This window comes from Gopherus flavomarginatus, chromosome 24 (genome assembly GCF_025201925.1).
Source record: "Gopherus flavomarginatus isolate rGopFla2 chromosome 24, rGopFla2.mat.asm, whole genome shotgun sequence".
Taxonomy (NCBI): domain Eukaryota; kingdom Metazoa; phylum Chordata; order Testudines; family Testudinidae; genus Gopherus; species Gopherus flavomarginatus.
In genome coordinates, this window is record NC_066640.1 from 15,232,640 (window position 1) to 15,303,480 (window position 70,841).

Here is a 70,841-nt window from a genome sequence, read left to right on the forward strand (position 1 = left end):
GCTCCAATGAAATCCCAGCCGGGCCCCATGGTCTGGCATACCCTCTCCATCCCCACCTGACGCCCACAGGACAAGCCGGGATGTTTGAATATTGACTCCTGGAAAACACAGATAATCGGCTCATTCTAAATCCAGTCTAGCTGATTAACACAGCAGCCGTTCAGGGCTACCTCAAGTAAGACTGGGGGATCCAACCCAACTGCCAGGGAACCGTATAACCCATCACCCACCGCAGTCCTTGCAGCTATACCAAGAGGTGATGCAGAGGGACTTAGCTGGCACTGCCAGAGGGCGTGTGGTCTCTGTTCTAGATGTAACAAGAGCGCCCCTGTCCCCAGCGACGTAAGGCTGGTGCCCTTCCACCAGCATGAGATTCACTGGGCAGAATCAGACTCCATTCAGAAGTGGGAGCTGATAAAGAGCGTCAAGAGTATGAGCAGACAGGCTGGAAATCAGCCGCCACCCCCAGCCCTGCCTCTTTCTGCACTAAGCCTTTTCCACTCCCGTTCATCGGGGGCTCTTCCTGGGAGCCAAGTGACCTGGCGCCAGCTCCTTATGGGGCTGCAGGTGCAGAGTCAGCTGCCAGCATCCATTACGGTTGTTGCAATGCCTGAAGCGGGGCCTGCGGCTTTCCCTCCAGTTTCCCACCTGAAACCCAGACATTCCCAGATAGTTTTCAACACCGTGAACCTGCAACAACTCCACCCTCACCTCAGCACCAGGGCAAGCTGGCCTCCCTCTTCCTTCTAGTTGTGTGTCCTCCACAGAGCCACACTGCACTGCAGCCAGGACTGCCCTTCAGGGACAGCACGCTGGGCGTGGACGAGGTGCGAGCAGAGGAAGTGCAGTACAGTGACAGACACAGACGCTTGCTTGGGGGTTAAGATGGTCGGCCAGAGAGGTCACCTTTGGCCATAGGCTCAGGGTCATGTCTACACTGATCTTACTTCGGTATCACTTATGTTGCATAGGGGTGTGAATAAGCCACACCCCTGAGTGATGTAAGGGCCAGTGTGGAAGCGCCAAGTCATCGGAGAGTTGCTGCTGCTCGTTAGGAGTGGATTAATTAAATCAATGGGAGAGCTCTCTCCCATGGGCTTTGAATGTCTGCAGCTAGAAACTCTCTAGTGCAGTGGTTCTCAACCAGGGGGTACCCAGAGCTCTTGCAGGGGGGGACACCAGCTCGTCTCGAGATTTGCCTAGTTTTACAACAGGCAACAGCAAGAGCACTAGCGGAGTCTGTACAAACTAAAATTTCACACAATGACCAGTTTATACTGTTCTATAGACCAGGGGTGGCCAACCCAAGCCTGAGCAGGAGCCAAAATCTACCAATGTGCATTGCCAAAGAGCCCCAGTAACACATCAGCAGCCCCCACCCACTCCCCAGCCCCCACCAATCAGCGCCTACTCCCCCCTTCCCCCCCGCAATCAGCTGTTTCACACGTGCAGGAGATGCTCAAGGGAAGGGGCCTTGGGGGAATAGGTTTAGGGGCAGGGCTTGGGGAATAGGTTTTGGGGGCAGGGCTTGGGGCAAAGCAGGGGGTTGAGCAGCGAGCACCCCCCAGCACATTGGAAGTTAGCATCTGTAGCTCCAGCCCTGGAATCAGTGCCTAGGTAAGTGTCATATTGACCTCTGAGGAGCTGCATGGGGCTCCAGAGCCACGGGCTGGCCATGTCTGCTCTAGACCACACGATGAAATGTAAGTCCAATATTTATATTCCACTCGATCTATTTTATAATTATATGGTAAAGGGGGGAAGTCAGCCATTTGTCAGTCACAGCATAGCTGTGACACTGGTATAAGTCTGGGTGTGATGGAAGCAAGTCACTGCTAAGTGAGGTAACTTGGGGGTACACAAGACAAATGAGACTCTTGAAAGGGGGCCAGGAGTCTGGAAAGGTTGAGAGCCACTGCTCAAGTGTAGTCACAGCCTCAGTCTCTGGCCTTAGCCTACAGAGAAGTGCCTGCTGCTTTCCCTTAAGTAACATGCACACAGCTCCTTCTTCACTGCCCCCCCGGCCAGGAACAAAACCACATCCACGGGCTCCAGCACCGAAGAGCAGGCCCTGCTGTTCCACTTCCCCACTGCTGCTCCAGAAGCAAAGCAGACATGCAGGTGAGAGACCAGTGCAGGGGGAGTCTCTGCCCTGCTGGGGCCTGTGCTCCATTTACTGCCCTGTTCATCCTAAGGTGGGCAGAGCGACAGTGCTGGCCTAGAGCAAGTGCCTGAGTAACTGAACCGCAATCACCCTCGCTCTGGGGTCAGGGGAGGCCTCCAGGCACAGGCCTGAGAAGAGGAGACTCCTTGGTGGAGAGGAAGGATGGTACCAAGTGCATGTGCACCAGCATTTGGGGTCCAGCTGAACAGGCTGGCCCATTGCACATGCATCATACACAGGGACACACTCGTTCCCATGCTCTGCCCCTTTCCGGCATGCTCCACTTCTCAGCCACCCCAATATCTTTCCCATTTAAGAGATGGGGGAAACGCAGGCTCCCAGGGGTTGGATTAGGTTTCCTGATGCCCAGTCCTCTACTGTCCTTACTGGGCTCTATTTGCTTTGCTCCTAGAGAGGCAATTCCTACCTTTCTCGCAGATGAACAGACTGAGGCCAGAGTTGTTAAGCAATGCGAGGCACATGGCTGCTAGAGGGGATTCTACAGAACCCCTTATGCAAGTCACACACAGGAAGGCCTCTGTTCTAGCCCATGGACTGCATAAGCACTTTCAGGGCATCAGCTTCTTGCTGAAGCACGGACTCCACTTTTAGTTTCAGCTGGATTGACGCAGGAGGTGGAAATACTTCCTCCAGCCTGCATCTGGAGAGCGGTGCCCAACTCAGAACACTGATTGGGCCGACAGGTAGCAAGAGCCGCACTCCTAAGGGACCATCACCGAGCACTTTGGAAAACACGAACCACACCAGGAGCCCTTATCAGGGCCCTAGGAAGGCCAGTGCCCGGAAATCAGGAGAGTTCTGCACCATACCATTAGGTACTAGGGCGGAGACAGAGATACATGCCCGCAGAGAGGTGAGGAACTTATATTTCAGAGAGGACAGGAGCCAGACAATGAAGGCACCTCAGTGGCGTCAGTAAAGTAATGAACAGGCTCTTGAAATGTCACTGCATGGAGCCAAGGAAGAGGCAGAAGTGGGAAATGTACAGTCAAAACCTGTCTAAGGATGAGCTCAGGAACACTCAGCCCACTGGAACAGGAAGCAAATACCAGGAATTCCTTTCCAGTGCTTCAAAATCTGTCAGTCATCTGGCTGAGCAAAGGGTGGGTCCAGAGCCAGTGACCTGTGAAACAGGACCCGCGTGCTAGGACTGAACAGCCCTTCAAGCACTTGCAGGCTAAACTCTGTTCCCTGAGGCACATGCGTGCGCATACCTCCAGGAAAGGGTTTAGCAAAAGCTGGGGATTCCAGGAGGCAGGAAATTCCAGTCATTCCCAACCCCAGATCTTATAGCTGCACTGGCCTTATTGAAGTCTGGGGAGCTCTTCTCTTACAATGCAAAGACGGTTGGTTCTCGCGCCTTTGTCTAAAGCCAGTGGAGTTTAAAAGCCTCCTTGATAAAAACCCTCAGCTAACAGAATAAAATCCAGCAGGAACCACTGTGCAAGGAGTTCTTCCACTAGCTCCTCACACCTGCTATCTAGAAAGCTACTCAGGATGCACTCCAGAAAACCAAGTAGTTTCCCAGCTAGGTGGCCATCTTTAGTGGCTTGCTCTTGGGTCACTCTTTCCTCAAAGAAGTGTTCGACTGCAATTTGACCTTCTCAGATCGAGCCCTGGGACATCATTCCAGAAGCAACACCTAGCGGGAATGGCTTATCACTTTATCAAGCAATTTAATTAGACTGATCTCTGCGCATGCACAAGTTAATAAATTTACAGACTAGAGTTGCAAGATGGTTGAAGGATCATTGCAAGAAGGACAAGAAAAAGTGTTTTAAACTTTGGCAAGCAACATGCCAACAGAAGGATTTTCAGGCGTATTCAAAAGTCAAAAAGGTAGCCAAGAAAAAGGTGGCATCTGCTAAGGCTAACGCCATGGAAGGCTTATATCCCATCTTGAAATGAAGGAGGGTGAGGAAAATATAGACTGGCAAAGACCTATGATGAAAACTAAAGACATTGGTAAGATCAAAGTAGAAATACATTACCCAATAGGAACCAGTGGAGAAGTTACTCTGAAAGGTTTCTGAATGAGGAGAATCCAAGAGAACCACACCGTAGGAGAAAACCACACAAGCGTCTGATGATACCAGTCCAGGAAGCAGCAGGGAGGCATTAAACAATGAGAAGTAAGACAGCTCTCAGCCCCAATGGAGCAAATAGGTGTGAAGATATTGAGACAACTGCCTGGTTGCTTCATGAGGCATGAGAAGATGCCTGATGCCTACAGGAAGAACACATTAATACCAATATCTAAGAAGAGAAAAGGAGATGTACAAGGTTGTGGTAACTACTGCAGCATTAAACTCATACACCACACAAAGATCTGGGAGAAAAAGTTATTGATGAGACTACAAAGAGAAATAAAAGGTCAGTGACAATCAGTTTGGATTTGTGCCACGCAAGGCAAAAAACAGCCACTATCTTCGCATTAAGATGGCTTGTGGGAAAAAGAGACAAAAGAAGAAAACCCTGCACGTGGTATTCATCGACTGTGACAAGACTTATGACCACATTCCAAAATAAATCTGGTGGTGCATGAGAATGAAAGATTTCTGAAGAGCATCTCAGACTCATCCAGGACATATTCAAGGGTGGTATATTCCCACAGGTAGAAGGCCATGTGGAGAAACTGAACAGTTTTTAGTACAAGCCAGTATACATCAAGGCTTGGCACATGTTGATGCTCAATGCACTTATAGAAAACATCCAGAGAGAGTTGCACCATGGCCGCAGGTTTTTTGCAGATGTGTTCATGGGGGAAGCAAGGAGGAAGTGGAAGATGATTTTGAGATGGAGGTGCACCCTTGAAAGAAATGGGCATGACAATCAGCAGAACTAAATTCTTATATGTTCTGTAGATTTGAGGATACCTTGCAGAAAGACTAGACTAAATTTTGGGGGCCAGCCACTTCAAAGGTAGAGAAATTCCAGTACCTGTGTTTGACAATACAGGATAATGGTGAACTCAGCTCACAAACTTATAAGCAGAACCAGAAAGGCATGGACTAAAAATGGAGAGAAGGAGAATGCCTATCAAATGGACAAGATCTACAAGACAGTAATTAGGCCTTCACTTTTGTATGGCTCCAAATGCTGGGCACTGAGAGACAGGAGCAGATCTTGAATACAGCGGAAATGAAAAAAAAAAGTGTTAAGATGGATGCTTAGAGTTACAAGGATGGACCATGCTCAGAATGAACGAATCGTGAAGTGGGACCAGCTGTGAAAAAGCTGAGGGAATCCAGGGTTAGATGGTTTGGATGTGTGAAAGGAAGATCAGAAAAGCATATAGAAAACAGGGTGCTATACTTAGAAGTGGAGGGTAAAAGAAGGGTTGGAAGACCCAAAACGAGATGGCTGGCTGGCTGGACTGACGGACGGCATACCAACGTCTGTGATTAGCTGTGGAGTTGCTGAGGCACTGCTTCGAGACAGAGCGGAATAGAGAAGACTTGACCCATATAGACAAGACTAAAGCTAGAAGAAGTAGTTGCAAACTAGTGATCTCCTCTCCAGGGCACTTTCAGTAACCCCAAGTATTTTGAGGAAACTGCTGACATTCTCCATTACCTACTCTTTCACTTGCAAGGGGAAGTCACTTGGACAGTATATGATGAACTCATTAAAGGCGGTTTCTCATCAACAACCCACAAGAAGAGACCAGTCTGGACGCACCTAAAAAGGTATGTCACTAGCAGAAGTAATATAGGCAAATGGGTAACCTCAAGACACATCTCAGAAAGAGATGTAGATAGAATTAAAACAAAGTGACCTGGCGCAAGTCATTTGGGAAGACTCTAAAAGGGAACTTCAAAAGATGGATATGTTTATGTGCCATTTTCCCAGCCCCACAAACACTAATTTTTAGCTGTTGATCTCAAACTGCTTTACAAAGGAAGGTGAGCATCATTACTCCATTGCACATATGGGAAAAGTGAGGCACAGGCAGGGGAAGGGACTTGTCCAGAGTCATGCAGCAAATAAATCGCAGAATACAGCCCTGACTTGACACCAACCAGGTGTGGAGATATCTGTGCACTTCCACTGTCTTTATAAAAGAAGCGCATACCAGCCCAGAGGCCGACGTGTCACTTTTTCATAGAACTTGCAAAAGAAAGAAAGACGAGGCAAAGTCAGCCAGACTGCTAAGAAAGGCACGTGTAGGTTCATTAGCACTTGGTCCTTCCACAGCACCTTTCATCCGAGGACCTCAGGGAGTCACAGACATAAATGCCAAGTATCAGGGGGTAGCCATGTTAGTCTGTATCCACAAAATACAACAAGGAGTCCGGTGACACCTTAAAGACTAACGTTTATTTGGGCATAAACTTTCGTGGGTAAAAACCCACTTCTTCAGCTGCATGGAGTGAAAGTTACAGATGCAGGCATTATACACTGACACATGAAGAGAAGGGAGATACCTCACAAGTGGAGAGCCAGTGTTGTCAGGGCCAGTTTGATCAGGATGGCTGTAGTCCACTCCCAATGATAGATGAGGCCGTGTCAATTCCAGGAGAGGCAAAGCTGTTTTTGTAATGAGCCAGCCACTCCCAGTCCCTATCCAAGCCCAAATTAATGGTGTTAAATTTGCAAATGAATTTTAGTTCTGCTGCTTCTCTTTGAAGTCTCTTTCTGAAGTTTGTTTGTTCAAGTATGGCTACTTTTAAATCTGCTATAGAATGTCCAGAGAGATTGAAGCATTCTCCTGCTGGCTTTTGTATGTTACTATAATGGACTGTTGCAATGCTTTTCAGAGCTAGTTAAATCTGCTTCCCCTACCTCTGGGCCCTTGGGAATGCACATGAAGTCCTAGCAGACTCACCATGGCTGATCTAGTAACCCTGACCAGCACTAGGGTTTGCCTGGGCAGTGACAGAAGTGATGTTGCCAATTGCTTCTAGTTTCTTCTGGTAACAGATCTGCACTGACTATGCCTATTCACCACCACCTGGCTCTTATCTTCAGATCTCAAAGTGCTGTACAAGAGGTGGTCAGCATCCATCACAGGGATCTTAGTAACAGCTAGAGATTTTTCCAGCTTATGACGTTCTTCAGGCTGAAAGCAGTTCACTTTCCAGACAATACGTGGTAGCCCCTGCATTCCTCTCGTGCCGGTGCCGTGTTACCAGATGAAAAAGGCACTGCTGCTATGGGTTCCTGCAAGAGAGAGATTTTTACAGTCGATGGATCGGTCTGATGAGTGACTCACCTGTTCTCCTGTCGGGCCAGCAGAACCTGCTTAGATTGACCACAGGTTGAACCCAGGCAGTACTGGCTTGTGTGAAAGCACGGAGAGCTGGGATCTCGTGCATAGACAGCTTTTCAGTTCATGGGACTTCAAAACTGGTACCGACAGTGGGGAGGTTCCAGCACCTGCACCTAACCCGCATCCCCGGATTAGCTGTTCGTTAGCACCATCTAGTGGCTTTACCACAACATACAAGCTATCAACACTGTTTTAGGCTGGGTCTACAGATTCACTGCCTCGTACATAAAGCCTCCACCATTCCGCTGTTGCTGGGACAGCTCCACACGTGGCTGCAATGGTGGTAGCACTCCCATGGATCAAGGGTGACCAGATGTCCCGATTTTATAGGGACAGTCCCGATTTTTGGTCTCTCTTATATAGGTTCCTATTACCCTCCACCCCCATCCCGATTTCACACTTGCTGTCTGGTCACTCTACATGGATCAGCTGTAGTGTGTTGACTGCCATGTTGTCTAACACTGCTGGGATCAGGCCACAGAGGTAAGAAGGTTGGTGACCTGTCTACAATAATGCTCCCACAGCTGCTGTGGCTTTAGTCAGAGTCAAGAAGAGAGCTCAGAGCGGGCAAGGCTTAAAGTAGGATCTGCCCATTTGGTCACCCAGAGTCCTCAAAGTTTCCAGTGTTAGCAGTTTGTTTTCAAAGGCACAAGAGGCAGTTGGAGTCCATGGTCAACTAGAGCCAGGCATCTAACCAATTGTTTTTTGAGTATCTGCAATACCGTAGCTCTTCTAACAAGCTATTCAGCCTCCACAGAGGTGTTACTCCAGGACTAGTTTGTCAGATCAAAAAACCTGACCAACAATTATAGCAAACCAACCAACTACCAACCATAGCAGCTTCTCAGATTTCGGTAAACTCATTGTGAAGAAGTTGCAGCCCAAAGAGCCATATTTAAATTCACTGTCTAGTTTTTAGTTGTGCCCATTTCTTTAATGCATGCTTTGCAGTATACGCTTATATTCAGCTTAAGCAAAGATCTGTGGTTGATGAGATGAGCTGGAGGTGTCTCCCCTTAGAAGTGTCACACACCACATATTTTGGGATGGTCCCACACTTTAATTTCAGACAGGAGTTAAAAAGGTGACATTGACACAAATCCTTTTTTCCCAGTTTCCTACCACATTAATGCTTCTGAATTCATTTTGTGAAGCTCTTTGAACCCTGGCAGACATGGGACATGGCTGGCCTTTATGTATCTTCTCTATAAATATCTGTCTAGATATGCTGGTGTCTAATATTACATTCAGTGGCATTCTATGAGGTGCAGAACGTTATCTAGGTATTTATACTGCACTCACCATGAGAGATTTACAAGAAGATGGGAACTAACAGGTACTCCGTGGAGATTAGGTGTATTGGTAGATATAGCTAATAGAGGGGTCAGGGCGTGGTGTTTGTTTAAAGCATTATCCTAGGAAAACTAAGGCAGAGAGATTAATCTTACATTTTGGTCCAAAGATGTGAGATTTGTGGACATTCGAAACTTGAGGAAGGGAGCTCCAAATACCTTGGTCAGCTGCCAAAAAAGGTCCATCAAGTCACTGCTTTGTAAATAACAGTTCTCCTAATTGAATACATCACATCAGTCGCATAACTGGATGCAGTAACCAGAACCTATGCCTACTGCTTCCCAGGATGATTAGTCAGAGTGACACGTTGCAAATCTCGGGCTCAGAGAACTGTGTGACTAGATTTTCTCTAAGATTTCACGCTTGCTACTCTTACCGAATAGATCCAGCTGCCAAACCTGTGCAAGAATCTCCATATCACACACATACCCCTGAGGGGAAGGACACGACACCGGCAAGTGGCCACAGAAGACATTTTAATCTTTAGGAAATTGTAAACGAAAGTACACAGTTTTTGCTATGTCACATGCCAGAACCATGTTCTACAGACCCCCAGCTGTATGTCCTATATCACTCCCTTGAAGGCCAATGTAAGTTTTCTGAAAAGTCCTACATGACATAGTGCCTAGAACAATGGGGCACACAGATACTGCTGTATACACATGACAGAATAATACTTCCAAGCACTCTTCCCTGTAACATTGCACAAAAATCTAAGCTATGCAATGGAAGTTAAAAACAAAAGTGATTCCAACCATACAAGAGGGCATCTGAGAAAGCTCCTGAAGTATTTGTTAAAGAACACGTCACGGCAAAGAATTAACTCATTTTATTGACTTTTGAAATATCAGTTTTAAATTTCCAGTTACAGGGTTCAGTCTAGCAATGGCAAGCTGAAAGTATGTTACTGTTTGGTCATTACAACACAGCCCTTTTGTGACACACTGGATTGTTTGGTTTTACAAGGCACTGCAAGAAACTACTGAGAAAAACAGAAGCCCCAACAAATGTATAACTGTAGCGACAATAGTCCTGATAAGCACCCCTGAGAGACTTGTGGGGAGGGGAAGAGGAGAACGTTTATCTGATCACAATTAACAGAGGAGGTTCAAAAGTGCCCATCCTGAAAGGCTGAGTGATGCTGCAAATGCATAAACAAGAGACGTCCGGACAAGAGAACACGATCTGAAGAAATCTGACCAATAATTCAGCCAGCCTGTTGAAGCCCAGTGAACAGTTAAGAATGTTGTGTGTGAGCACGCAAGTGCACTTAGTAGCACATACTCTGCTCTCCCTTACTAGGCCTGGATGTGTTCTGGGAAGATCTTAGGAGCTCAGGTCAATGCAGAGCTTCTATAGAACATCCCCTCAGATAAAGGGGACACTGACAAATGGTCACTGGTTTCTCCCAGTTACAGAAGTCCAATTTTGCCTCCTCCCTCAGCACCTCTTTGCAAATGGCTCATCTATCCCCACGCACCAACAGGCTGCATTCCCAGGGAGCAAAGCCCAAGGAAAGGCACTCTGTTTAATCAAAGTTAACCCAGGCATTTCAATAAGCTGGTGCAATACAAGACCTGAGCCTGTATTTAAACAGCCCAGGGTTTAACTTCAGGGCAGGGTATAGTTTCATTTCCCATATTTAATTCTTGTCTACAGCAAGACACCTTGCGTTTCATTTTGTTTTAAAATATTTCTTTAAACAGAAGTTGTTTCCACGTTTCAATAGGGTGAGGAATTAACAATACAGCCCAAGAGTATCCTGTGGGTTTAATTTTTTTGAATATACCTTTGTTTCTGCTGTGGAGATTCAGTGAAACTGCTGTTTATTTTTACACTAAGACATTTATTATGTCAAGCTGCAAATACTAGTTTTGAAAGGAAAAAGGACATTTCTTCACTGCAAAATATTAGGTAGGATTTCTGGTAAATGCAATGCAACATACTCTACAATATATAAAAATGAGCAATTAGGGGCATTTATTGAAAAGCTTGCATAAAAGTTTTGAAAATATAACAAAACCTAGAATAAGCTAAATTGAATGAAGCCCTATCAAACTGCCTCCCGCCCCCCCCCCCCCCGGATTTTACTGTAAACCAGCTTTCTACGAACCAGAAGTGAAACAGTCAAAGGCGCTTGGAGGGAAGCTGCTCTATGGAAGCCCATTCGAGAAACACAAATGGATTTAGAGCTATTGTGAATTCAGTTACAACATCCTTGTTGCAGAATTATTCCTAAAACTGAACTCCATATATGAATATACACAAACCTGCCTGTTACCCCCGGACAGCTGGTTTTTAACACTACAACTAACTCTTAAGGGAGCTCAATGCTGTACCACAAAAATGCATGGTTAGAAAGATTAAAAACACTTATGCTACAATTTAAAACCAATTCACAGGTCACCATTGGGCAGGTGGTGACAGAATACAATCAGGTGTGGGGTTTATTTCATGTTTAAAAGAGGAACCATTACAAGGCTTTCACTTGCCAAATTCATCGCTCTTTCCCACCTAACTTTTCCCCACCTGGGGTCCAGCCAGGCCTTTGCACTGCGATTCTTTTATCTAGTTCATATATATGCTTGTATGTAACGTTTCACTTAATTACACATTCAGACAGTATGAGGATTATTGGTGTTTTATCACATTTAGGAGATTTACATTTTTTTTTTTTTAACTTTTCATTTAAAAAAATACTGGGAGGCTGTGCTATCAGCTGGAAGCCAGGCCTGGAGCTCTGGGTTCTTATCCCAGCTGTACCATGGATTCACTGTGTGACAGTGTCCAGGGTACTGTTTGCCAGCTGGGTGAGGCACAAAGAGGTAACACTGTGTGGAAGATGGGGCAGACAAAAAAACAACAACACATCACTGAAGTTTAAATGCTACATTTGGGACAATTTATAATTCCCTACTTGACTTATTATAAGCCAAGCACTTACAGTACAAATCCTAAGTAGATACAGAGAAGTTGTCATATATCAGACCCTGGCAGCAGCCAATACCAGTGCTTCAGAGGAAGAGTGACAACCCTCCACACTCTGTCATGCAATGCTGCATGGGGACAAATCCCTTCTCGACGCTGGCAAGCAGTCAGTTTAAAGGTTAGGATTCTTAGTTTACACGGTACCAGTGATACTGGCCACAGAGCCAAGCCTACCAGCAGCAATGAATTGCAAACACTGAGCTGCATAGTGATATTAATTTTTTTCACTCTAAATGTACTCCCTTTAATTTCACTAAGTCTTGTAATTTTGAACACCCTCAACCAAGTCCTCTCCTTGTAAAATTGTTCTTTCCAGGCTAAATAATTCTAGTCTTCGCAGTCTCACATCACAACCCTGCTCAGTACCTCTTTCAGTCTTTCCAGAGGAGGCAGCCAATGCTGGACAATACTCCACATAAATGTGAACCATGGATATATTCCTCCCCACCCCCATATTTCACTCTCCTTTTTCCAAATGCACTCAAGCACAAATGGCTGCTGAGCCTTGGGCATCCGTCTTCACTAGTACACCTACCATGGCTCCCAAATCCTTATTTTCAGAGAAGCCTTCAAGTTCAGAGTCAGTCAGTACTTCTCTTCCCTGATTCATAACGGATATTACCACGTTTTTATTTAAGCTTAATTTCTCCTGCCACTAGGGTCACCAATCCCTGAATGAGTTTGAGCGCATCTGGAGTTTCTCAAAAATCCTCTATAGTTTTTATTAACTGAAACAACTGAGTCTCATCCATGAGTGTCACAAACTCCTTACCTCCCACAAGCTGTGAGTACATAAAGACACCTTGACCAACACAACAAAACCTCCCTAGTTCTCTCCTCCATTCTGCAAACCTGATCTCTCCTTAACACAAAATCCACCAAGCTCTCTTATCCAGTTTCTCAGCAAAGTGTTAATACAGACTAGGGTGACCAGATGTCCTGATTTTATAGGGACAGTCCCGAAGTTTGGGTTTTTTTCTTAAATAGGCTCCTATTAACCCCCACCCCCGACCTGATTTTTCACATTTGCTGTCTGGTCACCCTAATACAGACAGTGCTGCAATGACTGTTACTAGAATTTCACATACTTTACAAGGTGTACTAGTTATAGGTATTAGAATTTTAACTAACTCATTTTTTGGGTTTCCACATTTACTTCCTAATTTGAAAAATCCTGTAGCTGGCAATGGGTCTCCCAGGCAAAGTTCTATTTATTAATGAACTGAGGATGAAGCGGGCAGCAAATATTACACAAGACAGTAACTAAAGTTTTTGACCATTTTTATGGTGTAATTCCAAACAAAATAGGTCTATATTAGAGAACATGAGTTAATGAATTTAAATTAAAAAAAATCAGCAAAAAACCCAACAAAAGTATTTAATTTAGGTCAGATTTAAATAAAATTAGTTTAATGTCACAATTAAAAAAAATCACTATACAAAAGTTCACTAATAAAACAAGACACCAGCTCTTTAAAGAGGTGATCTCCAACTACTTATTCTCAAAACAAAAGAAAAAATAAATTATATTTTCTAGCAAATAAAACCAATCCCATGAAGCTTTACAAAAGCAGACTGAGGAAATGCAAACAATTAAAAACACTGCTCACAACAAAGTCAAGCGTATTAGTAGAAAAAAGAACTTTGACACTGACATTCAGAGCTCACATCCCACTCTCAGAAAATCAGTGACGTTCTTCCCCTCAAAGGAGGATTGTGGAAAGGACTCAAAATGCACTTCTGAAAGGGTGCCTGGCTGGGGAGACTCCACCTGACTGAGCAGACTAATCCTGAATGCAGTTTTATCCTCTAGAAGAGGCTTCCCTCCTACTTTCTCTGTTCACAGAACTATACACTCCTATTTCTACAGCTCTATACGGTATAATCCATTCTTAAACTCGAGTGGATTCCACTGAGCATGGTGCAGTACCAACACTAGTAGGGGGCTCTGAGGCTGACCATCTGCAAACTCCTGAAGGACTATCTGCACTCAAAGTTACAACTGAACATTCAACCAGGAAGATGTTGACAGTGTCCAATTTAGAACTGGAAACACTGACCAAAATGAGATGTAAAACTGGCCTACTATCCAGAGGATCAGAGCTGCTAGACTTCCCTTACTGAACTAGGAGGAATGTTCAGCAGACAGATGGCCCACACAAGATGAACCAATAAAAGTTCTGCAGACAAGTTGAGTTTTAGCTTCTCTGTTTAGGGGCAGCCTCATCTATGACTTTCTGAGGACATACACTACAAGGAACAGGTGGTTCTTGATCTGCAGCCCTTTATGAGACCATCCGATGGGAGTTTCGACTCTATGGTCATTCTATCTCACTCAGCTGTGGAGCTCTGCTCCCATTTTCTTCATAGCCAGGAATCTTTTTAAAGTGGAATTTAAATGGTTTCAGAAATTATGTAAAAGTCAGCTGCTGTATTTAATGGAATATATATTTCTCTTTTTTTGAAGAGGTTCAGCAGTTAAGATGCATTCTGATGATCAGAACTGCTTACCAATTAAAGGGAAAGCTACAAGATCATTACCTCCACTATTCGCAAAAATGAGTAAAATCACCAATATTTAAACAAAATATTAAATATAATAAATTACTAAACAGGAAATTGTGATCTGACCTGCCTGCTGAAAGCCTGACAAAAGTGCTACTCTGCACTGAATGCACAGGAGAGACTGTACACTGACTTTTAAAGCAAGTTCTATCAATCAGAAAAGCTGTGAAGAAAACATGGCGATATTTCCACAGAAAACCAATCTTAAGTAACCCAAAAGTATATCTGAACATCTCTGTGCACTAGCTTCCCAAGCAAAAGAGTTGCCTTAACAAAACTGCAGAAGTCTCCAACCTCTCTCACGCATTCAAATGTTAAGTGGTATTTTCTTTGTAACTGGACTTCCTGGTGGGAAGTAGCAGTAAAGTGGCAGCTGTCATTGAGGGATACTATATTAGAATCACTCATAATTAGAGAACTTAAAACAGTTATAGATATTTCTAACAGGTTTCAAAACGTAGTTTAATATCTATTTTAGTAAAAGTATTAGAACTAGTCATATAAGTTCTTATTTAAATGGCTCCCTAAAAAGACATGCTAGCTAGTACCAATTTAACTGTTACTTTTGTTGTGGCATTATGTACCTTTCACTTACAACACAATTTAGAGTCAAGGTCACATGCTACTAGTTCAAAGACCTTTTTGAATCTTGGCTAGAACACTAGACCCATCTTTCCAAGTGCTGCATTTGGAAAGTCTGCAGAGCAAGCAGACCTAGCCTCAATGTTACGAATGAGATCATCTCACCAAAAGAGAGGGCACGTGGAGGCCACCCAGAAATGCCCCCTTTGAGTGAAATTTTAAAATACAAGTCTCAGTTTATACATGGTGAGAAGCGCTTTCTTAAAAACTTCTAGAATGGGACCAGGCCCACAACACCGCTCGTGCGAAAAGTTTTGCTGCCTAAGAGGAGGCTGCAGCTAGAATGGGGGCATGTTCTTGCCCCTGATGCGTCATGCCCCCTAAAACTGGTTTTGAGACTACAATGGACCAGTCAGAAAAGTGCATGTTTGCTACCACTGGAGTGAGTGACCCCAGCAGAGAACGCTGGGTCCTGATTTTCAACCCAGTGGTGCCCCACAGATAATAATGGAAGCCGTGGTACCTTCTTGTCATTCCCTCTGGGTGCCCCAGGACTGCCCTAGGAGAAGCACAAATACAGAGCTCAGCACAGAGTAAACAAGATCATTGCAACTCTGGGTCTGCAGCGAGGGTGGCATTGGGTCAGGTTGAGTGCCTGCCAGCTGTGGGGCCAGGTTGCCTTTCATTCACATTTTGGCATATTTAGGTCTATAATAAACCGAGATAGTGTAACTGAATATTTAATTGAGGGCTTGTCTACATGGCACGCTAAAGCGCTCTAGAGGGTGTGACTTGTAAAGCACGGTAACATGCCATGCATGAGTTCAGTGCTGAAGCAGGATTCCGTCAACGCACACTAGGAACCCGTTAGTGTGCACCAGCTGGGTCTTCAAGGCACAGCTGGAGCACAAGCCGCTAGAGCGCTTGGCTGCACTGTGTGGACAAGTCCTTAGATGTTACTCTTCCTCCAATCCCTAAACAGAACAAAACATTTACAATAAAAAAGAGTGCCGAGTTGTTTTTAAGGTACGGGGGCAGGGTAAGCTCTAGCATTGAGGTTCTGGGAAAAAGAGACCCCTGTGGAAACAGTGGTCACTAGCAAAGCTTTTCGAACCGCTGTAAGTTTTATTTTATACACATATGAAACAATGTGTTTCGTAAAGGAGGTACATGGTTACTCTGAGCAAGGAAGGTGGTATTAAGAGCACAATAAAAATCATTTTTCAGAAATATTTGGTGCAGGTTGGGTGTCTCCCACATATAAAAAGCCATCTCCTCTTTGTACCTCAAGTACTCCCCAACATGAGAAATCCAAACCATGTACCCCTTCTGTTTGCAGCACTATTAAAGTCTTAACAGAAGTTCACACTAATGCACTGGTATTTTAGGACTGGCAAAAAAGATTCAGTGCCCCTCTAAAACAATTAGAAATGACTCCTCATCCCAAACAAGCTCAGTCTTCTATGCCAACTGCTTATAGCTATAATTTTACATTAAAACCTTTTTTTTTTAAATTCGCAAATCTTTTAAGCTAAGGACTTTAATCAGAAGATGGTATTATCGATTCCCTGCACACAAACTCTGATTCCAGGTGTAAACCTTTCCACCTGCACTGTATTAGACTGCTCAGTAGCTGTCACTTGATTTACAGATCTCCTCTGTAGAAAACACAGCACACATTTTTCAGCCACTTCAGGAAATAAGTAGTTGCAGGTGGTTTAAAAGAAAGACTTGAAATCCTCTCTTGTTTCAGATGAAATTCACACAGGAAGGGAAGAATGTCACAGAATTGCTGAAAGTGGAATTAACTTTCATTCTGAAGTCTGATTCTTTTTCTGTGCATTTCAGACAGGCTGCTTCCCCCGTTACTTAGTAGTGGGGAGTATTTTGGAAGTGCAACAGTGGTAGGAGTTTTGCTCAGCTTCAGTGTTCATGGCGACAATTAATTTTGCCTTCAGAATGCTCCAAAACATCAAGCATTTCTTCTATGATAGCCTGTAGTGCCCGGCCCAGCTGCTCTGCAGTATATGGTTTTCCCAGTGGAGGCACATGAACAAACGCAGACCTGCCATGGCTCTGGTATAAGGAAGTATAGTAAGTGAAATCACAGAGATATCTGTAATTAAAAAAAGTTTATTTAGTGATAAGCAACAAGTACTACGAGCAAACTGATACGAATAAAACAATGTGGGAAGCCCAGCACCAATGGCTTCTGCTAATTAGAACTGGAAAGCTGTTACAGAAGAGAAAAGAACAGTTAAATTAATCCTGTATTGGTCTCAGTTATTGTCTCTGCAGCAGCCAAACAGGTTTCAGAGCTTCTCAGATCATTCCCATGCCAGCTGTTCTAAAGCAACAACCAACTTCTCCCCAGACAGGAAAAACATCACTTTTGTAGCTGCTTTACCTAAAGAATATTAAGGAGATGGGCTTTATTAGGATAGCAGGAGGTCACAAGACCCAACTCTCCGCTGTCCTACACCATGCACAGTTACTTACAGTTGTGCAGAGTGGGTTACAATGGTATCAACTGAGACAGACACACATGGAAATCAGGCAGGCCCAAGAGGCATAGCTGATTGCTAACCTTCAGTATTACACTTTAGATCCAAGTAATAATTTCATAGAAAGGGTTAAAGCATTCTTCTGCTCCTAAGCATTTCTGTGGTCTAAAGTAGAACTCTGAGACAACTGATAGACATGAGAAAAATTAGCAGATTTCTAATTAAGGAAGACGAAAGTGCCCGCAAGCGCTTCAGTCTAGTGTATGGATCTTGTTGACACCCCTGGGCGGCAGGGCTGTTATCCCCATCGTTCAGATGGGGAACCGTGGTACAGACTTGTCTAAGGTCACGTGGGAAGCCTGTGGCAGAAGAGGGTACTGAACACAGATCTCACAAATTCCAGGCTAGGGCCCTACACTCCGGAGTCCAGACCATCCCTACCTTTGGAACACTTTTAAAGGTTGGAGGGGAGAGAAGAGAAGAGATGGGGAGAGAAAGCATGCAAACATTGAAGAATTTACAACTTTGCCTTCCGTAAGGAAAGCTGAAGTGGAAAATATCAAAATGCAGATAAAGATACAGCTGCAGATATTTCAGAAAGTCATTTCAAACAAGTATTTCAGAAGTTCTCTGAATATATTTTGTTAAAATGAAAGCGTTATTTTTGCTATTCTGGGGGGAAAAGAAAGTCATGACAATGTTTAACAGTAAAGCTAAACCACGATAGCTGTTTCTGCTGCAGCCAGATTGCATTTTTTTGTTTAACCCAGTTTCAGAAACTCTACAACCACAATAAGAACACTGTGATCATTATCTAAGTGGACTTCCAGGAAACACAAGGTAATTGCCCCAATACATCCCACAGACATAAAAACAGTGGTGATAAGAGCCTGTGGCTGCATGCAACTTGTCTGGCTACTACAACATTTTAATGTGTCTCAGTTCCAGCCCAGGGGCTTTGTGTGGTCTGTGAACGGTGGATAATTTTCTGGCATAAACCTAGTGGTAGCAACAACTGTTGCAAGATCTCCAGATAATGAAAAAGAAACTAACAAGAATGTTTAACATAAGAATGGAAAACGAGTCCAGTTCCGATGCTTCAGACAAAAACTGTTAAAATGGAGTTATGGTTGAGAGCACACATCAGTATTTTACCCCCAATTACATCCCAGTGATGTTTCAATTATATACCAGGAAATTCGCAGTTAAGGTTAAAACTTAAAATGCAGACACATTCAGAAATGGAAATACAGTTACAATCTTAGCTGTATCTTCTAGTGACACCATGCAATAACCACAGGCCTAGGAGTATGACATTTTCTCTTTATGGTCCCAGATAAAATTAAATTCATTTAAAAAGAAATTAGGAGTTCTTTCCCCGCCCCAACTCCCTGTGTGAAGGGATGGAAGCGCTGACCTCAATATAAGTGAGAGGCCCAGGAACTCTGTCATCCCCATTAGTTTAGCACAAATGGAACATACACCACTGATCACTATGATCCCATACCTGCCAGCATCCTTGGATATAGTAACTGTGACATCAAGTCCCAGCGTTGAGACTCTCCTGCAAACTGCATCCATGTCAATAATCGAATCGATGCATTCTGGGCCACCTTCTACACAACACTGAGAGCCTGGACAGAAACGGCAGTTGTCCAAGCCTTTGTATCCTACGTTATGCCCACATTTTTCCAAGGTTACGGTTGTAGCCATACCTGATACACCCACATGAACCACCAGCTGCAAAGAAAGACACAAAAATTAGAGCTAGTTAAAGTGAGGGTGGTGGGAGGGAAGAGGCGAGAGGGAAGACAGTAACCCCAGGGGCATTCTAATGCTATGCTGATGGGGCCACATTAAAACCTAGAGAGTTCCAGTAGAATCTCAGAGTTGCAAATACCAGAGTTGCGAACTGACCAGTCAACCATACACTTCGATTGAAACTGGAAGTATGTAATCAGGCCCCCCAAATACAGTATTGTGCTAAATGTAAACAAAAAAACCCAGAACATTTTAAAAAAGATTTGACAAAGATAGGAAACTGTTTCTGTACTTGCTTCATTTAAAATTAAAATGGTTCAAAGCAGCATTTGAAACTTTACTGTGCAGAAGAAAAAGTGGTCTTAAGTCAATGTTCAGATGTAAACTTTTGAAAGAACCATAATGTTGTGTTCGGAGTTATGACAACCTCTGTTCACGAGGTGTTTGCAACTCTGAGATTCTACTGTAGTTCATAAGCCAATGAAGGCTTGGGTCCAATGTGAAACAATTCCACTTGTGTCTGTCTAGCTCCTAGTGAGAGTTTTATTTCATGCCAGGCAAGAGGAAGGTTGGCATGAATGGCCGAATATGCTCAGGAGAAGCTTGCTCCTGGAAGAGCCAAGATGGCACAGATTAGTCCTGAGGTGCCTAGCCCTAGCCAGCCCTTTTCAATGCCTGCCCAGCAAGCACATCTGATGAGCAGGGCTCTCTATTTTGAGGCGTAGAATTCTTCAAACAAAAGCGATGCTTTGGAAACTATGGACTATCCAAAGGCCTCTGTACTGACTTTATAAATGTTCTAGGTATCTTTATGGGCTGCCCAGCGATGGCATTCCTGGCTAAACGGGTAAGTTATAGGAAGTTTCCTAAAGCAACCAAAGTACTGGGGTGTAATTAATGAAAATTCCCAATGCTGAAACACAGCAGATGGTAACACTTGTGGCATTTCATCTCCTGGGAAATAGCACTCCGACTGCTTTGAGTTGGTTCAAGGGCCTAACAGAGACAGGACTTGGAGCTGTGCAGGACATCAGCTCTGGCCTGGGCAGAGGGCCACAGACACTACTTGTGAACTGACGGGCATGAAGGTATGTCCAACAGAATCAGGTCCTGCGGGAGGACCGGCAGTATTTTAGAATCTACTAGGCCTTCCATGTGAAAGATGGGTGATCACCTGGTAGGGCAGGCATGCATATAACTAGTTTGTTTTTCAGATGCGTTTTCTCCAAAATGATTTCGTTCTGAACAAACAGCACTTGGCTTTATGAAAGCTGGCTAATCACTGATTAGCTTTGTCATTGCCCTTGAGAGAATGGAACTGCAAGTGATGAGCTGAAGTCAGATCTGTGGAGGTGATTAATGAATTGCAAGGATCTGCAGCCCAGAAGCAGACTGCAGGATTCCGCCCTGAGAACAGTGACAGCTTGAGGCTTGAGACCAAAGCGGGCCACCCTCGAGGCGGCCATGTAGACATCAGTGGTGCAGGGATTTGGGGACTGACACTACTAACCAGGACTCTAGTTATTTTAAGTTGTATAATTGTCCAAATTCACAAGTTTCTGTCAAAAGGAAAGATCTGTCAAATCATCAACATTTTAATCATATATCAGAAATTTGACTTTGCATTAGGAACATCAGCCCATGGTTGTAAGGATCCGTCAGTTTATCATCATCTGTTCCATCTTGCTTTGCATTTTACTCACTTCTGGACTGTGTTTTTTCCACAATGCGGGAATTAGTCTTTGTACTGTTTGGTATTCAACTGGGATTTCATATACATACAGATCCACACCATCTCCCAAGCCGAGCTTCACCAGCTCCTAAGAACAGGAAAAAAAGTAAATATCAAGATATCCGACACTTATGCTGGAAAGTCTATTGCTGGGCCAGCCTTCGAGCATGCTTTATGCTATCCTGTAGGAGAGAACTCAGACTGGCTTCCTTGCCTCTGGACAGATGGGGACTGGAAACCTCATGGTGGTTCTCCTCCCAAGTTATAGTGAGACAAAAGAAATGACATTTCTATTCCTCCTCTGCTGGCCATTTGTAGAAGTGACACAGCGTTCCCGAGCAAGCCTTGCACCTGCCCTGAGGAGAGGCTCTCTCCATAGCAGTTAGCTGGGCAGGGAGAAAGCAGGGCAGGGAGAAAGCAATCATAACTGGGCTCAAGGGACAGTGAGAAAAAGATTATCTTTCCATAAACAAAATTAAAAATCTATAGATAGGACCTTCCATCATACAGATTCTGACCTATTCAGAAAGTTAAATTCCTTAAACCTGGAAAGGTTGCAGAGTGCCTCACATCAAAAAATAACTATGTCTGTGCCATTTTTCTTAGCTATATTATTTTCCAAGAATATGTAATGACATCTTGCTTCTTTCAAGTGGTTTGTGTTATACATGGAAAGCACCACAGATAAATTCTATTCACAGAATAAGTCTAAGAAATAATATGCAAGTTTTCATGCTTGCCTGCATGTAAAAAGGTCAGCAACTCTCATCTCTAGCTAAAAGTAGCAGCAGACAGATTGCCTTTTTATTAATCTTTATAGCGAATTACAAAACTCCTCATATGGAAAATTGAAGCAGCATCAGCACAGATCATTCAATATATTTGTGGGTTTTTACTTTCACTTTAGCAGGATCAAATATACAGTCAAACTCTAAAATGGAAAAAAGTTTCATTTTATGGCTTTACCTATACTGTATCATCCAGCATATCCATACTTAATTTTGCAACAGCGACTTTTAATTTCTGATTCAAATACTGCAATAAGTCACTTCCTCTTAAAAATAATGACTAAAAGAGTCCCCTCTATTTTAAATATTTGGACACTAAATGTATTTCAGCTGAACAAACATAGCATCACATTTTTTCCTACACAAAAGTGAAAGTGGCAGTTCTGTGGCATCCTTAACACTAGCTAAAATGATGCTGTGTTAAAGCAGAGACTGTTCCGTTAAAGAGAAGATAGCTAGCTAGGAAATATAGCCTGCTGCACTGGGAAGCAGTGTCCCGAGCCATCAGAGCAAGACAAAACAGAAAACTTAGACCACTGTGGCTAAATGCAACAGGAACTAGTTTCCCAGATGATTAAATTAAATATTATATAATACAAGTGGGAAAGTGGTCACTTTGTGTAGTAGGATTAGATGGCGTAAATCCATATGCAACAACAGAGAATATACCCTTTAGGAGCATTTAAAAATAAAATCTTGGAGCATAAGACACATGGAGCCACATGCTGACATTCAACACTTGAAGGAAACAATTATCATTTACTTTAGGATTTCAGGTATGTATCTTTCCCCCAGCCCACTAAGCGAGAGCTGTAAAAACACACATCCCACAGGCGTCTAACCAATCGGTACACATACAACAAGTGTTGGTGTGCATTACATTTCCACCATCCCCCTCCCACGAGCATGAAGGGCTACATACAGTCCCCCCCCTCAATTCAACCAGCGGGTATGACAACAATTAGTGGTGCTCCAAGACAAACAGACAAGGTGTATGCCCATCCTCTTGGTATATCTGACTCCTCGATATGTATCCAGACCCGGGCCATGGGGACCACTTTAAGTAATGTTTTGCTTGTATTTCTACAGCATCTTTCACTCAAGGGTCCCAGCACTTTACCAACTGTTAATTCAGTCTCACAAACCCACCTGTGACATGTGGAAGGGAAGTAAGGTCCCATTTTAGAGACTGAGAAACTCATGCAGCGATATGTAACCTTGGGCAATTCACTTAGCATGCTAAGTCGAATCCAATTCACAGGACAACTAGCAGAGTTTTAAAGACAAAGCCATCCTCCTCCTCTGATCATCATCTGGATACTGAGTGGCCTGAAGAGATGTTGTCATGTTTGTCCCAACATTGTTTGGGACAATAGAGAACCCATAGAAACCAATATCCTGATTGCACTAACACTTTAATAACCCTATTGCTTTAACAGGTATTGTTTCAGGGGGCCCTGCTGTTTCAATAGATTTTGGTTTGATAGATTAAATAAAGGGTTCGGATAAGCGAGTATTATGCCCATTTGTTTTATCATGTAGTGCACTGTAAATGTACCCCTTTTGACATAGTTATAAAAAGAATAAGCCTCACTATTTGCACAGCTTTTGACTTGCTGCTCTGAGTTTTACACAGGTTTGCTTCAGACAGCTACACATTGTTTGTGGTGTGGGACGTATACATATTTTAAACAGGAATCTGAGCGGATGGTGGAGCTTGGAGTTCCCCAGAAGCTACAGTGAATATCCCTTTACTCATAAGTTAACATGTTCAAAAGCATTCTAACCCATGGGGGTTATTTAACTGTTTCTGAAATGCAAAGGTAGAATGTGACTTCACTGACTACCGTTGCAGTGTTCACTTCTCAACATATCAAACTTGTGCATTTTGGGTTGTCTGGGAGGGGTACTGGAGTTCAGGAAATAAAAGTGGTTGCTTTGTTCTTATCTGGGTGCTACGAAAATGAATTGGTTTTTCCACATACAAAGTGTGTAATTCAAAAAAAGACAAAAAAAAGGCGTTTCATCTGCTGGCTATGGGATTAGTTTTAGGAGCATGCAGAAAGGCGTTTTCCATAGTTTTGTAGGTTTACTGTAAAATCAATAAATTATATATCCACAAACCCATATAGAATCAGCATTGTTGCTGAATTGGACAGCTGGCTAGTGTCCCATCTTCTGAATTTAGAGTATTTGGATTATAATTTTAGCCAAGATGAATAGCGCAGAATACAAACATGTATGCAGTCATAAAATTTTACAGAATTTATACCAGGGGTTCTCAGACTTTTGTACTGGTGACCCCTTTTACACAGAAAGCCTCTGAGTGCGACCCCTATTACACATTAAAAACACTTCTGTATTTAACACCATTATAAATGCTGAAGGCAAAGCAGGGCTTGGGGTGGAGGCTGAGAGCTCATGACCCCCCATGTAATAACCTTGCAACTCTCTGGGGGTCCCAATCCCCAGTTTGAGAACCCCTGATTTATATGCGCTGTGCAGCAAAATTAAGTGACTGCTTACTTTTTTTTTGGTAATATTTGAGACCCTTACTCATCTGCAAGGTGAAATAAATATTCTAAAATAAAACATTAAATTCAGTTGAATTTAATTTATTTATTCAAATGCAGGACTAGATGTTCTGCTGCAGTCAAAAGTTTCTGTCCTACAACAATCTTAATCAGACAAACAGAAGCCAGACAGCAGACTGACTAAATTCAGACACCAGAGACACACTAACCTTCCCAAATGCCCAGAGGCAGGGAGAATTTTTGAGTAGGACACTACTTGGTTTGAAGCACAAAGACACTAAACCAGTGGGAGCAACCCAATGAGGCCCTCCAAGAGCAGCTTAGCACATGGAGGCTTTAGCCGTTTGTGAGAGAGAAATACTGCACTATAATTGATGGCTACTTTTTGCAACATCCTAGTAATAACTGATTCTTCAAAGTTGCACACTTCATTGAATTTATGTATTATTAAGATGTCAGTATTAAAACTTGTATGCAAGTGCACAGGGTAACAACACCCTCCACATGCTTAGTGAACTACTAAAGGAAGAAAGGGACTGACTTTGGTTATTTTAAATATTGAGGCTTAGAAATACAGCCTTGACCATTTATCTTGGGGTATTATGAAAGCTGGAAACCCAGACAGGCAGGACAGCTACAGGGTGGAGTGCAACAACTGCTCACAAGCAACACTCACACTCATTCTTTATTTGTACTCCCAGCGTGTCTGTATCCATCTGTCATCTCTTGTCTTAGAGTTGGATTGTAAACGCCTGTGGGTCCTGTGTGTACACAGCGCTAGCACCACAGTATCCTGGTCCATGACTAGGGCTCCAGGGGGCTATGGTAATACAAAGAATACAGTTTTATCACATAAGACTAGTGGCTTTGTATCAAACAATACTCCAAAGGGCTGTAGGGATCTACTGCACCTCTTGCATGTCATTGCTTGCTCCTTCCTGGATATACAATTGGTTAAGTGAGAGATCCGTGCTGACTGAAGACATACATTGGGAACTCTGTTGATACTAAAGCCATCTCAATACAATGAGCAGAGAATTGGGGCTCTAGTCTGGTCTTAGTTATTTCCAAAGTGATACACAGAAGTGGCTCTATGCAAAACATCTAGGACATTAGAAATCTGGGGAAGGGATGGAAACGGATGATTTAGTGTTCCTCAGAGTAGGCTTGTCAGGTACCCAAGAGCCTAGCAAGTTACTTTTTTCTAACGGTGAGTTGAAAACCTTGGAGAAGCTGAGTGTGCAAGTTCAAGTTGCCCCCAAGCTTCTCATTACCTTGTGATTTGCACTTACTCTGCAGGTCACCACTGGCCTTGCTGACCCCAGCAGCATTACAGGGTCTTAGTGTTACCTGGCTGAACAGGCCTTGAGCACCTTCTCTGGTTTAGGGGGGACAAATGAGTTTTTCTTCGACACTAGGCCGGGAGGTCATCTCTCCACTTGTTTCTTCTTTCAAACGGAAATGTGACCAGTGTGGGTAAAGGGGCCCCAGTTTGCCTTGGTGTTTTCTCCAATACCTCAATGGAGCATGGGATACTGAACCTGTCTTCTCGAGGGACTGTTCTCTCAAAGAGCAGGTGTTTACTAAACTTTTCCATTGGAGTTGCGTTTGGTTTTATTAAGGCAGATCAATAAGTTGTGTTCTCTTGATCTTGGCAACTCTGAAGTTCCTTCTGAAGCTCTAGTCCCATTTCCAGAGTGTTCAGTGGCATCCAAAGCAAGGGCCAGGAAGGCAGAAGTCACAGCACCAGCATGGATTCAGTACATTATTCTGAAGCTGCTCTATCTGTGTGAACTCCAGCAGTTCCTGTGTATTAACTGATTATGCCCTAGCAGATTTGCTTTTCTGAGCTGGGTGCCATGAAGAGTGGGCACTGAACATTAACACTTACACTATTCATTATGTGAATCAAAAAGAGATGAGGGGGTGCGGAAGAAATCCTCACATCTGAAATCTGTATTGTTTCCAGTTCACTCAATATTTCAGTAAAGGGTGGAGTATGCAGGTAGTGCAGGGTTTCACCGTACACCCCAGAAGTTGCATTTATTTGGTAGCATAATGTGCAGCCTTCATTATTGCAGTTTAAGACACTATCAAGTCAAAGTTAAGAGATGTTTTCCAAGGGGATTCATAAGGATAGAAAATAAAAGCATGCTCTGGCTAGTTTCTTTTAAACCTCTGGGGGAAAACTCTGCAAGTATCAGCTGGACCCCTGGCCAGAGGCTTCTTTGAGGTTAATTAGGGAAGGGGGGAGGATGAACGTTTCAATGAAAGAAGAGAGAATAGTATTGTTTAAATACAGCTTGTACTGAAAATTCTCTCCAAATCCAGCATAAGGTCTTGCTGGTTTTCCAGCTCTCATAGTTGTAGGATTATTTTTATCTAGTTCTTTATGGTGGAAATTGTTCCATAGCTTAGCTATGCTTGAGAAAACTGTGTCAACTGGGCCAGGTAAAGTGAATGAAGGATTATGTCAGCAAGGAGCAGGCTGGATACCTTAATTGTTTATTTCTACACTTAGAAAACCCAACATTAAAATGTCTGGATTCTTTTAAATGAAGACAGCAATATTGTTTGGGTCTTAGCCAAACTCTTTAATAAGGGTTTTTGAGTGAGCACTTTAGCATATAGGGCCCCCAGCAGGGAAGTGCTACTCTGACAGCTCTTATGACGCTCCAACTCTGCTTGGACTTTTTAGGCCAAGCCATTTTAGAGATGTGAGCCATAAAACCTTAGGAAAGTTTTCAAAGCTCCTTAACTTCACAACACCTTTTCTGATCATTACCAAACATGCCAGAAAAATTCTAACGAGGTATGAGATGAAGCATGTAAAATTTCAGGAAGATCAGTTTCTTTGGGAAAACCTGGGTGGAGAAGCATTTGAAACATCTGGCCAGTTATAGGAAGCCAGTGTAAACATTAACTGTGAAGTTTATAGAGAGACAGCTTTATAATACAGTAGTATTTCCCCTGTATTGTAACCTGACTGTCAACATTTAATGTCATCCTAGTTTCTCCCTAGTTATCAGTGCTGTTGCTTCCTTTATTGGCGTTCTAGGCACATGGAGGACATTTACGCTTGTAAGGATGGACAGACGGACATCGTGCCTCCCCCCGGCTGCCAAACAAGATTACTAACAGAGCCAGAAAAGGTAAGAGTCAGACCTGCTGGTCCATGAAAGTCTGAGCAAGAACAGCGATAAATCATTTGCTGCAGCTTTGAGGGCAAGTCTGATATTAAAGGTTTGCTGTATTGATTAGCGTCTGAAGCATGCAGACATTCGTTACTACAGACGGATGTTAAATAATGTTTCATCACATCTTCTTTACAATAATCTACTTTCAAAATCTAGGTATTTCACTTATTTCATTGATGCACCAAGTAACTACATAATATTAAAGTAATACTGAAATAAGTGTCTTCTAACACACACCTAGGAATTCTGTCTAAGAGTATGGAAAGATACTAGATGCTGAGTCTCAACAATTATGAGATGTGCCATACTGCACCTCTCACTCAACCCTACATGTTAGACTGAATGCTCCAGGCAGTAACTTGCAGCTGGAAGCATTTAAAGGCCAACTTCTCTGCTCTCTAGCCGCATTTCTATTAAATGTAGTTTTACAAATTCACAACTAACATTTTACCAAATACCGCGCACACACTTCTATTCAATAATAAAAATGTCCTTTGGCCTCCAGACAACTTATTATCTACAGCCTTGTATACCTGACAAATATAGAAAAAAACATGTTTGACCCATTCCCTGACCCCTCAACAATGGGGCTCTTTGTGAGCCTTTAATATCCTTATCAGGTCTGTCTAGACACGCTGACAGCAATTGTCCCTCGTAATGTCAAAACGCACTCTGACCCTTCTTCTCATCCTCCAGCTCAGCCAGAAACACTTCAATGGGATGGATGCAGGAGCCAATTAGCTTCACAGTCCATAGGGCACACCTGTGTCTAAGCTGATCTGCACATCTCTGTACAGAAACCAGACTATTTTATACCAGGGAGAAAGCCAGTATGTTTAAGTAAACAGGAAAGTGATGTCAATGACAGTTTTTTTAAAGCTCCCTTGAATGAAACCTTGCCTTCACCTCTCACGCAAAATGAGAAACTAAAAAAATCCAAAAATTAAATATTCATTCAAACAATTCAGTACATACAGAGTGTTCTATATACATGATCAGTCCTGTATTACACAGAAAGCAGGTTTTAAAATGAAGTCTCAAGACATTAAACAAAAATATGCATTTTGAAAACAAACAAAAAAAATATATCAGAGCCTAAGTTACTACTCTTAAAAGGCATATGGTCTAATGTCTAATTTCTGTCCTATAATCTTATTTATAGGATCAGTCTTTCCCTGTGCATACAAAAGCACAAAACAATTAAAAGTCTTAGCACTATTAAAATGCTGCAGTGACTAGTTTCAAGATATCCATATTTTACCAAACGTAAGCAATAGTTTAGCTTTCAAGACCAAGTGAACATATTAGAAAGTCACTGCATTCTGAGGAAAAAAAATTATTTGTCTTCAACACACACACACACACACACACACAAAGGATCGGAAAGAAGAAAAAACACAGAATTTTATCCTCAGGATGCAGGATAATAGAAGATGTAATAAACGAGAACTAGCTTAGCCCTAAAGCTAGGGAGGATTTACAAAGATTGTTTAATTGATTTTTCTTCTATTAAAATGCAGATCACACTGTCTGGGATTCAGAAACTCAGACACGTCTTTGTGTCCACTCAGCTCCATGAAGTCCCCTGTCTGAAACTCGCACAATGCCTAACTTGCATGTGTTCAAAGACATGCTGTTCCTTTTTTGTCTGGACCTCTCAGGACTGGAATAGAGTTGGGAAATGCAAATTCCCTACACATTGGTTGAAAATTTAAGTTTTTAGGATTTTTAGCGACAATCTACCACAAGTAATTAAAAAATCCTGTCAAAAAACAGGCTTACAGTATAGCCGGCACATGTACAGCTATAACTCAGCAACGTGTGTGTTAAACTCAAAGGATAATTTTAAGTATTCAGAACAAGTTTAATCTACATTAAAAGATTCTCTAATAAAAATGTACATGATTACTCTGTCTATCAACAATGGAACTCATCAAAATCACCAGTGCCTTAAACTGAGGGAGTGGAGGGATGTTAGCTAGTTTCTTCCTTTAACCCAGATTATGTAGTTTACTTTTACTACAAGCCATAGAATTCTGTTCTCTCTCATCTCAGATCCCCATTATTCAGCTTCTGCCCCCCATAACAAGCTACCTTTATTAGGGATAATTCTTTACGCCAACGATAAATGGACAAGGACCAGTCAGCCCTCTATCTAACATCAAATTATAGTAACTGCAGTTTTCCTATACACAGCCTACCTTTTCTACAATCTGAAGTTGAGTGAACCCTCTCTCAGAAGTACATCCAGCCCCAATAGTCAAGGAACCAAAGGTCTGATCTCCTTATAACAGTGAAGAGCATATGACATCTGGCCAGCCCTCCATTAGTTGGCTATAATTTATTTTAGTTTGTGATTTAATTTAAAAGCATTCTGAAGAATACATTAGTCCCAGAACACTGAGGCGAATGGGGACTTGGTGAGAAAAACAGGTCTAATTCCTTGGGCAAATGTATCCCTGAGATGTATCCCTAATTTCCACTTGACTTGTCGACTGTCTCCAATAACAAAGAATTTGGATAACGCAGTAGTACTGTCACAAATTAACCCTGTTACGGGATACTGCAAAAAATGCAGAATACCTTAATACACCATTAGCGAGAGTTTGATTTCTTGCTGACATCTAGTGTGAATACATCAGCGTTGTAAGAGTACACAGTGAGATGAGTGCAAGAACACATGCTTATGAAGATATGCAGACCATGAATGGCATAAGAGTCCTACGTAATGACTTGATCTGAGAGCAGTTTGTGCCTCATCAATAAATAGCAGAGCTTTAAAAACCATTCTCGTTCTGTACCTGTCTCCACAGGGAAGTTACATGTTATCCTCATTCACAATGGGAAAAAACACAGAGAGGTTAGGTGATTTGCCCAAGGCCATTATTCATGGCAGAACTGGGATCAGAACTCATGCATTTCTTAAACCAAAACCTGCGCTCACTCCACTGCACACTGCAACGACCAAGGAAGATTTCAGGTTATTTTTGAGGAATTATCAAATCTACCTCTTTCCCTTGTGTGGGGGAAGATAACAGGAAAACTCCTACAATGTTCATAGAGTTATCCTGGGTATTCTTTGTTTTGCTTAACTATATTAACTCAGCCTTGCAAAATCTGACTTGTCTAGAACACATTTTTTGATAAGTGATCATTGGGGTGGGTGGGCCTCAACTGATATATTTCAGGAACAATTTCTGCAAGGCTCTATAATAGACTCACATTCTAATTTTTTTTTAAAAAGGGGACATATTAGCACAGCACTTTATTTGAACATGCCACATGTGTTTTCATTTGTGTTGTTACCTGAACTGCAATCCAGCTGGCGTTAACAGCATGTTCTCCAAATGGGCCAAACCCTGAAATGGAAATAAAGATTTAATGATGAAATCATTACCGCAGGCTTGACTGGACACAGAGATGCAAACTGATCTGTGCTTTTCTGTTTTAAATGTGCCCATGGGAAACTACTTATGGACACTACAGTGATTTCTTTGAATACCAAATTCTTGCTTGTTTACATCCAAGTACTCAAATCCTTTCCATCATCCAAAAGTATGCGACTTACATAACATCTAAAATAGACAAAATATTGAAGATTCCAATTCAATAGGTTGTCTAAATAAAAAGACTCTCTCCCTCTTCTGACATGGTCTGAGGGAAAAAAAACAAAAGAACTTTCTGTTCTTCACTCCCAGTTGAAATCATCCCATCCCACAACTGTCAGAGCCCACAACAAAGCCCTCTACAATATATATAAGCAAAATCTCCTCTCTATTAAGCAAGTCTTAAAATATAACAATAATAATGGTAATCTTAATTAACAGGAGGATAAACAGAATACTGCTGATGGTCCCTGCACAAATAAGCACCAAAGGTTATGATAGTTCTATACAAAAAACTTGAAGGGAGCCTAAATTTTCTAATGAATAACTTATGGTTAACTAGTAACCCACAATAGTTTTTACTGAGCAAGCATTTCCTCACTCTTATACCACCATAAAAGTTAGGCAATTCAGCTGCATGCAAAGTTATACCACTATAGTTTAAATTAACTTTCAGAATTGACTTGTGATCCTAGAGTGCTTGTGAAAACACACCAGAAGTTTTGTTCAGGTAAAGGAAATGCCATAGGGGTATAAAGAATGTTGTCATTATTATGATAGTATTCAGTTTGCTGTGAATAGGTTTCAGGTTATATTGTATACAGCTATACTAGTAATTAGCTCTCTGTAAGCTCAAACAGAAATTCTATTTAAAAAAAAACAAAAACCTAAAACATCCATGTATAATCTAACCAGTGTCAAACTGAAATTTCAGTTCTTAAAATCTTGTTAAGCTTTCCACAAGACTGACATGAAGGTGTCCTATTCATGCAGGCCTAACCTCTGTAAGATAAAAGGTTATCCGACACAGTAGCACACCAGCAAACAGTGAAAAGCAGCACAGTGCTGACAAATCATTTCATTAGTCAACTCAATGACACTCTAAAAGAAACTACTATCCAAAGATGACCAGAAACATTTCATAATCCAGACTGTTGCATTTCTTGAGTTCTGTAATAAGTCCAGCTACAAACCAAATTCCCTGCTCAGTGGCAATTCTAGAGGTGCTCGCAGTGTAGCTTAATGCTCTTGATTCTGTGTTTGTTGCCCACACGCGCCACGCTGGCCCTTTGCTCTTCTGACCCCACTATACAAGGTGTATGGGGATTCCTTCTCTTGTTCTATGTCCTTTATGGAAGATAACTCAACTGAGCATGTCCAGGACTTCTCTGATATCCTCACTGAAGGGGCCTCCTCCAAGGCTAATTAGCACTGAAACAGCTGCCACCAGCTGCAAAGATCTTTATGGGATTCTCTTTTTACACAGTTCTAAAAAAATAAAAAGTATACACACACAGACACCTCTGCGGAGTACATATCGCCAACAGAAGGAGGCGGAAGCAATATAATTTCCCAGACTTTTAAAAAGAGAGTTTAAAAAGTGAACATGACAGCTGTACACAGATTACCCCAGTGGTAAACATGGGTCTAAGGCAAGTTAATATCTGACTGTCAAAACAGGACTCCACAGATGTGTAGGACCAAAGCAGAAAGTGCTGCAAGCCGTGGAAACTTTACCAACACTTTTCTTTTTAGGCCTTTGATCAAGGAATCGATGAGCAGTGCATGCTGACGCTTCGCTGCATACACTGGCTGGGCTGACAAAGCCAGAACTGCCACCTTCCTAGATCTCTGTAAAGGTACCTTGTAGAAACACTTGACTCCAATTCAAATCACTCCAGTGCATCAACAAAACCCCTTATCACCTCCGCAAGGCAAACAATCTCAACTTCAGCTGCACAGGGAGCACTGAGTAGTTTCATCGAGTTCCCCATTTGTCACAGAGCTGCCTTCCCCACAAATCAAGCTACCCTCCCCTTTGTAACTTAGGGAAAGACTCTGACAAGCTCTCGCTTGCTATGTAAGGGTCTTTCATTCCTTCGCTCGCTTCCTACTTCCACTTTACTCTCCTAGGCACAGTTATTTCAGTAACACTTTTGGTTTCATTTCCCCAGTGGATTGCATGCCTGGGAGTAAATGTCTCTTCACACCCACCAGCTTTCCAGGACTCCCCATGCTGCTTTGGGTGAATTTACTTGTAACTCACAAGATTATTCTTCCTGCTCCCCAAACCTGCAGCAAGACCCTGAGCAGGAAGCCCAGGCTGGAAAAGCAAGGGCCACCCCCCAGATAAGAAAGCAGCAGGACTGGACTGAACAGCCAACCTCCTACCCTCCACTGGAGGGCCCACTGTGCCCTAGGCTCCCCCCCACACTCCCAAAGCCCCCACACCTCGCCTCAGCCCCCCAGCTCCACCAACCCACAGGCTCCCCCTCAAAGCCCCTCACCTCAGCCCCCCATGATCCCCTCAGCCCCCCCAAGCCTCCAGGATCCCCCCACACCCCCAAACCCCCCCACCTCACCTCAGCCCCCAGGGCCACAACCCCCCAGGCTCCCCCCCACGTTCCCCCATCTCACCTCAGCCCCCAGCTCCACCAACCCCCCAGGCTCCCCCCACACACCCCCACCTCACCTCACCCCCCCAGCTCCACCAACCCCCCAGGCTCCCCCCACACACCCCACCTCACCCCCCCAGCTCCACTAACCCCCCAGGCTCCCCCCACACACCTCACCTCACCCCCCCAGCTCCACTAACCCCCCAGGCTCCCCCCACACACCCCACCTCACCTCAGCCCCCCAGGTCCACCAACCCACAGGCTCCCCCTCAAAGCCCCTCACCTCAGCCCCCCATGATCCCCTCAGCCCCCCCAAGCCTCCAGGATCCCCCCCCCACCTCACCTCAGCCCCCCACGCTCCCCCCACCGCGAACCGCGCTGGAGAAGCACTCCGCCTGCCCCCCGCTTACCCGTCACCACCACCGGCCGCCGGGGAGGCTCCATCTCGGCTCCGTCGCTGCCCGCGGCCGCCCGGAGAGTGACTGGGAGCCGCCCCCGCGCCCCGCCCCCCACGTGACCACGCCCGCCGCTCGCAGCCGCCCAGGGGCATAGAGCGGGGCCGCCCACGGGGCAGAACGGCCCTAGCCGGACACTTCCGTCAGGTCTGGGATTACAAACCGGAAGCTGCTCTTTATGCTCCCTGCTGCCGGCGGACTGTAGGTCACGTGGGCTCGCGCGCTCGCCGCTCCTGAGCGTCCCTGTCCCGGACGCGGGGCCCGAACTGCCCCCCCGTTCTGCCCAGTGCCCAGGCCCCCGGCTGAGCGCCCCCCTCGTTCTCTCCAGCCCTAGGGCCGAGCCCCCCCATAGCCCCAGAGCCGAGCCCCCCCCCTTCTCTATAGCCCCCAGGGCCGAGCCCCCCCTCCTTTTCTATAGCCCCCAGGGCCGAGCCCCCCCTCTTCTCTATAGCCCCAGGGCCGAACCCCCCCCTCCTTCTCTCCAGCCCCCAGGGCCGAACCCCGCCTCTTCTCTCCAGCCCCAGGGCCGAGCGCCCCCTCTTCTCTATAGCCCCCAGGGCCGAGCGCCCCCTCTTCTCTCCAGCCCCCAGGGCCGAGCGCCCCCTCTTCTCTATAGCCCCAGGGCCGAGCCCCCCCTCTTCTCTATAGCCCCAGGGCCGAGCCCCCCCTTCTCTCCAGCCCCAGGGCCGAGCGCCCCCCTCTTCTCTCCAGCCCCCAGGGCCGAGCGCCCCCTCTTCTCTATAGCCCCCAGGGCCGAGCGCCCCCTCTTCTCTCCAGCCCCCAGGGCCGAGCGCCCCCTCTTCTCTATAGCCCCCAGGGCCGAACCCTCCCCTCCTCTATAGCCCCCAGGGCCGAGCCCCCCCTTCTCTCCAGCCCCAGGGCCGAACCCCCCCTTCTCTCCAGCCCCCAGGGCCGAGCGCCCCCTCTTCTCTATAGCCCCAGGGCCGAGCCCCCCCTCTTCTCTATAGCCCCAGGGCCGAGCCCCCCCTCTTCTCTATAGCCCCAGGGCCGAGCGCCCCCCTTCTCTCCAGCCCCCAGGGCCGAGCGCCCCCCTTCTCTCCAGCCCCAGAGCCGAGCCCCCTCTCTTCTCTATAGCCCCAGGGCCGAGCCCCCCCTCTTCTCTATAGCCCCAGGGCCGAGCCCCCCCTTCTCTCCAGCCCCAGGGCCGAGCGCCCCCCTCTTCTCTCCAGCCCTCAGGGCCGAGCGCCCCCTCTTCTCTATAGCCCCAGGGCCGAACCACCCCTCCTTCTCTATAGCCCCCAGGGCCGAGCCCCTCCTCTTCTCTATAGCCCCCAGGGCCGGAGCCCCCCCTCTTCTCTATAGCCCCAGGGCCGAACCCCCCCTCCTTCTCTATAGCCCCCAGGGCCGAGCCCCTCCTCTTCTCTATAGCCCCCAGGGCCGGAGCCCCCCCTCTTCTCTATAGCCCCAGGGCCGAACCCCCCCTCCTCTATAGCCCCCAGGGCCGAGCCCTTCCTCTTCTCTATAGCCCCAGGGCCGAGCCCCCCCTTCTCTCCAGCCCCCAGGGCTGAGCGCCCCCTCTTCTCTATAGCCCCAGGGCCGAACTCCCCCTTCTCTCCAGCGCCAGGGCTGAGCCCCCCCCTTCTCTATAGCCCCAGGGCCGAGCCCCCCCTCTTCTCTATAGCCCCCAGGGCCGAGCCCCCCCTCTTCTCTCCAGCCCCAGGGCCGAGCCCCCCCTCTTCTCTCCAGCCCCAGGGCCGGAGCCCCCCCTCTTCTCTGTAGCCCCAGGGCCGAACCTCCCCTCCTCTATAGCCCCCAGGGCCGAGCCCCCCCTCTTCTCTATAGCCCCCAGGGCCGAGCCCCCCCTCTTCTCTATAGCCCCAGGGCCGAGCCCCCCCTCTTCTCTATAGCCCCCAGGGCCGAGCGCCCCCCTCTTCTCTCCAGCCCCCAGGGCCGAGCGCCCCCTCTTCTCTATAGCCCCAGGGCCAAACCCCCCCCTTCTCTCCAGCCCCCAGGGCTGAGCGCCCCCCCTTTTCTCCAGCCCCCAGGGCTGAGACACCCTACACAGCCTGATTCCACACTCAGCCCTATGGCCCTAGCAGGTTAAGATTGCCCCCTCCTGATTTCAGCGTTGGCCCAGGCACACCTTGTGATGTGCTCTTCCAATGGACTTGAACCTTTGAGCTTCTCGTGATGAAATCCCAAACGGGCCTTGTGAATGAATTTGAACTCTCTTGCTTTTCCTGCCAACTGGAATGCTGATAAGCAGTGGTACAGAGTGCACTGGTAACTTCACTGCATGTTCCCCTCATCCTTCCAGTACCTTTAGTTTAACAACATCTTACCACTAGCAATTGCATAACTAAGAGTTTAACAAGGAAGGCACTAAAAATGCTGCTTTGAGCTGCTATTTGATTTCCATACACGCCAGGGAGTTTGAAAACAGCCAGTTACTGGAATCCAAGGGTTTGTCTTGGCTATAAAGGATGAAACATAACCTGAACCAGCAGAAAGGTCTGTATACATGTAATGGAGTTGAGTGATTTTTGGGGTGACCACTAGCAAGGTTGGATATTCTCATCAGATCCAGTTTTGCTTTGTTCTGAGCTTCCCCTTCCTCACCCCTGTACTAGAATCTGGGAATTACAGTAACAACAGGGTCTGCTATTACTGCTGTGTAGGGTGACCAGATGTCCTGATTTTACAGGGACAGTCCTGATTTTTGGGTCTTTTTCTTATATAGGTTCCTATTACCCCCCACCCTGTGTCCCGATTTTTCACATTTGCTGTCTGATCACCCTACTGCTGTGCTATATGATGTGACACCACCTAGTCATTGATTGCATTTGGAGGTAAATTCTTGAATATTTATCCATCTGTTTGTGCTGAAGTTCAGTTTTTGTAACCATAAGGAAATTACCATGGTCACAACTTTTAGGAAGAAATACAAACTGTCTCTGTCCAAGCAATCCAAGGAATTTTAAGTCCTGAATTGGTTGGTTGGCTAAATGTTAAGTCCCTTTCTTTAAAATTAAAGGGGAACATGATCAGTCTTATTAGGAGAGGGGAATAAACCTTCATAAGCCATGTAAAATGCACCCACATATCACACTGATAGGCCTGGATATGCCTTTCTCAGCCTACTCTAAGCCACATTCCAAAGTCCATACTGTAAAGCGAAGTCATCCCCTCGGGGTTTTACCTTTATTACAAAGAATTTAATAAAGTTCCCCTCAAACATTTACCTAGACTTGCCTGTTGGTGGGGGATCTTACATCAGGACTGCTTTGCTCACATACTAAACCACCTCTTTGAAAGAAAAAAAGTGTCACTCTTACTTTCCTTATATGCTGGTGGGAAGTGAGCCAGCTGCCTCAGTGAGTCAGTACAGCCCGCTTAACCCTTTAGCTGTAGGATCAATACCTGCAAACCAGGTGGGGTGTTTTGGGTGAACCATCCTGTTGGGTTCGGGGAAGTGGGTGGGCAGAAGCCCACTCATGGCTAAAGGACCCTCCCCTAGCCTACCGGGAGGATCCACTGAGCCTGGGACTCAATTAAATACAGGGAACAACAAAAAAAAAAAGGACAGATGTGAGGGTCAAAGGGTCAAAAGTAGGGAACCTGACAGGGACACCCAGAGAACCCCGGACAGTGCCTGCTGAACATGGCAAGGGAGCCAGCGGATGCTGCCCAGAGGAACTCTGCATGGATACATGAGTGGAGAGAGGATCGGAAATAGGTCCCACAGTCGCAGAGCAGCCTGTCAGTCAACATCCTCTCCCTGGTGTTCTAGATGGCCACTTTGGCCATTGCTAGGAGGAGGTTGACAAGGACTTGCCATGACTTTGTGGGGCCATGGATGAGGTGTGCATATATGAGAAGATGGGGCGAGAAGTGCAGCCAAAAATGCAAAAGTAAGTCCAGGAGGAGCTGGAAGAGGGGCTGCAACCTGGTGCACTCAAGGTAGGCGTGTGCTAGGGTCTCCCTCACTGCAAAAGGGGCAGGCATCGGGGACAGGTGAACCATGCCAGCCAGTTATAGCAGCCTAGCCATGAGTATAATAAAATAAACCTCAATGGAAATACAGTTTAATGTAATAATGGGATTCACGCTGACTAGCTTTGCAGGCTACATCTCGTTCTTTCCAAAGTCCAACGTAATCTTTTGGTTGCTACAGTGAAAGTTTCATGGTGGAGCAGTGGGAAACATAATTTAGCTTTGGCTGACCATGGAGCTGCTCACCCCCCTTCTCTCTCCAGGTCAGCTTGCTTCAATCTTGGTTTTATTCCCCAAGGCTTTGATTCACAATCTTTTTGAAATAACAAGGAAGTTTTGGTTTTTATAAATTTTGCAGGTACTGAGCATTCTTGACTCCCATAAGCTCAGCATCTTGCTTTGTCAGGCTTTTATTATGCAAAAGGAAAACCCACTGTGGTTTTCTTGATCAGATTTTTGTCATTTATCCATGGGTATTTATTAAGCTATAGTATAAACCTTTATAAATATTTACTGGAAAGAGACTTCCATGATACTGTTGTTAATTCTGAAAACGGACACTGTATCAACAGTTTGCATTTTTACAAGTTTTGCAGACCACCTGCCAAACAAATACATATTTAGGGTGGTGTACAGTAGAGGAGAAGTTTCTCATTGGGGACTTTTAGTTGGACAACATATTTTCCCAATTAAGTGATGGTTTTGATGAAGAGAACAGGCCATTAAAGATAGAAATAAGTCTGAAAATATGTAATAAAATAAAATATGATACTGGGAATAATACAATAAGAAAAATATATTTACTGTATTTCATGCACACTAGACCTTCATTTGATAGCTTCTGTGTTTTAATGTATAGGCTTATAATTTCACACCTATTTAACATGGTTAAACATCACTTATTGAGACTGGCCAAATGCATTCACAGTAAACAGAAAGTTGCTAATACTGTTCCAATAAATAAATAAAGGGGCTAAATTGTTCACTGTGAGATATGCTAATAAAGCAGCTTTGCCAAATGAGTGTATGCAGAATGTATGCACAGCCCTCGAACTAAAGGGATGCAGTGTGTCCAATTTTCACCTGACCCTGTGTCAGTCATGGAAGTGAAGGTTTTGGGGTAGCATTACTCACCCAATTACGTAATCTAATGTTTTAAAATGAAAGAGAAATGGACGCTAGGGGGCATATTTCTTCGTTCTGGGTTTCTAGATTGTGCACCTGCTACTAAAATGCAGTATTGTATGGCTAATATTCAGGGGAATGGGAGGAGAGGCGATAGGAAGGCTGGATGAACACTAGGAAATTTAGGCCCGAGTCCTGCAATAAGCTCTGAGAAGGTGGACTTCTGCACCTGCCCAGAGCCCAGTTGCTAAGAATAGTGCCTGTAAACACTGGCATAGACAGGACTGGAAGGAAAACGAGAAAAGAAGGAGATGGGAGAGATGATTGAAGTTTCTCATGGTTGCCAGTGATGGCTCATCTCCATCAGAGGAGCTGTGGTTGACTGCCACAATTGTAACTGCTGTGTTGATTAGATCTCTAAGCAGGGCTGGGAACCGAGATGCTTAGACAATGGGGTCAGCCAGCAACTTGTACACACCAGGGCTTCCAGTGGAGAGCAGCCCACGTGGAGCTGGACGGAGCCCCACCAGTCTAGCAGGGGCAGGGCATCTGGGGGTCGCGAGCGGTCAGCCTCCCCCCAAACCCTGCTTTGCCTCCAGTGCTAAATCTAGAACCAAGTGTTTAATTTACAAGGGGACGTGACACGCCGAGGCTCGCGGCGGGAACGGGGGTCACGTGACCAGCGCCACCGTTTGACAACCCCTCCCTCGCGGGACCGCCACACCGGGGATTGTGGGTAATGCCGGCTCCTGGAGGCGCGGGGGATTGTGGGTAATGCGGGCGTCCCGCGCCATTCCTGCCTTTGCGCCGCCGCCCTTTGCGGCACCGTCGTAAAACGGCGGCTGTCGCTTTGCGGCTCTCGCTGAGGAGTGGGCTGGCCCCGGGTTAGCTCGGAGTTTATTGGCGCGGGGCCGCAGCGGAGGCGGTTTGAGCGGCGAGGCGCACGCGGCCGGAGCGGGAGGATGGTGAGTCGGGGGTGAGGGAAGAGGAAGGCGCGTGGCCCTGGCGCAGGGCTGCCCAAGCGGTACCGTAATACACCTAATAGCGGGCAGCGCCTAGTCCAGGGGAGTCCTGACCCAGGGGCTGTGCGGCACTACCGTAGTACACCTAATAGCGTACACTCCCCAGCATACTGGGGCCCTGGGCTGTGGCTGGAGGGGTCCTGGGTGCTACTGTTATACACCTGAACCACTGAAATGTACAGCTCCTAGCACTGTGGGCTCTTAGAGGCTACTGTGATAATGCACCGGGCAGGTCAGCGTGCGGGGCTGTGGTGTGATAGATGCTGGAGGCACTAGCGGTTTGTGGCTTGGTTGCGCCTGGCATGTGGTGCTGTTCGCGGGGGAGGGAGTGTCTGGGTGAGAGACTGGTCCTGCTGTGTTTTACCTGAGCTCAAAGGTAAATTTGAGTGGTAGGAGCTCATGTAGCATATATCTGGAAAAATGGGTCTTACTCCTCCCTGCAAAGTGAAACAGAGTCATCTTGTGCTTGGTAGTAAATTCATGGCTAAAATAAGTCGGTCTGTAAATGGACTGTTTTATCCTCTATTTTGCTGACATGTTTCTCAGGCTTACCCTCTTTCCTTTTGTTCTAGCTTCCTTTATCCCTGTTGAAGACTGCACAGAACCACCCTATGGTGAGTAACAAGGATATTTCCTACAAGCAATGCTTGCAATCCCTATAAAGCTTCTTCGGTCACCAGATCAGCATCTCTGTGTTGGCTGGTAGGGAGGTGAATTTGGAAGCTCTAAAGAAGTGAGGTGCCTTAGATGTGTTTTCTGTATCTTCCATATGCTGCAGCCAGAATGTAGTGTGGTGGCCCTTTTTTCGTTCTCTTATTAACTTAGTGTAAAGTAAACCTTCCAAATCTTGTGAATGACTTTTTATGAAATAAGGTTAGAATCAGACATAGCAGAGATACTAAGGAGCATCAGGTGCATTTTTCACCACTCTCAATGTAACAGAAGTCTCACTGTTTTAAAGGCGAGTCTTTGGGCTGTCCCTCGTCTTTTTTTGTAATTTAAAACTGATAGTCATGTAACTTAACAAAGCATGTAGTGTGTTTGTGCAGCAACTACTGCCCAGAGCTTTCTAAGGGCATTGCAGCTATTGTGGAACTGCTAGCGCAATAATATCCCAAGTACCTTTATGGTAGAAAGGCAGTCTGTATGTGAATGTTAGAGCCTATAGTAGTCACTGCCTGGTCACTGTTAAAAAATTAACACAAGAATTAGTCAAGTAATTATGGCTGTGTAGACAGGTAGATAGGGCAGCTGGTGCTTATTATCCAACTCTGCTGACTGTTTTTTTAATTCCTTTGTATGTTTGTCTTTGATTGTGAGCAGAATCTGCATCTTTGTATGTATGTGAGAGATCAGGCATGTTGTGAGTGCTACTGGAATGCAGAAGATAAAAATCTAAAATTCTGTTAGCAAAACTCGTTTGCGGAGAGAACAGAACAGATGCTACACAAATGCAGATCTCATGCAGCATCGTTTGGCGCTTGCCTAGACTTAACTTTTCTTTTTTGTGTTTTGGGGACATTTTCCTCACCTTTTCAGGGTAAGTGGGGGAAGATGGAAGAGGCTCACAAAACTTAGGGTCCAGATAGTTTGTCCCAGTAGCACTCTTATTCATCCTGTTTTCTCTTTCCTCTCCTTTTTATTTTATTGGGGTGGTGGTGGTGGTCTCTGAGTGGGTCTCCTACCCTCTGGTTTCTGTGTCTATACCTCTTCGTGTGTCTTACTGACTTGGGTCTAAATGGCCCCAAGCAGTGGAGGAAAACAGTCTCTTGGTTACGTTAAAATGTAACTCGAAGTATTTAAATTCAGTGAACCTGGTGGTCCCAGTACAGTTCCCTGTGGGCAGGAACGCCTAGTGTCAAAAAGTGCAAGCAATTTGGCACAACTGCAAGTCACTGCTGCCAAGTGGATCAGGGCCAAAGTGGTGCTGGACACACAGCTGTCCTTGTCCTGTAGAGAGTGTGTCCTTTTCAATTCAATTCAGGTTGCAGGTAATAACACAAGCAGGGCCACTAGAATTCTGAGGTGTGATTAGAGTGTAGTAGCAGCCTTTTGTCCTAAAGCTTGAGTAGCAAAAACAAGTTCCTAGTACAGCTCAGGTTTTATTCTCCCTGTTCCTGTACAACTCCCATTAACAGGAGAGGAGGTAGCTGTTCTATGTGCATGTAATGTGGGGTGGATATACTTCTTTGCGTGTCTTGTTTATTGCCTAAATTGTAGCATATACACTGATTTGGAAGTTCACTTCCTCTTGTACAGTCTTGCACTGTGACTGCACTTCTCTTGCCCATATACGCTCTTAAGGGGTAATTGATTCAAATATTGTCTGCTCTTGAGAATGTCACAGTTGCTGGTTTATTGTATTTGACTTTCTCCATTGTGTCTCAGTTGGTGGAATTGAAAAATGGTGAAACGTACAACGGTCACCTAGTGAGTTGCGATAACTGGATGAATATCAACCTAAGAGAAGTCATCTGCACATCAAGGGTAAGGTTGGCTATTTTAGGTTACACTGTCGGGTGCCCCATGCTCGGAACCCCCCCGTCTTACTCTGGCTGTCGGAGTGCTGCTGCCTGGCCATCATTCTATGTTCTCTATTTAGTGGGTTATTGCTTTTGAGAGATGGTTGGTAAGAACTAGCCTGTTTGAGCTGTTCCCATTGACATGGTGTTCATACATTATGCTCGGTCATAGTGTTTAATGTCTATGCAGAAGTGAGGAGGACCTTCTCTTAAATGCAAATAAATGTTTGTGTACTTGCCACCAAAGGCATAGAACCAAAAATGGTCAAACACCAGTGAGGAAAAACAGTTTTGCAGGGAATCACAGGAACCAAAATGAACCAGGCTGGGCAACGGGAGGAAATGTATGCTACGGAGTAAGTGCCCCATTTCCAAATCAAGAAGAGATAGGGCTCAGGAAGAGAAGTGGGAGGAGGCATTGTGGAGACTTCCACAGAGACTGAATCTGAACTGATAATAGCCTGCTGTTGAGTCAGGGTTGTCTGATATACAAAGGTTCCACCTTGGTTAACCATGCATGCTATGTGACAGAGCTTAGAGCAGAGGCTCAACCCGGGCAGCCCTACAGAGGATGGGGAGGTAGCGCCACCCCCTTGGTTCCAGCCTCTGCCACTAGCCATGGCTCCATTCCTGGCCCCAGCTGCAACCCACCCTACTGCCCTGCTCTGGTGGGGGTAGGGGGCATGACCCTGAAAAGTTTGGAGATTGCTGGCTTAGAGCCAATCTTTGTGCACCTTTCCTAGACGCTAATGTAACCGTGATCATGTTCTGCTTAATGTTTTGACTTTCTTCTTCCTTCCTGTGTCTGAAACTGTTTTTGTTTAAGAGAACTGGAATCTGTTTTTTACCTATATTAAATTGGAGTTAGGTGGCGTCTGATGCTTTGGAAAGGACGCTGGCGACAGGTAAAGCCTGGAGTACAGTTAGCTGTTAGAGCACCTGGTTGAGGGCAAAAAGGTTTCCAATGTTCGTCCCTCCCATGGCACCGCAAAGAAGCTTGTAGTGGTCAGAGTGAGCCCATAGAGTGCTACACAACTGGACGCATGCCTGGCTGGGTTACACCTACATGGTGGGTGTGGCTCATCCTGCCTGGCTGCCAGTTAGGCAATAGAAAAACATCAGTAGACAAGCCCAGACTTAGAAAAATACACCCAGGATACAGTCAAGCAGGCCTCAGCTGACCCTGCTGATCTCTGGTTAGCTGAATGGTGTTAATGGCAATGGCCACTAGATGGCATGGGACTGTATCTGGGATCTGGCTCAAACAAACTTTAACTAGTTTAACTTCTCTGAGTACAGAAACAAGGAAGTGAAGGGAGACTGGCTCAGTCGTTTCCTGTATTTTGAGCCCAAGTCCAGTTAGGAAGATCCAAGGCTGAGGGTGGGGGGAAACGGTAAGCTAAACGAGAGCAAGGCACCCTTATTGCAGAGTAAGTGTCCGCACAGGGGGCTATCTGTGAAAAACCCCATGTGGGACAAACCTATGAGCTGTTTCAGTGGTGAAAGGCCCTTTTTGATGGCTGCTGTCTGTCTGTCTAGCATAAGTTAGCAAAAGGCAGGGGAGGCTCTCTTCTTCCCTTCTCCCGACTGCATCATGGGTCAGTCTGTGGGTTACTGGTCAGCTCAGACACTCTCTGATTTCCCTCCTCCTCGCCATTTCATCCATCACTTAAGGGCGAATGTTCTAACAGGGTTTTGTCCACTGCAGAATTGGAAGGTTCTGCAACTCGCTTCACAAAGGGCAGCCCCATAACACAGAATCTTAAACCTGCTTTTCAGAGCCACTTCCTCCTGGAGGGACCTGTTCCCTCTGAGATGTGTGTCTGGTGGCCACCCTGCCCCTGCATTCTTTCTGCTCTGTTGGGCTCCTCTAAAGGTGCCACATTAATAGGCCCAATAGGGTAAAATGGGTGGGTGATCTCCCATGTTCTCGGAGCTGAAATCTCCTGTTGCAGATATGCCTCTGGTGAGGAAGTCATGTTTCTTGTTGCCTTTGAGTCTGCTTTCTAAGTAGTAGTTTTTAGTTTGCCTTAGTCCTGTGTACACTTTCAGTCCCTCCTAGTGCTCAGTAGATGTAAGGATTTTACCCTCCACCTTAACTCAGACTTTGTGGACTTTTAATATTGTGTGATTTATCCCACAAGTGATGTTAAAACTGTAGTGGCAGATGTACAATGCCCCCTGCAACCCCCACCTCCAAGCCAAGGGGTGTATTTGTATTAGAGGAACTATTTATGCTGACAATTAATAAGTGGTAAAATTTTCAAAGTGACGTAGACATTTCTGAGCCAAAGACGTCAGAGTGCACATGTGCACCTGCTCTGTCCTAACGTGCTTCTCCCCAACAGGACGGAGACAAATTCTGGAGAATGCCAGAGTGTTACATTCGCGGCAGCACAATTAAATATTTGCGTATCCCAGATGAAATCATTGACATGGTGAAGGAGGAGGTGGTGTCAAAGGGCAGAGGTCGTGGTGGCATGCAGCAGCAGAAACAACAGAAAGGCCGAGGAGGTGGCGGTGCCGGGCGAGGTAATGGTACTGTTTGCTCTTCTGCTTGCGGTGGAGTGCCTAGGCTTGTGTCCTAAGCAAATCTCTTGTAGGTGTAACTGTTGTTGTTCCGCAATTTTAAACTAATAGTGCTGTGTGGTGTGAGACATTGGAATGATTCTCGCAAAAGAGCCAGCTAAGGAGGATTAAGTCCTTTGCCTAGTTCACAAACATGCCTGTGAGGCAGGTGAATACAAAGGGAAGGGCTGGAACTGTTCCTTTTTGTTTACTGGAGCTGGGTAGGAGCTTAACAAATAAGTAAGTCTCTGAACTTGGCTGTGTCAGACTCCTTCCAAATAAGCTGTGGCCCTTTCATGTAATTGTTCTGTCCCTCTCTTCACATGAGGTTTGTGCTATCTGCTTCATCGGCAAATCCGTTTTGAGGGAACGAGTGAATGTTCTGTCTGAATGTGCGTTGGGTTCTGACCATTACTGCAGTGGGGGAGGGCAGCCTTTTTCCAGTGCATGGCTCAGGTGAGGCTTAAGAGAAGCCCATCTGGCCATCCCTTTGGGAAGTCTTTGCATTACGTGTAAGAGACCTAGCTGCTGACTTTTTTTGTTTCTCTTGCTGAATGTTTGGAGCATTCTCACCCTTGCACTTGAAGGCTTCATGCTTTGTTATAAGGTGATCCCCTGAAAACTACTCTAGAAATCCATGGAGGTTGCAACGATCATACAGGGGTTGTCCCAGCCCCAGGATCCTAGCATTGTTGGTCATTCCTTATCCTCCTGCTTGTTTCCCACCCTTGAGGCCAGTTGCAGCTTTGGTCAAACCTGTGGCATTCACTCAGTACTGCTCCTTACTTAGCCCAAGAGTTGCTCTTGAGCCCAGGGTCTGAAGCTTCTGTTAAAGACATTCCTGGACCTCATGTTTATTCTGTTATAGCAAAATGTGAGGTGGCCTAGGCCACCTGTGACACAAAACTAGCTCTCTGTGCACCAATTACTGAAGAGAGAGATTGGCTGTTATGTGGCTGGAGCAGCCTTAAAGGCTTGTCACTAGAACCATTTCCTATCGTACTGATCACACGAGGAGTTGCAGTGAGTTTGACAGTTTCAGATTTGAACTGGGAAGCTCGTGAAGGGGACTCTGTTTGCAAAAGCAGCATCCCTAGGAATGTCAGTCTCCTCCCAGAGGAACAAAGCTAGGATTTCTGCTGCTCTTGCTCAGCCTCTGAAAGCCTTCGAAATGCAAAAGTGACCTTTAGAAATCTGAAAGTGTCTTTTATTTCTCTTCCCTGCACTCCGGTGACCACAGCACTTGGCATTGCTGGTTCTGGATTCAGTGGTTTGCATGAAATATTTCCTCTAGGCCTTGTTCCGTCGCAGTGTCCACCTGGTGGAGAGCAGAGTTGATTTCTCCACTGGAGGTAGAGGCGTTCCCTGCTGCTTTGATATGTAACTTTAATTAGCTCCGGGGATATTTTATAGAGTGGCTGTAGAATTAGCTATCAGCAGAAAGGCTCTTGTTACTGCGGCACAGAAGGGGTAACACCGTTTGCGAAGGAGCTAGCAGGCAGGAGCAAAGGTATCATGGAGCGCACCGTTAATGTCGAAGAATGACCCTTTCAGCAATCCCTGGTCTCTTGCTCCTGGCCAGCAGAAGGGGGCACTGTAGTCCACATCTTCAGCTGCTTGGGGGAAGGAGGCAGATCCTCCTTTCAGGCCAGCAGTGTGGCTAAGTTTACTCACCTGAACAGTGTGTGGGCTGCAATGAGCCTAGCTGCATGGACAGGCTGTAGAGCCGAGTCCCCAAACTAGTACGTGCCCCACCAGTGGCATGCGAGTGTGGTGTCCCTTCACAACAGTTTAAGAAGGTTGGGAGCTGCTGCTCTAGAGCCAGCTGTGCCTGGTTGCAGTGCAGGGGTGTAAGCAGAGAGAATCCCAGAGCACCCCTATCTCCAGCACACCACAGTAATCCTGAAGGTTGGTCCGGAGGAGCTCGATTTGGGACTAGCTTAGCTTAGTGAGCAGTGCTCTGGAGAGAGCTGGAATTGGGGCTACGCTACAAGGCTGCTCCATGGTGCTGATGCCCTGACCAAAGCAGCCCAATTGAGTGCTTTCTGGGTCAGTACGCTGGGTGGAACTGAGGCAAGTCTGATGGGTAGATAGGCAAGGTAATAACACAGCGGGATACTCTTGTCTCATTTTGTAACTGGCGTATCTTTGAAGTGAGTCACTTTCTCCATCATGTTGATTTCTGCATCCTTGTTGGTGTCTTTTTTTTGCCTACAGTAGAATTTTCTAATCTCACTAAATGACTGATACATTGGTCTAGTTTTTAAATCAATGTACTGGACCACTTATTTTGAAAATCGTAACTTTTAATTTGTGTTCTTACTGCATTCTACAAGTAACTGCTGCAGTGAGTATCTTGCTAACAGTCTTTGCAGAGAGAGGTCTGACAGTACTCTGCTGAAAGGAGAAGAGGTTACATGGTTGATTGTAAAAGGTGGTGTTGTGGATTAGCGAAGTGTAGATTTTAAAGTTCTTCTATCACCTCATTTGAGAGCCATGGAAAAGGAGTCTACCAGTCAGGCAAAGCATGTGATTGTATTGCACCCAGATTATATGCTGGAGGTTACAACTGATTTATTCTTTCACTGCTCTTCTTTCCCAGGAGTGTTTGGTGGTCGTGGCCGAGGTATACCAGGGAGTGGAAGAGGGCAGCAGGAAAAGAAGCCAGGCAGACAATCTGCAAAGCAATGAGACTCTGTACCTTTGCCAGAGACAGTGTTGGGAGGCTGTCTGGCTTTGTCACCTCTGGATTGCCATGTGTATAAAGGTGTTAGATTTCTAAACTTCAATTAATCAAGCTAAACAAACTCTGAATCATCATGCACCTTGTCAGCCCCTCACATCCTAGTCTGCTGGTAAAGCTAGGGTAATTGCTGTCACTTTTTTAGCCAGTAAATCCATAAATTGGAAAGATTTGGATTCTCTTTTCAGTTTGGTAAAGGAGGTGACTTCAGTAGACTCTCTCCTGAGAAGAGTTACATTCTGTTTAATTCTTCAGGTTCACTATATTTTTAATACACACGAAAATGTTGTCCCTTGTATGTTTTAAGAACTTGTGTAAACATTTTGAGGACAGTTTGGTTTTGTTCTTTGTTTTATACTTGAAACCAGATTTGGGATGTTTTTTACATCTGTAGCATACACAAAACATTTTAGTTAGAAAAACTAAAATTGAGGACATTGTATCTTTGCTTAAGAGCTGTCTCAAAGATTCATTTTTTTTTAACGCCTTTTTTAACTAGCCCTCTGTTTCTAATGAAGCAGTTGTGTATCTCTCTACCATGCCTTGGACCATAGGCCAAGGGGAAAACACTCTTGGGTTGTGTGATTTAAAAACTGAAAATAATAAACCTACTACTACAGGTTCTCAAATCACATCACTAATTCCTGGCTTTGTCTGCTTTGTTACTGTATGTGAACTTCACACTGGGAAGTCCTGAGGTACTAGTACCAAGAGGCTAACCGCTCTTTTTGCACTATATGTAATTCACTGGGTCATAACCACTTAAATTAAAAATGAGTGTCTCAGTGGCTTATGTGCACGCGCTATTCCGAGTTCTCCATTGTAAGTGAGTTTCCCAAATACTGATTTATTTTATTTTATTTTTTTGAAATTTAAGACTGTGGATGAAACTTTTCCTTTGTAAGTGGGTTGAAATGCCGATGCACCACTTAGTCTTCAGATTACTTTACTTTATTTGAGAGAGGATTGAATAGTGAGGTAAGAGGTGGATGTGCTTTGACTAGTCTTTAACCCTAACCTCACTCTGGAGACTGACTTTTTTGAAATAAGACTGATTTTTTTTCCCCCCCCTCAGGCTTGCTTCTTGCTTGACATGTAGAGATTAATTTCATTACCAATATCTGGCATTTCGAAGCCTCCTGTAAGAATCTGTGCTTAGGTTTTTATCCTGGAGCCACTGGGGAAAAGGGGAAATCCTGGCCCTGCTGAAGTTAATGGACATTCCCTGTTGACTTCAGTGAGGACAGGATTTCCCCATTGACTTCAGCAGTGCCAGGATTTTCCCCAGTCTTCAGTCCCAGAGGTGGTAATGTTCCCTGAATGAGAAGTAGTCCTAGAATAATCTAGTGACCCAAGGCTCCCCAACGTGGTGCCTGCGGGTGCCATGGCACCCACCGGGGCATCTGTGTGCCCGCCTACTGGCTGCCGGACAAGCAGCCGCCAAAATGCCACTGATTTTTGGTGGCATTTCAGTGGCAACACCTCTTGATGGTGCTGCTTCTCGGCAGTGTTTCGGTGGCTGCTTGTCTGGTGACCACGCTCCTTGGCAGCTAGTTGTCCGGCACCCGCCACACGAAAAGGTTGGGGACCACTGTACTGACCTGTTCAAACATTTAGTGTGGAAGTAGATGCTGTAGACTTTTGCCTCAGCTATTTCTTGTCTTGAAAGACTTAAGTAGTTTGTTTTGTTTTTCCAAAAATATTACAGGTAACTTACCCTTCAGCTCTTGGTAAGAACACAATTTTCTTTTTAGGGGTATCTGTTTGTGTTCATGTCCACTGTTATGCCCTCAGTCACCTCTTCTGAACAAGAGCAAACAAGCAAAGAACATGCTTTTATATATCACTTTTTAATTCTTTATTGAACCAGTCCGGTGCTAAGTTGTGAGTGGAATAAATTCATTGTTAACCTGTAGAAAATGACTCTTGCCTGCTGTCTGCAACAAAGCTGGGCCTTGGTGAAGAACTTTGTGTCTCTGTTTAGACAATTGGTTAATTTTTTATAAATCAGTGTTATCACTAAAACAAAAACCCGCCCCAATTGACTGGCTAAAATGCCCATCTTTAAACCCCACTATATATTTTAATTGGTTATGTTTGATCACTGGGGTCTGAGGATCTTCTGATCCCTTGGAGCAAAAGCAGTGAGTAAGGTTCAAATGCAGCCAAGTCTCCTCTTGCCAAGGACACGGAGACCAAGCAAAGGGAAATGGGGACCTGCTCTCTGGGCTGCATTTGGAAATAAATGTCACTGTAGCACTCGAACAGTTTCTTCCCTTTAATGTTCTACTCCCCTCCCTTTCCCATCCCTGCCTCGAGCCAGGAGCCTTCAAGTGCTGCAGCTGCCCCAGTGAAAGAGGAAACAAGTGCTGCAAAGAGTGGTTCTTAGTGTCATTACCATATGGAGTGAAGGTCTGTTCTGGCCAGGCACAGCACAGTTACAACAGGCAGCCTTTTGGCTTCGGTTCAAAGTAGCATCCCACTAACCACTCTAGGTGACTCCTAACGACCTGAAACGCTTAACCCTGTAAAGTCATTGGGAAGGGCTGCTAGCATTTCATTACAGCAGGGGAGTTCCTCCTCCCCAGCCCCCTTTCACTTCTCATTGGGAATATTTCAGGCCTTACCCAGTATATGCATGTCCTGTCTTCTGCAAAGGAGCAGTTCCGTCCAGGAGGGCTAGCTGTAATGTGTTAGCATGTCCTGTCTTCTGCAAAGGAGCAGTTCCGTCCAGGAGGGCTAGCTGTAATGTGTTAGCAATGTACATCTCTACTGTGCATGTATCATCTTTCCTGCCTGCTATCCAAACTAGCTTCTTCCCCTGTTTGCAATGGGGGTGTAAAGGGTGTGACAAAGCCGTCTCAGAGTGTCACAGTGAGGCCATGGCAGTGTGAGGAAAAGCTGTGGGATGGGGGGAAAGAGGCAGGAGCTGCAGCAAAGGAGGGACATTGTCAGACTTGCTCATGAAGCTGGGATGCAGCCAGAGCAGTAAACACATGGCAGTGTCTGCTCACAATGGGGGTGGGGAACCACATTAGCCACAGGGAGAAGTGGGCAGTCAGCCTGTTCCTCGGCTCCCCCTTGCTCACTGGACAAGGTGTTCTGAAGAGCCTGCAGTTCTTCTCTTTAGGGTGGTGGCTGTCCCGTGGAACCTGCTATTCCACACACACCCCCGCCTTTCTCTCCTGGCTCAATTGACTCTGAGTTTCCCTTTCCCTGAAATACAATTATTCTTTTTTCCACAGCCCAGCTGTGTGGCCAGGGCTACCCCTTGTTCTGAAACATACAGTTGTGTGTATTTATGGGGCAAGTGTTTACACTAGGAACACATGATCTCTCTTTAGCAGAACTCTTATTTTGCAAAGTGTAAACAGCTCTCTGTTGACTCTGAGCAGCTCTGACTCATAACTTCTGTGCCCTCAGCTGGAAGACAGCATAGGAATAGTTACACAGGAGAAGCCTGCAGCCCGGAGGGAGTGGCTGCAGAAATATTTCAGGGCTGTGTTAAGCAACTAAAAATACACTTTGAATCCTCCTCCTCCTCCTTTTCCTTTCTAAATTTCAGATTGTTCCATGTGCCTCTATCAGGCTGCTGAGAATGGCTGACAGCTCATCGTGGTTGAGGCTTTCCCTCCACAATTCAGAGCCAGGTTCTCTGTGTTTTCTGGAAGGAAATAAGAATTTAAAAGATGTGCTGTCTCTGAGCTGCCGGTTCCCGCTGAGTCCTGCCTTGCTGGTGTTGGTGGGTGAATCCCAGCAAGGGGTAGTTCTCCTTCCCAGGCTCACAAGCCCAAGCTGGAGGTGTCTCGCTACTACACAGTTGAGTCATTAACCAGGTGGGGAGCACAACCCCATGCAACCTGCCTCCAGGCACTAGCAGCAGGTGTTTTCCACATCACCTCTTTCCTGCAAGCTCCAGAGGCCATCTAGGAAAGCTAGGAGTTGGATGGAGCCTGTCTTGCCCCGCTGAGGCTTTCTGCGGGATCTGGCTCTGCAGAGCTCGGGCCTTGTACTCCAAGCAGTGGCTGCCCCTCCCCTCCTGCAGGCAAAGAAATGAGGCTATAGGCTGGCCAGGGGAATAATGGATGGGCTCCTGTCCCAGCTGCAAGCCCTGCCGTCGTAATGGAGAGGAAGGAGAGTGCCCAGGGCACTAACATGGGATTCAGGAGCCCTGAGTACAAGTTTGTTCTGTGCCAAAGCTTCCCTGGGTGACCTTGGGCTAGTCACTTAACCTCTCTGTCTCAGTTCCCCTCTGTAACTCAGGCACAGTGGCGCTGGCCTGCCGTGGGGGTCACTGCAACATGGCATTCTAGCTTGCAGGATGCCCATACTATGGTGAAAAAGGCCAGAAAAGTTCTTAAACTGATTCAGCTGCAAGCAGCACTCTGCATCATGGCCCAGAGCGAGGTCTGTGCATCAGTGGGTTCCTGGCCCTCAGCCAGAGCCCACAGGGAAAGAGCTTATCCCAACAAGTCCTCTTCACCCAGCTGGGGTGGAGTGTGTGGAAGCATTTCTCAGAGGCAGACAAGCTGGGCTGGGTTGGTACATTGTGAGGCCCTGCTCAGTTGGGAAGGGCTGGTCTGGAGAGCTGTGGTGCTTAATTCAGGGGCTGCGGTTGCAGAGAGCTAAAGAGCGCCTCCGAGCCACCTCCCCGCACGTGCAGCGTTAACCATGCAGCTGCGCTGCTCTGCGCAAGCAGAGGGGCCTGGACCTTAGAGCTAGGGCCTGCAGAGAGCCGAGTCCAGCCTGCAAATACCTGCATGGCCGCCACCACCGCCAGCCAGACCCCTCCATCTTTTCTGGGCGAGCCACAGGCATGCACTGTCAACTGGCCACCGCTGTCCTCTATCACAAACATGCCACCTCCCTTGGCCATGATCACAGGCCAGCCACCCTGCAGTGACTGCTCACCCAGGGCAGGGAGAGCGGGAGGGTTATGAGTGAATCCAAAGAAGCTCCGCAGCTGAACCCAAGAAGGAAGCAGCAGCCCTGTCCTGCTAGCTTTCTGCCGGCGCTGCACAGATCACAGCCTGGAAACGGCTGGGAAAGAGGCCTCGGACAGTAGGGTTGACCAGAGCTCAAGCTTGCCCATGACCGAGGTGTCTAGAACTTAGAATGGTGCCCTGGAGCGTGTTAACATTTGCAGAGGGCATCCAGCATCATACATCTATTAATTGGCACATGCTGGGCCTACAGCTCTGGCCCCGGGAGCTTCTCTCTCTAGAGTTGGTGGCTCTCACGAGAGGGGCTCCATCCTTGCACTCTGCAAGCCGGTGGAGGAGATTGTCACTAGGGGCAGCTGAATTCCCCTCTGCCCCAGGAGCACCGCACCCAAGAACACAACCCTTTGTTAGTGTTGCACCAGGACCCGCAGTGATAAGTTCTTCATATGCATTGGGTGTTTGACAGGCATGGTGAGCCCCAGCCTCTCCTGCAGCTGGAGCCTGTGGGGCTAGGGTGCAGGGCCCTCAGGAACGGAGGTGTTTACAGCAGCAGGTGGAATGAAATGAACCCTCTATGCTGGAGCCAGCTCCAAGGTAATTGAATGCTTTACATTTCCAAAGCACTTGGAAGTCCAGCTGGGAGGCCAATGGTTTTATCAGCATCAGAGGAACAGCAGGAGTTGGGTCAGGGTCCAGCTGTGCTCACTCAACCCACAGTGTCTGGGCCAGAGACCACAGATTCTGCCTTGTCCGTGGCAAAACCAGACCTCTCCATTCTCCTCCCCATGATATCCAGGTTTTGCTCCAATACCAGGGGGACACCCAGGGGAGAGGTTTTGGAGCCAGGTGAGCGCAGAGCCATTGTACGTCTCCTCAGTGCAGTGGCAGAATTCTTCTCCAACTCCTACAAGATAAATATAGCTGGCAGGTGGCAGAGCAAAAGTGTGACTAAGTGGGTACGTGTGAGCTCTGGGCCGCTCTGGCTCCAGGAATAGCATGTGAGGCATCAATTCGATTTGGGAGACTCCAAACATGGCTGTAGCTCCTATGGTCTATGGATAAGGAGGTGGCTCCTCCTACAAGGCTTCCCATGGCCCTAGCACAGCTAGGAAAATCCTTCGTTGGAGTTCTCAGGTTTAGGGTGACCAGATGTCCCGATTTTATAGGGACAGTCCTGATATTTGGTGCTTTTTCTTATATAGGCTCCTATTACCCCTCACCCTCATCCCAATTTTTCACATTTGCTGTCTGGTCACCCTACTCAGGTTGCCTGCCCCACAAGGCCCTTAGGGAACCAGGCTGAAGTGTCGTCTGAACAAAATGCACATTCATAAACCACATCAAGTGCTAAGCTCCCTGTAAGCCACTTACGAGGCGGGTGTGTCTGCCATGCCACAAGGAGCGTTAGAAAGGCTGATTGACCCTGTTGCAGATCGCTGGACAAGGCTGTCTCCTTGGGGTGGTGAGAGCCACAGAGAGCAGCAAGGCGGGAAATTGGCTGCACTTCGTTTTTTCAGGAGAAAGGTTTTAGAAAACAGCAAGCCACTGAGTGTTGCTGACAACTGGGTATGGCCTAGGCAGGGGGGGCACTTGGGTAGCTGCCCCCTGCATGGAAATCCTATTGACTCTGCAGACCGGGGGCTGGGAATCAACCCCAGAGAAGGTGCGTGCAGATGACAATGGGATTTCTACTCAGCAGCGATGAAAACTTGGTAGCAATGAGACGTTCTGGGAACGTCTATATGAAATGATTGCATCCCAGGGCAACTCCAGAAACTGCCCACTCTTCAGCATCAGCCTGCATAGCCCAGCGGTGCTGTGTCTCTGGCCGAGGGAATCGGTTTGGGAGCTGCACAGCGGCAGCAGAGACAGAGCAGAAGGGCGGAAGGCTGCGGGCCAGCATGATGTTCTGGAACTTCGGGAATGGGCTTTCAGCCAGCCTCCCTTCCACAGGGATTGCCCCTTCCCGGAGCAGGCGCTGGGAGCAATGAGCACGCTCACTCCCGGGCCGCTGGGCCACAGGGACGGATCCCATGGAGATGCCGGAGACTGAATGGTCGTGTGGACAAAGTCTAGAGAAGGTCAGATAAGTGGAGGATTTGTTCTCTCTCTTGCGAGGGTGATGGCCGCCCCGGCATTGGGCAGGGGGGCTGCCCATGGCCGACTCCCAGGGCTTTTCCTCCTCTGACAACTGCAGTGCCAGGACCTTTGCTATTAGAAAGGATGTGAACTGGTCTGGAGACCTGGGCACTGAGCGTGGAAACGCTGGGTCTCACAACGACCCTTCCTGTCAGACCAAACCAACCGCCTGACTCTGCCCAGGAAGCAGAGGATTGCAAGGTGTCCCCATGGCACCCGATTGCCATGGATATCAGCTGCTGCCTTGATTTTCCCAGGGGATGTGGACACTGCAATCAACCCTGCAGCTGGCCCATGTCAGCCTGGGGTTTAGGGGGTATAACGCTGCAGGGGAGCTATCCAGGCTCTGGGACCCCGCAACCGGGGGAGGGTCCCAGAGTCCGGGCTTGACCCCAAACGTCTACACTGCAATTTGATAGCCCCACAGCCTGAGCCCGGGTCAGCTGTGGGTGGACGTCCCCTGAAAGGTTAGCTGGAAAGGCCTCTATTAATCAGTGCATGCTGGTGTTCCAGCTGATCCCCAGCCTGGGAAGGCCAGGCTCTGCTCACAGAACTGGCTGCTGGCCAGCCGCCTTGCACTGAGGCCCAGGGGTTGGTTTGCTCCGCTCTGGAACTGATTAAAGCACCTACAAGCAAGGGTGGCTCTCATTCAGCCTCCTCGCAGCCTGGACTCCAGGAGCAAGGAAGTTTGAGGGGCCCCTCAGGTGCCCTCCTGGGCTGGAGCAGGAGGGCACCTGATGCTGCTCGCCCAGGGCTGGTTCTTCTTGGGTGGGGACATGCATGGGCCTGCAGCCAGGGAGCCACCCAGGGCAAGGAACAGCCACGTCAGGCAGTGGGGTGGGGTTGTTTGCTTTGCTGACATCGCTGGGGCCGGCAGCTCCAGCTGCCAATTTGTGGGGCATAGAGCAAACAGCTTCGCGAAGGGGGGTGGCATGGAAACCAGCAGGGCAAACTCCTGGAAAGCTGCCCACTGTGCACCTTGAGTGGGCAAAGCCACTTGACATCAGCCAGAACAGCGTCAATGTGGAGACAAACCAATTAAAGGGACAGGGACTCGAGCTGGCCCTGTGAAGCGGCTCCCAGGAGTGGGGCCAGGGGCCGAGTGCTTCTCTAGGGAAGCCTGGTGCAGAGCCTCCCATGTGCATGGGGCTCCGGACCATGGAGGGAGTCGCCGACTGTGTTTTCTCAGGACGGAAAGTCTGAACCTGCTCATCTGGCAGCACCAGCCTCGCCCCTGTAATTACGGGGCCCGTGGAGCCTCCCTGGGATGTGGCTGTGGGTGGAAACTCAGCGACGGGTTAAAGCAGGAGCCCGGTGGTGCGTGAGGGGAGGAGCACTCCCCGCCATCTGTTCCCACACTTCCCACCCCCTGGCCTGACCCGAGTACATGGAGGAGCCCATCAATGCTGCCTTGGGCCAGACGGGGTCTGCTGTGAGCATCCTGAGTACCTGCTGGGGCAGAGCACAAGCTGCACCCCCACGGACCCCCAGCTGCCTTGCTCCTTTCTGCACCCAGCTGGCAAAGGCTGCAACCCACCCCCACAGCCCTGAGCAAACAGGCCAGATCCTGAGCCCAGGGCTCGGGCCAGATTCACAGCCAAGTGACCCCAGACCCTGGGGCTGGAGTGCGCAGGGATCTTTTCCCTCGCTCCCTAGCTCTCAGCTCACTGCCCGCTTAACCCTCACACACAATCATCCCTTGTGAGCGTCTCCGCAGTGATCAGCTGCTGAGTGACTGGCCGGGCAGGGGCGCTCAGGGCTGCTGCTGGCGCTGTGGGCTCTGGGAGAGGGCTCATGCCAGCCTCCGAGCTCTGTCCTGCTCTGCTGATCGTGTGTGTCATTCACTGCAATGCAGTCCAAAATGTAAATCCTGTTTCCCAGGGCCACTGCGAGGGCCCAGGCTGGGCCAGTGTTGGGGAGGCAAAGAATTTTCCATGCTTTAATCCAGAGGGTGTGGGGTGTGGGAGCAGCTGCCTCGGCACTCGGCAAGGGTGCAGCAAAACAGTCTCACATCCACCCAGCCCCTTGACAGTGCACTAGCCAGGATCGGCTGCCAGGCTGGCTGTGCACAGGGACGAGGCGAGCACTGCTGCAGCTCAGCTTCCAGATGGAAAACGGCGACTCCCCTGCATGTTACAGGACAGAAAACGCTGTGAGAGGGGCCTCGAAGGGCACTGCCCAGCCCAGCACATGGCGCCCCCAGCGCCAGGCCCACGCCTGGGCAGCCACAGCTAGGCACTGAAATGAAACTGGCCTGGCTTCCAAAGGGGCTGCTCACCTGCAGCTTCCCTGGGCCTCAATGGGAGCAGCAGGTGCAGAGCCTCTGAGAATCAGGCTGCTTTTGGTCAGGGGCCTGAACAGCCTCAGGGCAGAGAGGGAGGCACCCAAGTAGGAAAATCTTGGTCAAGTTCCTGGGAGTGGCTCCCAGCAGAGCACCCAGCTCCAGCCAGGGCTCCCAGCAGAGCACCCAGCTCCAGCCAGGGCTCCCAGCGCAGAGCTCCCAGCAGAGCTCTGAGCCCCGAGCAGCCTCTGACGCTGCACCGTCAATCATTTACTTAGGTGTGCGCTAGATGATGTCAGCGTTGCCATGGCGCCCAGTGAAGTCCTTTCTATTCTGCGCTGACAGACTCTCCCCACACCAAACACTTCTCTTTATCACGTACCACGACAGACAGGAGGTAAATTTGTCCCTCGCTGCCCTGCGTGCCACCGCCGTTAACCCTGACAGCCCTGCAGCAGACAAACGCGCTATGGCACGGGGCGCCCTGCCACTCTCCTGCCCTCCCTGTGCCTGCAGACTGTTTGTTTGCCCATAAACTGAGTTTCAAAGGGCTCTGGTGGCTGTTGGCTTGGGGGGTCGGCTGTGCGTGGATCGCAGGGGGCTGGGCGGGCCTGGAGCCTGCCTGCAGGTCCATTCAGCAGCTGGCACAGAACAGAGCCTGGGCACAAGTACTCGGAATATGATTCGACGAGACTGCTTCACATGAGATGCACGCCCGAGGCAAGGCCAATTTCCAGCTCCCCGGGGGCAGGGGCTGTATGCATGGCACTTGCCCTGCTGCTGTCCTGTGCTCTGCAGGGAGTGGGCTTGGACAAGCAGAGGCCTGCGCCCTCCAGGGTTGCTGCTCCAGCACCGTTCCCCAGCCCTGGCCGCATGGCGGTGTGCTGAGAGCAGGCGCAGTGGGGTGAGCGGGGAGGAGGCAGCGCAGGCAGAGGTTGTAGGCAGATGGCATGGGGAGCAGGCAGACGTGGCCTGAAAGCAGGGAAGTTTGAAGGGCTGCAACCTCAGAGGGTGCCAGGGAGCACTGTCAGAATGGGTCCAGAGGGTATTTGTCCCGTCACCTGATTTACCACAGCCTATTGCCTGGGTGGAGACTGTGGCAAACGCATCAGTTGCAGCCAGAAGCCCATGCAGGGCCCACTCTGCCTGCCAGCAATTCCCCAGGTGGGACCCTGCAGTCACCGTGGGGGGGCATGGGGCTGGGATTGAGGGCTCCTGGGTTCTGTTCCCAGCTCTGTTGACTGCTGCTGATTATCTCGGCCTCAGTTTCCCCAGCTGTGGCTCCCTCCCCTCGAGCAGTGGAATGTGGTAGGCCAGGGGTCGGCAACCTTTCAGAAGTGGTATGCAAAGTCTTCATTTATTCACTCAGATTGAAGGTTTCCTGTGCCAGTCATACATTTTAATGTTTTTAGAAGGTCTCTTTCTATAATATATAACTAAACTATTGTTGTATGTAAAGTAAACAAGGTTTATAAAATGTTTACGAAGCTTCATTTAAAATTAAATTAAAACGCAGACCCCCCCCGGACCAGTTGCCAGGACCTGGGCAGTGTGAGTGCTCCTGAAAATCAGCTCGTGTGCCACCGGTTGCCTACCCTGTTAAGCTCAAGTCTGCCTTATTCTCCCACGCTGCCCCAAGCCCTGAATGACTGATGGCCTCCGCAGGGAACCATTCCCTTCTCACAGCTGCGTCCTGTCACCGAACCAGGCTGCGCGCGTAGCTCCGCTGCAGCAGCCGTGCCAGGGCTGCCAGGTGGAAGCGGGTCACGACTGTGCCAGCAGCAGGGGACACCGCCGTCCTGAGGAGGCCACGCTGAGGTACTGGGGCTTCTTGGCTGTGTGGCAACCCCTCCTCTCGTCACCCAATTTCATCTGAAGCCCCCTCTACTCTCCCTGATTCTGCCCGCAGCGGCTGTGCACCAGCCTGCCCCAGCTCCCCCAGGATGCTCTCACTGCCCCCCCAGTCCCCTGAGCTGGTGAGGGAGGGTTGGTACCCCAGGCCCTGCCTCAGAGCTCCAGGCCTGTCACCGATGCACGTGTGGGACAGCGAATGGTGCTGGGTGGTTGGGGGAAATGCTGTCCTCTGCAGTGCTCTAGCCCCCCTCCCCGCTGAGAAGGCCTGTGTTGACTGTCCCCCTCTCTGGTGCCTGGCATCCCATCCCCTCTGGGGAGGCGCTCTCAAGCGCCCATGGAGGGACACAGCCATGGACAGGATCTGCTGCCTCTGATTGCCCCCCCACCAGTAAACAGCCCCCTGAGCACATGGTCTCCATGCCCTCACCAAGCCCCCCCGAGCTAAAGGGCTGGATGGAGAAGCCAGCGCAGCAGCAGGAGTGCCAGCGGAGCCTGGGGGGCAGCGCTGCATCCCAGCCCCATTCAGGACATGAGCCCACCGGCCCGAGGCCTGCGCGTGCAGCTGGGGGAGAACGGGGCTGGCAGCCTGGGGCGGTGGCAAGCACCAGTCTGGCTCCTGAACTGCACGTGACTGAGGCAGCGTCCTGGGGGTGGGAGTGGGGCCTGCTGGGCTCCCGCAGGGGTGTGACCTCACCGCACTCACTGACCCCAGGGACAGCAGCTGGGTGGGCTGTGTGTCTCGCTGGTGGGGGGCCTGGCGTAATGCAGCCTGGGGTAGCAGGGGGGATTGGGAGACATGGGCTGGGGCAGAAGGACCCTCGTGTCCTCATCCAGAGGGAGGGTCGCTGAGACCTGAGGAGAGGATTCCGGGTGAAAGCCAGCTGGCTTTCCCTCCCCACCCCCGCTGCCAGGCAGCTGGGCACCCGCTGAGTCCTGGTACCGCCACTCAGGCCTGTCTTGGCCCAGGTCCCCCACTGGCCAATGGGGCCTTGCATTCATTTTAAAGGAAGCTGTGAGGTGCCCCCTCTGTCCGTGCCCTCCAGGTGGGACAATGGGGAGAGCCAGGGATCCCCAAAGCTGGGCGGGGGGTTGAGCTTGTAACGAGTCAGGGAGCCAGGTGGGTGCTGTGGCGCTCTGGCCCGGGAGAGGCTCCCCTGGGGGCCGCTCTGCCAGTGCTGCATGGGGGCTGCTGACAGAGGCTCCCTGGGACTCCAGCCTTAAGGCTTGAATCGTGGTCAGGAGAGACGGGCGTGAACCGCCCAGGGAGCGAGGCAGGCGCTGACTTTTGGGTGCCCTAGCCCCGGCTCTGTTTCCGCTCGCTCAGTCAAACCTTCTCAGAAACGACCTCCCCTCGTCTTCAGCCTATTTGCATATTTTCCGTCCCACAGTGCTTTGCCGGGTACTAATGGTGCTTCACATCCAGCCTGTGGATGGTGGGTCCTGCCCTTGGTGGGCTGCTCCTGGAGCTGGGCTCTGTGGTGCCAGAGGGGGTCGTAAACACCCGGACTGGAGCTGGTCTGCTGGGTTCTGGGGCTAGCTGCTTTGGGATAATGCAGCTGCTGCAGGAGCACCAGGCCCAGGTCTGGAGTGTGCAACGCTAGGTGCTGTACAGACGTGCTTGCTGCGGAGAGCCAGACAGTGCGTTGAGCCTCCTGCCCCCCAGCCAGCTGGTGCCATCCCCACTGTGTGGCTGGGAAGCACAGGGAAGAACAGCTTTCCCAGCGGTAGAACCGGGAGGCCCGGCCGTTTGTTCCTATGGCTAGATATCGCTCCCAGCCAGAGCCAGGACTGGACTCCTGGGTTCTGGGTCCAAGCTGCACGCTCCGGGCACAACCCACTGGGCCTCTGGGGGAATTCTAGGCTCCCCTGAACTCCTGGGCCCAGCCTTGCCCCAGTGCTTAGGCCACAAGCCTAGGGTGTGGGAAGCTTGGATTTAGGTTCCCTGCCTCACGGGGCGGCGGGATGAATGCGTCCCTGCTCGGGTGCTAGGGTGGGATGGGGCTGTCTCAGTACAGACAAGCTCCCTGCCCAGGCTGGCACTTCCAGTCCCAGCTGGGCTCTGGGCTGGGACATGTGCCCTGCTGGGAGGGTGCGGGGTGTGTGGGGACACTGGGTTTGGTTCTACAGCTGGCTGGGGCTGGTGGTGGTGGGGTTCTCTGAGCCACTGGGGCTGCTAAGTGAGAGGGAAACCACAGGCATGGCTGTGCTCTAATTACTGCAAAAACTAATTGGAAATGACTAATCGCCATGGCAACGCAGCCTGTACTGCTTGCGTGGGGCTGAAGCACTGACATGGAGGGAGCTGCAGACGCAGGCCTGGTGCTGGGGGATGGGGCTGTGTGACGAGGGACCCAGCAACCTGCCTGTTGCCCCCACGGTGTGGAACTGAGGAGGCGTCCTCCCACCCCCACGCTGGCTTCCCGGACCCAGACACCCTGTGAGCTCCGTCGCTGCAGCCACAGCTGCTGAGTCATAGTCCAGACAGTCGCTTCTGCTGCGTGCGTGGCACCGGGACACGGGAGCATGGGTGCTGCTTGGGACCAGCTGCTCTGCACTGGGAGCAGAGCTGGGAGGGAGGGACCCCATGTGCTGGCTGCTCCCCTGGGGTAAAATAACTGTGTTGGGGCCTAACACAGACCAGGGCGGGCAGGAGGGCGACTCAGGGCACAGTTAACCATGTCGCTCTGCTCAGCCACCATGTCCCAGGGCCGTGGAACAGCTCATCTTCCCCTGGCTTACAGCAGTTTCCCCAGTGCTGCATGCTCTGCCATGTGGGGCGCCCTTGACTTGCCCCTGCTGGTGACCATATTTCCCAGAGGGAAAACGGGACCCTGCACGAGGAATCCTGAGTCCCCCCCGGCTTTCCTGCCCCCAAGCCGCTCGTCTGAGCCCCCCTCCCTGCATGAGACTGGGGCTGAGGTCACTTCTTGTCCTAGTCCTGCCTAGCCCCCTGCATTCGCCCCCTCTGCACCCCACTTTTTTGACAAAACTGGGCATTTGTTCCATTTGCTCTTGCCAACTGATCAAGTCGACAAGCAACCAGGACAAATGTACCTTTTGCCCAATACGTTGGGATGGCCAGGACAGGGCTTAACAAAGGGACTGTCCTGGCCAAAATGGGCAGTTCGGTCACGCTACTGCTGGGGGATTGGCTGGCAGCATGGAGCGCCCATGGTGCCATGAGCGGGGTGTGCATGGGCCGAACTGCTGGGAAACGAGCAGCCGTGGCTGCAGCACAGAACTACCCCCTGCCCCACTTTCTTATTCTCTCCCCAGCCCTGCAACTGCTGGGCCAGGCTCTATTCCCTCCTCTCCTGCCCCAGGAGGAATGCGAGGCTCTCAGCCTTTATGCTCCCCACATTCTGGGGCTCACTAGTGGCCTACTTGGCCTGTGTAAGACAGAGCAGCCTCGGGGCTGCAGTAACTCCTACTATGCTTCCCAGGGCCAGCAGAGCAGCAGCTCTCCTATGGCCAGGGCGGTCTGCGGAGGGAGGGCTGGCTGAACGGCTGGGCCCAGTGGGGACTGTTTCTGGAGGGAGGTCCCTTCCAGGAGTGCCTCCCGCAACAGGAGCAGAGTCTGGAGACAGAAATACCAGGGGTCTTCCTATTAATGACCCAGGGTTGCTTGAACCTGCTGTCCCATGTGGAGCAGGCCCATCCAGTGCTGCTGCCCACCCCGGGCCTGACGTGAAGGGCCCCCCAGGCAAGACAGGCAGCTTTGCTGTATTTCCAATCAGGGAACTGGCCCTAGAGACAGGGAGGGGCCGGGAACAGCAGCTGTTTGTGCTCTGCAGGAACACACCAGCCTCCCATTTACTGGACAGTCACCCAGCCTGGGTGCTGCTGGGGAGATGGATCACCCCAGAGCCCAGGCCCCCAGAACCTCTTGGATCCTTCAGCAGCTAGGAGCAGCTCCCAAGCCCGAGGAGAGAGCACATCTCAGGGCACGCAGGGCAGCAGAGAACCTGGCCTGGGCGGGAGGGACTCTGGTGCCTGAATGGGGAGTCGATTGTTGCTGCACAGGTCTGGAGGAGAAGCTGCTTTGCCCTGCTCCCCGTGGGAGAGGTGTTTTTTCGCTCAGTGCAGCAGGTTCCTATTAACACCCAGGAGAGATTGCTGGAGGCTGGGCCAGCCCTGCCGCTCCCGCCCGCCAAGGTCAGGATGACTCAGGGCACCCAAGTCCCATGGGTGGCTGCTGCCGTGTGTCCATGGGAGCATGTGGGGAGGCAAATCAGTGGAGGGCAGTTATTAGCTTCACTGGCCAGCACAGCCATGCTGTTTTCCTATCGTCGAAGGGGGACCCCCAGCCCCAGTCACTCAGGGAGTTTGTGCCTGAGTCAGGAATAGAACCCAGGAGTCCTGGTCCCTGTGTCAGTGCTCATGTCACCAGACCATGGTACCAACTGACCCCAGCCTGCACCTGGTGAGGCTCCCCAGGCCAGGAATAATCCTGATGAGCTGCATGCCTGGCTCAGTCTCACTCCTGCCAAGCTGCTGGGGCACAAACATGCTCACTTAGGGGAAGGAGGAAACCCAACGCTGTTTCACAATCTCCCTGCACCACATCCTGCGCTGGCACGGTGGTCACGTGATTCGCCCTGCTGGGAACAGGCCTCTGCCAGGCTCCCCACCTGCCTCCTGGAACTGAGCTGGGCACCCACACCCTATCTTGCCAAGGCCGTCCAAGGGCTGGGATTGGTTGACATAGCATGAGGTGGACTGCGGCTGTCCTGGTCTGCCCACGCAGGCATCGCATGCAGGGCAGCTGAGTGCAGGACACTGGGGTCGGTCACTTCTGAGGGAGGGGCATCCTCTGTATTCCAGGAAGGATTTCGCAGTCACTTGGGGTGGAACGCGATGAAAGGCACCTGGGACATGAGAGAAACTGAGTCACAGCCCACAGAGCTCATCCACAGGGGGCCATTGGCAGCACCAACAGATCCAGGCAAGGCAGATACAGACCTGCTCCCTTGTCACAGAGTCTCCAGGCGATGCTTTGGAACTGCTCCCCACAAAGCCAGGCAGAACTTTGGGGAGACTCCTCTCTCTTGGAGCAGACTGTCTTCAGGGCAAGAAACATACACGGCTTCACCTCCTGGGTCTGACCTTGGAGCATTCAGCATCCTCTGTCCCTCTGTGCGCTTCCCACAGGGAATCCGCCCCAGCGGGGTCCTGGGGAAGCCACAGGGTCCTGCACCCCCACTTTGCAGTCAGACGTGACTCTCAGCCAGCCAGTAACACAGAGGTTTATTCGATGACAGGAACAGGTTTTAAAACAGAGCTTGTAGGTACAGAGAACGGGACCTCTCAGCTGGGTCCATTCTGGGGCCCAGCGAGTCAGACAGCCCCGTCTGCCCTCACTTCCCGTCCCCAGCCAGCTCTAAACTGAAACCCCCTCCAGCCCCTCCTTTCTGGCTTTTGTCTTTTTCCTGGGCCAGGAGATCACCTGATCTCTTTGTTCTCCCCCACCTTTAGCATCCCCTTGCAGGGAGGAAGTGCAAGAGCCATTAGTTGCCAGGAGACAGAAGGTCGGTGATTTATACACACTGGCCTTTATCCCACCACCTAGAGACTTAAGAAATGCATAGGGGAAACTGAGGCACCCACACAGTATTCAGAGGAAACATAAAGAACAGTTCCACTTCATCACATCCCTTCACTCCTGGGTCCCTGAGGCCAGTGCTAGGAGGATGGGGGGGGTGTCCTCCCACACCTGTCACCAGGGGCTGGTTTCACGATGCGCCGTGGCTGCCACCCAATCGCTTTACTGGGAACAGGCTGTTCCCAGTCTTGCCCGGGCATCACCTCCTCCCCAGACCCATTCCCCCTCTCCTCTCTGGTTTTGCTGCTTGCTTTTCCCTTGGCCCCCCCCAGCTCCTGCCCTGTCGTCTCTGCAGCCCGACCGTCCCCCTTCACCCGGCACCTGCAGCCTCCCCACCCCCAGCTCATCTGCTTATGGCCCTCAGCCCACTGGGCCGCTGTTTCTCCCACAGGCATCTTGGTGCCTCCTGCTGCAGTGCCCTCCCTGCACTGATCCGGGGGGCCACAGCCCCCTGAGCCGCCCTCCACGTTGCACACGACTCAGCCAGCGGGGAGTGGCTGGGCAGAGGCAGGCAGGGAGAGCCAAGAAATGCAGCATATTGTATCGCCCCCACCCCGCCCTTAGACTGCGAGCGCCGGGGCAGGGCTGTGTGCACAGGTAGTGCCCTGCAATGCAGAGTGGGCACTACCAGGCTATAGGAAATAATACCTCCCACCCACGCATCACACACTGCTTCACGAACAGACCCCCAGCCCGATCCCAAGCCCTCTTCCCCACTCCGGTGCGCTGCAGAACAGGCTGCTTGTTCCAAACCAGTCGTAGAACAGACCGGCAGTGCTTTCCACACGCCTGGCGGTTGCACAAGGATGGCAGCTCATTGAGAAAGAGCCTGTGCTGCTTTTGGGGGTTGCCAGGCTACTGTAGGAGGGCGGCTGGTGCCCGACCGAGTAACCCCCAGCCTGGACAGGTGCCCCTGTAGGGAGGCAGCAAGCGAGATTAGATTCCTCTTCCCCAGTGCTCCCTGGCCCCCATCCCATAGTGCTTAGGCCCCGATGTATTTCTGCTCCCAGCGCTCCCCTGAGTCAGGCATGGCCTGGGTCAGGACTGGGCAGGGAGGCTGCAGCATGAGCTAGGAAGCTGTGTGTGACGTCTCAGTGCAAATGGAGGGGCGCAGCGGTGCCAGGGGCCCCCATGGGGCCAGCTCTGCCCTCTCTCGCAGGTTCTCGGGGGAAGGTGGCAGTGAGTTGGCATCACAATAGTGTATCTCAGGCAGAGTTGCTCTCCTGCACTAGGCCAGTTCTGTGTGCCCAAGCGCTCCGCTGCTCCCACCTGTGTCTGCAACGGCCACGTTTACAGCCCTTGTGCAGGCAAATCCCGTCAGCTATGCAGCGCTGGGGCCACCGTGCGTCCCAGACCACCAGATGTGCTGGTCCTGCTGGGAATGGCATGCCCCCCACCCCTGCCCTGCCAGCGGGACCAGGCCCACACAGTGCATGCCAGGGGACGCTGGTAGGGCAGAGTGGGGCGCTCTTCGAAATGGCACCCCCGCATCTGATACAAGACAAAACCCTGGCCAGTTCTGGCTCAGTCCCGGAGGGGGCCACACATTAGAACAGCAGGACTGGCTGGGTTCCCCCTGGGCGAATGGCCTGCCTAGGCTGGGGACTCAGCTGGGCAGCCCTGGAATGTGCCCTATAGAAAACCCTGCAGCTGGGCCCCCCAGCTCAGCACAGGGTTGGCCCTGATGGCCCAGGATTGTGCTAGGGGGCCTGTGCTGCCGGGGGGGGATGGGGACACTGCCCCAACACAGCCAGTGCAGACCCCAGCTGCTAGGACCTGTTCTGGAAGCCATGTGGTCTGACTAGGGGGAGTCCTTCAGGATCCCTGGGGCTGTTCCCAAGAGGCAAGGAGCTAGCTCTGCCGTCCTGGCCAAGCTCCAGCTCACAGCCATGCGACTCCCAGTGGTTTCAGCTGGTGCGGGGGGCAGGGGCATGGATACCATGCAGGGGAGGGGGGATGTTCTGTTCTGGGGTAGTTGGGAGGGGATTAGAGGGCACATGTGGAGCAGAGGTTAGCACAGGATGGTGAGAGTCAGGACTCCTGGGTTCTGTTCTCCTACTGACCTCCTGGGGGACACTGGGAAAATGAGATCTCCTCACTGCTGTGTGTCTCAGTTTCCCCATTTGCAAAGTAGGGTTGATAATGAAGCCCATGGGGGGTGGTCACAGCTAATTAACACTGAGCGTTGGTATCACTGGCTATGTTTGTTTCCAAGCCGTGCACCAGACCCGCCGTTCACCCTCTGTGCCATGTGGGGGGCATGTTCTCCATGGAGCTGTCCCCGCTGCCACACCCAGCACTGTGTACCAGGGCACTCGCGCTCTCCATCCCAGCACTGCGGCTTCCCCTTTCACAGCCCATGCAGCTGCTATTTTTAGAACCGGGAGGGATTTTTTGCAGATACTATTGACGAGATGAAAGGGCAGAGGATGCGAGTCATAGTGAATTTGCTGAGCGGGCCCTGTCGTGCTCCCAGCTCGTAGGGCAGGCTGGGTTATAGTAATTGGTTCAGCCTCCTACAGGGGGAAAGGGCCCGTCTGGGCTCACCACCAAACCCACTGCCGCTGCTTGCACACACGTGCGGCTGGGAGCCCGCCCAGACAGAGCCCTGAACTGCTCCCTCAGCTTAGCTCGGCCCTGCCGGGGGTCCCAGAGGTACAGGGCCCAGCATGGCTGAGCTCCTCAGCCCTGAGGTGCCGGCATAAGGGGGGCTGCATCACGGACCTCTCTGGGCAAGGGGGGGTCTGAGGGTCCCATGGTCTGTGCAGAGACCCTTATTCCAGCTGGGGACCCAGCGAGTGGGGTTCCTGCAGGGGAGGGGAGCCGCACTTTGTTGTCAACACCAGTTCTCCACAGGGCCCCTCAGGACAGGGGAGAGCGCCCCTGAGCCCCACCCCATGCCTCTGCTGAATAACAGGAGCAGGCAAAGGGCCCTCAGCTGTCCTGCAGCCCCTGCACCCAGTGCAGCCTGTAACGCGGGGGCGGGGGGAGAGATGTGATGGGGTCTGCAGGCCCATGTAGTGCTGCTGATGCACCCCACCCCCATTGTCAGCCCTCCCCCCCCCCCGCCCAATTCACCCGGTCTATGGGGTTACTGGGGCATTTGATTCAGCCTCACTGCAAAGTCTGGTGGAGGTGGATAAATGTCCTGCAGATATTAAGCTGAGATCATACAACTCAGTGCACATGTGACTGGATCAGGCCTGGAGCCGAGGCCTCCAGGGCTATCACACCTGCACCCAAGACTGGCTTGCTCTCGGTAGGAGGATCAGGGCTGGAGGAAGGGAGGGAAGATGCTGGAAGTTAACTCCCCAAATCTCCTGCAGAAGCTCACAGGAAACAGGCCCTGCCGGGCTGCAGGGTGAGCCACAAACAGAGGGGCCCTGCAGCTCCGCAGGGATGCTCCTCCATGGGGTAAGCTGCCTCCTGCCAGCTGTGACAGCAGCTGGAGGGCTATGGCGCCGCAGAAAGGGACCCCAAGGAGCAGACAACACAGGGCAGCAGCCACATGCAGCAGGGCCTCACCACCACCAAGGGCAGGGAGGCAACGCGAGGGCCGAGCGAGAGGTCCCTGCAGCCCTGGCGTTTGCCTTTGCTCAGGGCCTTCGCTGGCACAGTGCTCACAGCGTCAGCAGACAGCTGCAGCGTGGCAGGTTGGGGGCACCAGCAAGGAAGGGGTTAATTCTCTGTGCAACACACGCTTGGCAGCACTGAGATTAGACAGAGGCCTGGTCCCAGCCCGGCTCTCCTGGCACTCAGCTCCCTGCCCCCTCCCTGCACTCGGCCTCTCTGGGCCGGGCAATAACCACAGATCGATTGTTTTCATCGGCCAGGTCCTGGGTCAGTGGGGGAAAGGCCCCGTTGATGGCTTGCGATCCCCTGGCTCCCAGCACCGCCACGACACCCCCGCCGAGGATCAGGCACCAATTTGTTTGTGTGTGACCCAGGAGAGGACAGAGCCCCGGCCTGACCCCCGCATCCCCGGCTTCAATGGGAGGGAGGCTGAGGGCAGCCAGCGTGTGTCCAGGCCATGTGATTTCAATTACAGTCAGGCCCTGGCTTGTGTTCCCCCCCCCCCCCCCACACACACACACACATCCCGGGGACGCCATTTGCAGTTGAAATCGATCATCGTGTCTCATCTCTGGAGCCAGGGCCCTAGGACCAGCCTCCCTCGGCGGGGGAGGGGCTGCCCACAGAAACCGGGTCACAGCCAGAAAGTGGAACCATGAAATCCTGGTATGGACGGTTCCCCTTCCAGCTTCCTTTCCAGGAGAGCCGAGCAGGATTTGCCCCCGGTGGGTGGGGGGCCATGCATGTGTCTGTGCACACGCATGCAGCGGGGGGGAGGATGTAGATCTGTGCATGTGCGTGCATGTCTCGGTATGTGTGTGTGTGTGCATGTCTGTGTGTGTGTTTGTGCTTGTCTCGGGGTGTTTGTGTGCATGTCTGCGGATGTGGGGTATGTGTGTATGTGCATGTCTCGGTGTGTGTGTGTGTTTGTGTGTGCGTGTGTGTGTGTGTGTGTGTGTGTGCATGTCTCAGTGTGTCTGTGTTCATGTTTGTGTGTGTGTGTGCATGTCTCAGGGTGTGTGTGTGCATGTCTCGGGGGGGTGTGTGTATATGTCTCAGGGTGTGTTTGTGCATGTCTGGGGATGTGGGGTGTGTGTTGTGTGTGTGCATATCTCAGGGTGTGCGTGTGCATGTCTCAGGGTGTGTTGTGTGTGTGCATGTCTCGGGGTGTGTGTGTGTATGTGTGCATGTCTCAGGGTGTGTGTGTGCATGTCTCAGAGTGTGTGTGTGCATGTCTCGGGGTGTGGTGTGTGTTGTGTGTGTGCATGTCTCGGTGTGGGGGTGTGCATGTCTCAGGGTGTGGGTGTGTGCACACGTGCATGTCTCGGGGTGTGTGTGTGGGTGTGGGTGGGTGTGCACGTGTTTCTCGGTGTGTCTGTCTGTGTGTGTGTGTCTCAGGGGGTGTGTGTGCATGTCTTGCGGTGTGCGTGTGTGTGAATGTCTTGGGGTGTGGGAGTGTGTGTCTCAGAGTGTGTGTGTGTGTGTGCATGTCTGTGTGTGTGCATGTCTCGGTGTGTGTACGTGCATGTCTCGGTGTGTGTGTGTGTGTGCATGCATGTCTTGGGGTGTGTGTGCATGTCTCGGGGTGTGTGTGTGCGTGTGTACATGTCTTGGGGGGTGTATATGTCTCAGGGTGTGTGTGTGCATGTCTCGGGATGTATGTGTGTGTGTGCATGTCTCGGGGTGTGTGTGCATGTCTCGGGGTGTGTGTGTGTGTGTGCGTACATGTCTCAGGGGTGTGTGTACATGTCTCAGGGTGTGTGTGTGTGCGTCTCAGTGTGTGTGTGTCTCAGTGTGTGTGTGTGCATGTCTCGGGATGTATGTGTGTGTGTGCATGTCTTGGGGTGTGTGTGCATGTCTCAGGGTGTGTGTGTGTGTGTGTGCGCATGTCTCGGAGTGTATGTGTGTGCATGTCTCGGTGTGCGCGTCACTGACAAGCCCCCGTTTGCGGCTCTCTGTTCAGCCCACAGGACTTTCTGCATCGCACTGTCCAAGGCTGAGCGCTCGGGCTCCCCTCCCCCCCAGCACAGTCTCAGCGAGCGGGGGGGGACGTGAAGGCCCCGCGCCAGGCCCCAGCACAAAACCCCAGGCCCAGGGGCTGCCCCGGTCCCTCCCCAGCCGCGTCGCATGGCCACGCTGGCACCGCTCCGGAGAACGGCTGTTCTGTGGCTGTGCAGCGACCGCTCCCTTCTCCCCGTGCGCAGGGCAGGCCCGGCGCTGGCCCCTGGGGCCCCCGGGGGTGGGGATTTTATCCATTGCAAACTGTGCTCTCCGCCTCCCCCACTGCCTCCCCCACCGCAGCGCAGAGCTGGGGCCTTGACGTCAGCGGCTGACGCCGATCCACCCCCTCAGCCGCCTGCAGGCCCTGGCCTGGCCGTGACGCAGCGTGGCCCGAGCTTAACTCCTTCCCCCCCACAGCGAGCCCCTCGCCAGCCTGGCTGGGAGACAGCCACCCACGCTGCCCTGAGAGACCCAGCGCCACCCGCAGGCCGTGCAGCACAACCATGGCCCCTCTGGCCTTGTGACGGGTGCCCTGTCCCCGGGGGTCCGGGCAGGCAGAGTTACAGGGTGGACATGTGCAGCTGCCCCCTTTCCCCT

General features: G+C 49.3%; 2 protein-coding genes across 2 annotated transcripts; one reads left to right on the plus strand and one right to left on the minus strand.

The window, feature by feature from the left end:
- Positions 1-16,393: 16,393 nt before the first annotated feature.
- Positions 16,394-33,939, minus strand: PGPEP1 (pyroglutamyl-peptidase I). Its single transcript, XM_050934313.1, has 5 exons — positions 33,873-33,939; positions 30,768-30,820; positions 20,914-21,030; positions 18,957-19,189; positions 16,394-17,061 (listed from the first exon to the last, which is right to left on the minus strand). The coding sequence occupies exons 1-5, from the start codon at positions 33,904-33,906 to the stop codon at positions 16,869-16,871; spliced, it is 630 nt and encodes a 209-aa protein (XP_050790270.1). The 5' UTR covers positions 33,907-33,939; the 3' UTR covers positions 16,394-16,868.
- A 5,883-nt stretch (positions 33,940-39,822) lies between these two features.
- On the plus strand, positions 39,823-48,492 carry LSM4 (LSM4 homolog, U6 small nuclear RNA and mRNA degradation associated). Its single transcript, XM_050934314.1, has 5 exons — positions 39,823-39,961; positions 40,591-40,632; positions 42,407-42,505; positions 44,889-45,072; positions 47,711-48,492. Exons 1-5 carry the CDS (start codon positions 39,959-39,961, stop codon positions 47,797-47,799), a joined length of 417 nt encoding a protein of 138 aa, XP_050790271.1. The 5' UTR covers positions 39,823-39,958; the 3' UTR covers positions 47,800-48,492.
- The last annotated feature ends 22,349 nt before the right edge of the window (positions 48,493-70,841 follow it).

Coding starts and splice junctions, on each gene's coding strand:
- PGPEP1 (XM_050934313.1), bottom strand. CDS start 33,906: ATGGAGCCTCCCCGGCGGCCGGTGGTGGTGACGG. Junction 21,031..30,767: donor CCAGCTGGATTGCAGTTCAG/GTAACAACACAA, acceptor TCCTGTTCTTAG/GAGCTGGTGAAGCTCGGCTT. Junction 17,062..18,956: donor ATATCCAAGGATGCTGGCAG/GTATGGGATCAT, acceptor TTTTAATTACAG/ATATCTCTGTGATTTCACTT.
- LSM4 (XM_050934314.1), top strand. Junction 40,633..42,406: donor CTGCACAGAACCACCCTATG/GTGAGTAACAAG, acceptor ATTGTGTCTCAG/TTGGTGGAATTGAAAAATGG. Junction 45,073..47,710: donor AGGTGGCGGTGCCGGGCGAG/GTAATGGTACTG, acceptor CTTCTTTCCCAG/GAGTGTTTGGTGGTCGTGGC.